Source organism: Oncorhynchus clarkii, chromosome 4 (genome assembly GCF_045791955.1).
Source record: "Oncorhynchus clarkii lewisi isolate Uvic-CL-2024 chromosome 4, UVic_Ocla_1.0, whole genome shotgun sequence".
Taxonomy (NCBI): domain Eukaryota; kingdom Metazoa; phylum Chordata; class Actinopteri; order Salmoniformes; family Salmonidae; genus Oncorhynchus; species Oncorhynchus clarkii.
In genome coordinates, this window is record NC_092150.1 from 10,237,989 (window position 1) to 10,310,077 (window position 72,089).

General features: G+C 41.8%; 3 protein-coding genes and 1 pseudogene across 3 annotated transcripts; 3 read left to right on the forward strand and 1 right to left on the reverse strand.

Annotated features, from left to right (window-relative positions):
• Positions 1-5,349: 5,349 nt before the first annotated feature.
• LOC139407559 (ras-related and estrogen-regulated growth inhibitor-like protein) lies at positions 5,350-14,849 on the forward strand. The gene is made up of 5 exons (XM_071151384.1): positions 5,350-5,771; positions 9,576-9,632; positions 12,423-12,496; positions 13,513-13,661; positions 14,313-14,849. Exons 1-5 carry the CDS (start codon positions 5,720-5,722, stop codon positions 14,596-14,598), a joined length of 618 nt encoding a protein of 205 aa, XP_071007485.1. The 5' UTR covers positions 5,350-5,719; the 3' UTR covers positions 14,599-14,849.
• A 20,077-nt stretch (positions 14,850-34,926) lies between these two features.
• LOC139407560 (rhombotin-1-like) lies at positions 34,927-40,805 on the forward strand. Its single transcript, XM_071151385.1, has 4 exons — positions 34,927-35,393; positions 35,936-36,149; positions 37,994-38,119; positions 39,083-40,805. The coding sequence occupies exons 1-4, from the start codon at positions 35,372-35,374 to the stop codon at positions 39,186-39,188; spliced, it is 468 nt and encodes a 155-aa protein (XP_071007486.1). The 5' UTR covers positions 34,927-35,371; the 3' UTR covers positions 39,189-40,805.
• LOC139407492 (protein RIC-3-like) lies at positions 39,972-51,774 on the forward strand (annotated as a pseudogene).
• Positions 51,775-53,251: 1,477 nt separating this feature from the next.
• On the reverse strand, positions 53,252-57,014 carry LOC139406406 (proteasome subunit alpha type-1). Its single transcript, XM_071148955.1, has 10 exons — positions 56,930-57,014; positions 55,915-55,959; positions 55,654-55,755; positions 55,151-55,254; positions 54,948-55,036; positions 54,705-54,775; positions 54,430-54,559; positions 54,142-54,221; positions 53,819-53,923; positions 53,252-53,534 (listed from the first exon to the last, which is right to left on the reverse strand). The coding sequence occupies exons 1-10, from the start codon at positions 56,930-56,932 to the stop codon at positions 53,475-53,477; spliced, it is 789 nt and encodes a 262-aa protein (XP_071005056.1). The 5' UTR covers positions 56,933-57,014; the 3' UTR covers positions 53,252-53,474.
• Between the last annotated feature and the right edge of the window lie 15,075 nt (positions 57,015-72,089).

Consider the following 72,089-nt stretch of genomic DNA (forward strand, 5'->3'; position numbering starts at 1 on the left):
ATTTAAACTCAGTTATTCACAATTCCTGACATTTAATCCTAGTAAAAATTTCCCGTCTTAGGTCAGTTAGGATCACCACTTTATTTTAAGAATATGAAATGTCAGAATAATAGTAGAGAGAATTACATATTTCAGCTTTTATTTCTTTCATCACATTCCCAGTGGGTCAGAAGTTGACATATACTCAATTAGTATTTGGTAGCATTGCCTTTAAATTGTTTAACTTGGGTCAAACGTTTAGGTAAGCCTTCCACAAGCTTCCCACAATAAGTTGGGTAAATTTTGGTCCATTCCTCCTGACAGAGCTGGTGTAACTGAGTCAGGTTTGTAGGCCTTCTTGCTCATATACGCTTTCCAGTTCTGTCCACAAATTTTCTATGGGATTGAGGTCAGGGCTTTGTGATGTCCACTCCAATTCCTTGACTTTGTTGTCCTTAAGCCATTTTGCCACAACTTTGGAAGTATGCTTGGGGTCATTGTCCATTTGGAAGACCCATTTGCGACCAAGCTTTAACTTCCCGACTGATGTCTTGAGATGTTTCTTCAATATATCCACATAATTGCCCTGCCTCATGATGCCATCTATTTTGTGAAGTGCACCAGTCCCTCCTGCAGCAAAGCACCCCCACAACATGATGGTGCCACCCCCGTGCTTCACGGCTGGGATGGTGTACTTCGGCTTGCAAGCCTCCCCCTTTTTCCTCCAAACATAACGATGGTCATTATGGCCAAACAGTTATATTTTTGTTTCATCAGACTAGATGACATTTCTCCAAAAAGTAGAATCTTTGTCCCCATGTGCAGTTGCAAACCGTAGTCTGTCTTTTTTATGACAGTTTTGGAAGAGTGGCTTCTTCCTTGCTGAGCAGCCTTTCAGGTTATGTCGATATAGGACTCGTTTTACTGTGGATATAGATACTTTTGTACCTGTTTCCTCCAGCATCTTCACACAGTCCTTTTCTGTTGTTCTGGGATCAATTTGCCCTTCTTTTTTTTTTTACATCCACAGGTACACCTCCAATCGACATAATGTTTGTCAATTAGCCTATCAGAAGCTTCTAAAGCCATAATATAATTTTCTGGAATTTTCCAAGCTGTTTAAAGGCACAGTCAACTTAGTGTATGTAAACATCTGATGCACTGGAATTGTGATACAGTGAGTTATAATTGAAATAATCTGTCTGTAAACAATTGTCATGCACCAGGTAGATGTCCTAACCGACTTGCCAAAACTATAGTTTGTCAACAATACATTTGTGGAGTGGTTGAAAAATTAGTTTTAATGCCTCCAAACTAATTGTTTGTAAACTTCCAACTTCAACTGTACAACTTTTGACTTTTAAATGAATAATATACAGTTAAAGTCGGAAGTTTACATACACTTAGGTTAGAGTCATTAAGACTTGTTTATCAACCACTCCACAAATTTCTTGTTAAAAAACTATAGTTTTGGCAAGTCGGTTAGGACATCTACTTTGTGCATGACACAAGTAATTTTTCCAACAATTGTTTACAGACAGATTATTTATCTTGTAATTCACTGTATCACAATTCCAGTGGGTCAGAAGTTTACATACACTAAGTTGACTGTGCCTTTAAACAGCTTGGAAATTCCAGAAAATGATGTCATGGCTTTAGAAGCTTCTGATAGGCTAATTGACATAATTTGAGTCAATGGGAGGTATCTCTGGATGAATTTCAAGGCTTACCTTGAAACTCAGTGCCTCTTTGCTTTACCACATGGGACAATCAAAATAAATCCGCCAAGACCTCAGAAAAAAAATGGTATACCTCCACAAGTCTGGTTCATCCTTGGGAGCAATTTCCAAACGCCTGAAGGTACCACGTTCATCTGTAAAAACAATTGTTCGCAAATATAAACACCATGGGACCACGCAGCCGCCATACCGCTCAGGAGGGAGATGCGTTCTGTCTCCTAGCGATGAATGTACTTTAGTGCGAAAAGTGCAAATCAATCCCAGAACAACAGCTAAAGACCCTGTGAAGATGCTGGAGGAAAAGGTACACAAGTATCTATATCCACAGTATAATGAGTCCTATATCGTCATAACTTGAAAGGTGGCTCAGCAAGGGAGAAGCCACTGCTCCAAAACCTCCATAAAAAAGCCAGACTACGGTTTGCAACTGCAAATTAATTTTTTTAATTTTTTAATTTCACATTTATTTAACCAGGTAGGCTAGTTGAGAACAAGTTCTCATTTACAACTGCGACCTGGCCAAGATAAAGCAAAACAGTGTAACACAAACAACAACACAGAGTTACACATGGAATAAACAAACATGCAGTCATTAATACAATAGAAAAAGTATATATTCAGTGTGTGCAAATCAGGTAGTATAAGGGAGGTAAGACAATAAATAGGCCAGAGTGGCAAAATAATTACAATGTAGCAATTAAACACTGGAGTGATAGATGTGCAAAAGAAGAGTGTGCAAGTAGAAATACTGGGGTGCAAAGGAGCAAAATAAATAACAGTATGGGGGATGAGGTAGTTGTATGGGCTATTTACAGATGGGCTATGTACAGGTGCAGTGATCTGTGAGCTTCTCTGACAGCTGGTGCTGAAAGTTAGTGAGGGAGATATGAGTCTCCAGCTTCAGTGAATTTTGCAGTTCGTTCCAGTCATTGGCAGCAGAGAACTGGAAGGAAAGGCGGCCAAAGGAGGAATTGGCTTTGGGGGTGACCAGTGAGATATACCTTCTGGAGCGCGTGCTACGGGTGGGGGCTGCTATGGTGACCATTGAGCTGAGAAAAGGTGGGGCTTTACCTAGCAAAGACTTATAGATGACCTGGAGTCAGTGGGTTTGGCGAGGAATATGAAGCGAGGGCCAGTCAACGAGAGCATACAGGTCACAGTAGTGGGTAGTATATGGGGCTTTGGTGACAAAACGGATGGCACTGTGATAGACTGCATCCAATTTGCTGAGTAGAGCGCTGGAGGCTATTTTGTAAATGACATCGCTGAAGTTGTTGGATAGTCTTACAAGGGTATGTTTGGCAGCATGAGTGAAGGATGCTTTGTTGCAAAATTGGAAAGCCGATTCTAGATTTAATTTTGGATTGGAGATGCTTAATGTGTGTCTGGAAGGAGCCTTTACAATCTAACCAGACACCTAGTTATTTGTAGTTGTCCATCTATTGTAAGTCAGAACCGTCCAGAGTAGTGATGCTGGACGGGCAGGCAGGTGTGGGCAGAGATTGGTTGAAGAGCATGCATTTAGTTTTACTTGCATTTAAGAGCCGTTGGAGGCCACGGAAGGAGAGTTGTATGGCATGGAAGCTCGTCTGAAGGTTAGTTAACACAGTGTTCGAAGAAGGGCCAGATGGAGACAAAGATTGTACTTTTTAGAGAAATGTCCTCTGGTCTGATGAAACAATTAGAACTGTTTGGCCATAATGACCATCATTATGTTTGGAGGAAGAAGGGGGAGGCTTGCAAGCCGAAGAACACTATCCCAACTGCGAACCACGGGGGTGGCAGCATCATGTTGTGGGGGTGCTTTTCTGCAGGATGGACTGGTGCACTTTATGAAATAGATGGCATCATGGGGCAGGGCAATTATGTGGATATATTGAAGCGACATCTCAAGTCATCAGTCAGGAAGTTAAAGCTTGGTTGCAAATGGGTCTTCCAAATGGACAATGACCCCAAGCATACTTCCAAAGTTGTGGCAAAATAGCTTAAGGACAACGAAGTCAAGGTATTGGAGTGGCCATCACAAAGCCCTGACCTCAATCCAATAGAAAATGTGAGGGCAGAACTGAAAAAGTGTGTGTGAGCAAGGAGGCCTACAATCCTGACTCAGTTACACCAGCTCTGTCAAGAGGAATGGGCCAAAATTCACCCATCTTATTGTGAGAAGCTTGTGGAAGGCCACCCGAAATGTTTGACCCAAGTTAAACAATTTAAAGGCACTGCTACCAAATACTAATTGAGTGTATGTAAACTTCTGACCCACAGGGAATGTGATGAAAGAAATAAAAGCTGTAATAAATCATTCTCTCTATTTTTCTGTGATTTCACATTCTTAAAATAAAGTGGTGATCTTAATTTTTACTAGGATTAAATGTCAGGAATTGTGAATAGCTGAGTTTAAATGTATTTGGCTAAGGTGTATGTAAACTTCCGACTTCAACTGTATATGCCTCATGGTTATCCTGTCTTACCCCAACAGAAACCAAACTATAAGCTTATTTTACTCCATTGTAAACAGATATTGTATAGCTTAAAACAATCATTTTGATCTCATGGATGATCAGCCTTTGCATCCCATAAATCAATCTATGAATTATTGTGTGGTTACATTTATCTACCTCCATCCCTCAGCTTTTTGCCCAAAATAAATTAATGCAGTGACTCCTTTGTTGTCGTTTGAATTCCAGATTGCACCTTTAAAGATAATGAAGCAGATATTAAAGGAAACATGTTCCGTCCTCTTTTCATCCCTAACTCATTGCAATGTGGTAGCACTTATGTCTCCTCATGTGAAGTCAGCCCCTCTGGATACAATTTGAAGTGAGATTGAATTTGAAGAGCAAATCCATATTTTAGTAAACATTTCAAAAGCCCTTTGTGTCTGAATGGAGTACCACAGAATATGGCTGCTGAGGATCAACATGTCGTGGCTATGTTATTATTTTAGATTCTAGAATTTCTCGCATTTAACCTAACTTTAAACCAGTTAAACGGTGCTGTTTCAGTTTTCCCAAACAGTGTTATCCTAGGTGAACACAGCCACAGGGTCAGTGGCTTTATAGTCAACAGATACAATTAGATCAAATTAAATCAGATTGGAATGGGGCACGAAGGCCCTGCACAAGCAAAAGAAGGTCAGGGGAAAAAATGTCTGAAATGTCTATAATATTGCATTTCTTGGCTGGTGTTAGTCTACTGTCTATGGAATTGAGGTTTAAGGATGATGGAATGGCTACACGTGCCACATTCTATGTGGTGGGAAGCTGAGGGGAGACGGATTGTTTGACATCTCATCCAAAACAGCTCAGTTCGATGTCAGAGTATGATCGATGTTTTGATACAGAGTGTTGATGTCATACAGTGTTAATCCTGGACTTTCCCACTAGCATGGCCACTAGCAACTCACCACCGGAACTTCTTCAATGTGTGCACTGTGGATTGTATGTAAATTAATGTATTCATCTGTATGCACCATGAAGTACAACTAAATACATTACAGTATATGAACAGTAATGCTATAGGTGAATAAGGGGGAGGGAGCTGAACTTCAAAACAATGAAACCGTGTAGAGAACATTCACCCAATGGGAAAAGACAAACATCACATGGTGAAAAGAGGCATAGAATACTGTACAGACGGAGATGAAAGCATAAAGAGCGGATAGAAAATATTTACTTCAGTGACTTTGAAGTAACCTCCACCTTAGTGGGAGAAAAGACGCAGAGGAGAGAAAGAAACAGACAGAGGATATAAAAAGGCAGACAAAAGGAGAGAGATAGGAATTAAGAGTGGGAAAGAGATAGTGGAGAGTGAGAGAAAAAGAGGGATGTGCGTCTCGTGAGAGGGAAGCATTTGTGAAACCACTCTTTGAAGGGGCAGTCCACACTCTGTTGCTCTCAAGACCAAAAGGCATGTTAGTGTGCTAAAGCTAACCATCTAACACCATAGCACAGCACAGGACTGGACCAGAGTGAGATCAGAGGAGAGAAATCAAGAGCGACATGAACGACATCAAACTGGCCCTGCTGGGCAGTGAGGGCGCTGGGAAATCAGGTGAGAGATCCACCGGGGAGCAGAGAAATCTCTAGGTCAGATAGAGCCCCTGTGCCTGGAGGGAGGGGAATATATGGTAGTCAATATGCGGGGGGGGGGGGGGGGGGGGTCTGTAATCTAATCGATCTTCTAAAGAGAAACAAGTTCAAGATCAAAGTCATACAAGTACACACCTGTATGTCTGTGGGAGCATGTAAATAATGGTTTCATCATACAGAATTTGGAGGACTACACAGCATTTCATCACGTGGCTCCAAATTGACTTCGATATGATGGTTATTATGGTTATAACTCTATTTCTTGAACTGCATTTGTATTTCTATTTATTATGGATCCCCATTAGCTGCTGCTTTCTGAGGTCCAGCAAAATTAAGGCAGTTTATATCATTTTAAAACATTACAATACTTTCACACATTTCATAACACACTGTGTCAACCAATAATTGTTGGTTAAGGGCTTTAAGTAAGCATTTCATGGTAAGGTCTACTACACCTGTTGTATTCGCTGCATGTGACAAATATATATATATTTTTGATTATATCAATATTTGCACATGAAGCCCTTTTCACCGCCTTTTCCCTCAGAATTTATTTTACTGACACAAAAGATCCCACCATGTCGAATGAACAAATTATCGGTCGACATTTATGCAGATACACCGAAACTTCCTGTTTCCATCACAGCTCTTATTTATTTTATACAATATGACTTTACACACATTAAACCTGTGGAAGGAAACGTGGTTACTGTGGTGGTATCCTAAAAGGCACATTTGTACCATAATCATTATCATATTTATGTTTAAATATCTGTGATTTTGCATTGATTCCTTCATGTTATGCTACATAAACATAAATAACATTCATTTTTCTAAACTAATCAATACAGTTGTTTTTTTTGCACCCGTTACTGAAATGGTTGTTCCAGTTTAAATGGCGTAGTTAGTTTCGTCACATTGTCTCTGAACCTGGAAGTCAGTGAATGAAGGTTGCTGGTAAATAATAATTCCACCTGTTGGATAGTCCAACTCTGGCTGGATTCCAAAATGAATTACTTATCCCTTTGCAAGCTAGCATTGTGTGAATTGCAGGTAGGTTTGCACAATTCTGGAAACTTTATCATGGTTGGAACTGGGATGGAATAAGCAGGTAATGTGAAAAATTACTGCAATCTGATGTGGCATGTAAACCATGAGTTTCAGCCTACTGTATTAGGGTAAGCACAGACCCTCAAAATAATGCCTTATGAGATGTATTTTATTGTTATAATTACTTAAATTTGAATGACAAAATTCACCTAGATCCTCGCTCGGTGAAGGCCACAGGGCTAAAAATGTCTCTGTCATTATCAAATACAGTAATGGGTGGTAACTCTACAATTCACTCTAAAAGGCAAGGCACACTGGGAAATTATTTTGGAGGCATGGCTTAATGGGGGCATGGCTTTCCGTTAGTTGTTTTTGGCCACCCGTGAGTGAAAGTGTTGTGCCAGTTTAAGTAGTCTATGGTAGAGGTAAACATTTTTGTCACTTACAAAGAAAAAATTGCTTTTTATTGTGGTTCTACCCTACAAAGGCTAAATGTACATTTTCTAAATGCATACCTGTGGACTACATGTAAGAAAGGTACTATCTGAGGCATGAACAAGGGTACAATCATGTTCCTATAGCGGAAGGCACAAAAGATGACCTTACAGGGTACCACCCCAGTGACAAGTGTCTGTAGCTCTTTAAGAACAAATTGTATCCTTTATTTCTGAGAGTGTATGTGGGCGCATGTAAATAGTTGTTTAATCTCACTGTTTTTCATAATTTATCCCACAATGTGATAATATATGGGAGTCCCATTCAGATATGGAGGGGAGTGTGGTCTGAGAAAACAAATCCGTTATGAGGGGTCAATCAGTGTAACTCTTCAATATGAGTATTTAGTCACATATAGTACTGGATATGCAGAATGACCCTTGATCAAATATATGGCTGTACACATGAATGGAAAAGCATCACGTAATATCTCCAGATATTAATGTAATAAATATATCTCCAGATATTAATGTAATTAATATATCCCCAGATATGAATGTAATAAATATATCCCCAGATATGAATGTAATTAATATATCCCCAGATATGAATGTAATAAATATATCCCCAGATATGAATGTAATAAATATATCCCCAGATATGAATGTAATAAATATATCCCCAGATATTAATGTAATAAATATATCCCCAGATATGAATGTAATAAATATATCCACAGATATGAATGTAATAAATATATCCCCAGATATGAATGTAATAAATATATCCCCAGATATGAATTTAATAAACATATCCCCAGATATGAATGTAATAAATATATCCACAGATATGAATGTAATAAATATATCCCCAGATATGAATGTAATAAATATATCCCCAGATATGAATGTAATAAATATATCTCCAGATATGAATGTAATAAATATATCCACAGATATGAATGTAATAAATATATCCCCAGATATGAATGTAATAGGGAAATACAATATTTCAGTGAATACTAATGAAAATGATCACAATCTTTATTATTTGCATCAGCTTCTCTGAGGGACTCGTGAGTGAAAGAAACCCCATATATTTTCCAACAATAAATCAATTGAAATGAACTTGGTAGGGACAGTGACTGTGCAGTCGTTTTTCATTGTCTGGACTTGAGGGAGGCAGGGGGACTCATTAAGAGTCTTGTGGCTGCATGGCGCCCTGTCTGGTAAATATCAGTATTCAGTGAGTCACTGCAGCCTTCGGGAGCCCAGAGCCCATCAGTGCACACCGTAGCAAAACATTTTGCAATGGAAAATGTTTTTCAATGAAAACAAGTGTTTCTTATTGGACAAGTGCAGGTTAGCCCCTCCCTGTTGCAGACCATTTTCCGTTTGGTGCCTAGTGAATACGACCCTGGTATATGTGTTTAATAAAACAGCAGGGTGTACCATTGCCCCTGGCACACTGCACTGCAGAGTGGTTTCTGTGGAGATGCACCGACTGTGTTGTGAGGCTAGAAGCCCAGAGACTGCAGGGATCTGTGTGCGAGTGTGACAGTGAGTGTGAGAGAGAGGGAGTGAGAGAGACAGTGAGTGTGTGAGGGAGAGTGCTGCCATTAAGTTACTGTATATTTAACAATAAATATTTTACATTGTAGGCATGTATCGGTCTGTTTCTGTGTTTCTGCCAGTATGTGTGTGTGCTTGCGTGTGTGCATTTGTGTGTGTCTGTGTGTATGCGTGTGCATTACTATATGTGTGTGTATGAGCATGTGTGGGTGCAAGTGGACTGGAGCGCTTCAACCAGAACTCAGTAAAACTCAACCTGGGGCTTCAATTGAGTCTGACGGCTGTGACCTCATCTCTCACAGAGAGGGTAGTGTGTTCAGAATCTGGAAAGGGAGAACGAGCAGAAATAGCCAATTTTGCTTGCCAAATATGCACACATCCCTCGAGGTAAACCCATCGAGGCCAAACCTTTCATGTGTGGGGTTAGATGAAACCCCTGATTCCTCAGGCTTTTGGAACCCTCATCAAGCCTGCACCCTCACCAAGCCTGCATCCCAAATGACACCCACCGTATAAAGTGCACTACTATTGACCAGGGCCCATAGGGATCAGGTAGGGCCCATAGGGATCAGGTCAATAGTAGTTAACATACTGTAAATAGGGAGCCATTTGGGACACAACCTCAGCCTGAGGGATCATATGAAAATGCATTTTCCTCCACTGGACAAACTGTAACCTTGTTTTCTTTTTAATTGGTTGATTTCCTCCAGCTGTCCTGGTGCGGTTTCTGACCAAGCGCTTCATCGGGGAGTACGCCTCCAACACGAGTAGGTGCTCCACACAGGCCCACACATTATATCATGGCCATAGTGTTGTTCACATACTGCAAACACACAGGCCCACAGCCCCACGATATCATGGCCATAGTGTTGTTCACATACTGCAAACACACGGCCCCACAGGCCCACAGGCCCACGATATCATGGCCATAGTGTTGTTCACATACTGCAAACACACGGCCCCACAGGCCCACACATTATATCATGGCCATAGTGTTGTTCACATACTGCAAACACACAGGCCCACAGCCCCACGATATCATGGCCATAGTGTTGTTCACATACTGCAAACACACGGCCCCACAGGCCCACAGCCCCACGATATCATAGCCATAGTGTTGTTCACATACTGCAAACACACGGCCCCACAGGCCCACACATTATATCATGGCCATAGTGTTGTTCACATACTGCAAACACACGGCCCCACAGGCCCACACATTATATCATGGCCATAGTGTTGTTCACATACTGCAAACACACGGCCCCACAGGCCCACACATTATATCATGGCCATAGTGTTGTTCACATACTGCAAACACACAGCCCCACAGCCCCACGATATCATGGCCATAGTGTTGTTCACATACTGCAAACACACGGCCCCCACAGGCCCACAGCCCCACGATATCATAGCCATAGTGTTGTTCACATACTGCAAACACACAGCCCCACAGCCCCACAATATCATGGCCATAGTGTTGTTCACATACTGCAAACACACGGCCCCACAGGCCCACAGGCCCACGATATCATGGCCATAGTGTTGTTCACATACTGCAAACACATGGACCCACAGGCCCACAGCCCCACGATATCATGGCCATAGTGTTGTTCACATACTGCAAACACACGGCCCCACAGGCCCACAGCCCCACAGGCCCACAGTCCCACAGGCCCACAGGCCCACGATATCATGGCCATAGTGTTGTTCACATACTGCATCAGTGGAGCAAAGTATCACAGACACACTACCGTTCAAAAGTTTGGGGTCACTTAGAAATGTCCTTGTTTTCCATTAAAATATACATGAAATTAGTTGCAAAATGAATAGGAAATATAGTCAAGATGTTGACAAGGTTATAAATAATGATTTTTAATTGAAATAATAATTGTGTCCTTCAAACTTTGCTTCGTCAAAGAATCCTCCATTTGCAGCAATTACAGCCTTGCAGACCTTTGGCATTCTAGTTGTCAATTTGTTGAGGTAATCTGAAGAGATTTCACCCCATGCTTCCTGAAGCACCTCCCACAAGTTGGATTGGGTTGATGGGCCCTTCTTATGTACCATACGGTCAAGCTGCTCCCACAACAGCTCAATAGGGTTGAGATCCGGTGACTATGCTGGCCACTCCATTATAGACAGAATACCAGCTGACTGCTTATTCACTAAATAGTTATTGCGTAGTTTGGAGCTGCACTTTGGGTCATTGTCCTGTTGTAGGAGGAAATTGGCTCCAATTAAGCGCCGTCCACAGGGTATGTCACGGCATTGCAAAATGGAGTGATGGTCTTCCTTCTTCAAGATGCATTTTACTCTGTACAAATCTCCCACTTTACCACCACAAAAACACCCTCAGACCAACACATTGCCTCCACCATGCTTGACAGATGGTGTCAAGCACTCCTCCAGCATCTTTTCATTTTTTATGCGTCTCATGAATGTTCTTCTTTGTGATCCGAACACCTCAAACTTAGATTTGTCTGTCCATAACACTTTTCTCCAATCTTCCTGTGTCCAGTGTCTGTGTTCTTTTGCCCATCTTAATCTTTTATTTTTATTGGCCAGTCTGAGATATGTATTTTTCTTTGCAACTCTGCCTAGAAGGCCAGCATCCCGGAGTTGCCTCTTCACTGTTAATGTTGAGACTGGTGTTTTGCGGGTACTATTTAAGGAAGCTGCCAGTTAAGGACTTGCGAGGCGTGTGTTTCTCAATCTAGACACTCTATTGTACTTGTCCTCTTGCTCAGTTGTGCACCGGGGCCTCCCACTCCTCTTTCTATTCTGGTTAGATTTAGTTTGTGCTGTTCTGTGAAGGGGGTAGTACACAGCGTTGCACGAGATCTTCAGTTTATTGGCAATTTCTCGCATGGAATAGCCTTCATTTCTCAGAACAAGAACAGACTGACGAGTTTCAGAAGAAAGTACTTTGTTTCTGGCCATTTTGAGCCTGTAATCGAACCCACAAATGCTGATGCTCCAGATACTCAACTAGTCTAAAGAAGGCCCGTTTTATTTATTCTTTAATCAGAACAACAGTTTTCAGCTGTGCTAACATAATTGCAAAAGGGTTTTCTAATGATCAATTAGCCTTTTAAAATGATACATTTGGATTAGATAACACAACGTGCCATTGGAACACAGGAGTGATGGTTGCTGATAATGGGCCTCTGTACGCCTATGTAGATATTCCATGAAATATGACCATTGTAGCTGGAAATGGCAGATTTACAACATTAACAATGTCTACACTGTATTTCTGATCAATTTGATGTTATTTTAATGGACCAAAAATATGCTTTTCTTTCAAAAACAAGGACATTTCTAAGTGGCCCCAAACTTTTGAACGGTAGTGTATGTGCAGTGGTATCTCAACACCAATAAATGTTTATCAAATGTTATTATCCATCTGCCTAATTATGGTGTAGAAATTACACCTGTGCTTCTTGTTCTTAAAGCAATCACTGCACATCAACTCATACACGTGTATGTACCCTGTACGGGTAAATAGGGCTAGTTTACTCACACGTTTCTAATGGATACTTTCTATGTTCTAGATTCCCTGTATCGTAAAAGACTATCCATTGACGGTAGACAGCTGAACCTGGAGGTGTTTGACCCTTGCTCTCAGGTACAACAGAAAATCTCCAAACAGCAGTATTTTAACAAAACAAAAAAAAAACTGTCATAGCGTTTAGGTAACGTTATTGTAACATTGTTGAAACATTGTGCATCAATGGTAGACAGCTGAACCTGGAGGTGTTGGACCCTTGCTCTGAAGTACAACAGAATACAACATAGGCCAAATCTTCCTAAACAACACCTGTCACAACATTGGGGTAGCATTGTACTGCACTCACGTGACCTGGTTTTCCCCTTGCACAAACCCCAGGAGCAGTCTAATGTTTACTTTCCGCAGGCACATGGACGATCCATACCTTAGAGTTTTAAATCCGATGGGATTTACGAGTGTATCCCAAGGCAGTGAGTGCCAATGAGTCTGCCTTTGAAGAAAGAGAGCCATACAAGCTGTTCTGTGCATAGCCAACCAGGCCAGAGACCCCAGAGGGTTTTTACTACAAAGTTCTGCTTTATTGGAACACCCTGAGGCTGAGGCCCAGAGGGGGAAGGCCAATCTATTGTACTTTTCTGCTAAAGCTAAGACGTAAGAGGAATGCTAGAGTGGCTTTAGATGCATTGTCCCATGGCTCGATCTTTAAGACCACCACCCTCATAAAGAAAAGCCACGTCATTAAAGAGAGAAACAGAGAGAGGTTGGTGTGAGCCTGGATGTTCACTGCTCTGCAGCACCTGTAACCAAGGGGTACGGCGTGTGAAAGAACTACTTGTCTTTTGCCATATACACCACGGTCTCTGTTTTGATACAGGACTGATTTGATCTTATTTAACCTAAAAATGATTAATGCGGAGATTGTATGATGCACAGAATGAATCCTGAGAGAAAATGTCAGTATAATTTTTGAGAATTTAAGAAGAACACATCATAATCATGTTCATAAACAAAAATGTATGTTTCTTATTAGATCAGATAGTCCCTACCTTGTTTCAGTCCGTTCTCTTCTGTTTTGTGTCTAAAGAACACGTCTCAGTGTTGAGCTACCTAACTGTGGCAGTGTTGTTTGACAGGGAACTGAGGCTAGGTGTATAGTGGAGGAGCCGGTGGACTGGGCTGATGGTTTTGTGGTGGTGTACAACATCAGCGACCGAACATCCTTCATCAATGCCGAAAACATTCTGCAGCAGATCAGAGAGACACGTATTGAGAACTGCAAAGGGTGAGAGCTCCTCTGAACAGGGAATTACATTTTTGGGAGGCTTGGTGAGAGGCAAAACCATTTGTAAGTCCATGTAGTACCTCTGTTTCTCTTAAAAAAAGAGTGGAAATCACACTCTTTTCCTATTTTTTTGTTCTTTGTTGGACAGCGCAATGAGATGGGGAGACAGACTGGGTGAATGGCAGAGTTATAAGTCTCAGGGTGCGTTTTGTAACCCATGCCCAGAGGGGCAAGGCATGCATCTTCTCTATAAGCCAAACAGACTGAGCAAGGGCATGAATCTGGGCCACCCATATACATCAAACTGTCATAGACAAAAACATCTCAGTAAGGTAGTGGGAATGGGCTTAATTTAGATAGAGCAGCATATCTCAGGAGCTCAGTGGTTTGTAATGGCAGGATTTCCAGACCTACAGTAAAAGGCTTGCTTGTTTTAGTCCCGCCTACTAATAAAACTAGCCTAAAAACATTAAGAAACCATGTGTGGCATGAATTCAGTTAGTCGTTGTCATACGCTTGAACTTTTCCCTCATATGAGATGCTAATGCCCTATCTTCTGATACCTGCTTTGATACCTAGTCAAACTAGAAGCACACCTCGATTCTCCAAATGAAAATACACTGACTCTCAGTCTCTGCTTCACTCTGCCAGGGAGGTGGAGGTGCCAGTCTGTCTTGTGGGCAACAAGCAGGACCTGTGCCACGCCCGGCAGGTTTGTGAGGAGGAGGGCCGCTCGCTGGCGCAGGAGAACCGCTGCCTTTTCCAGGAGGTGTCGGCGGCCGAGAGCTACCAGGAGATCTCCAACCTCTTCACCCAGCTCATCAGAGAAGTGATGGAGCACCTCAAGTACCGCGCCGACCGACGCTGCTACAGCAGCTCCAAGTCCATGGCCAAGCTCATCAACAACATGTTTGGCAAGAGGAGGAAGTCCGTGTGATATCCCCAGAAAGACGGGCTGGGATTGGCTGAGAGAGACAGAATGGCCTAACTAGGACTACAGTTGGACTCCGATAGTAAGGATAATGGTGAAGAGGATTCCCCCATAAACCCCCCTTTAAAGGCTCAGGGTAGCGGTTTTGATCTTTGATCTCCATAGCTTCTTCATACTGTATCAAATAATTTCCGGGTAACAATAAATTACTTACTTTAATTGTTTTCGGTTACAATTGTCCTCCAAAAATAATAAAATGCTTTTTGCTAACCACAATTTTTCAAGAAATTTCTTCCAGACTGTCTGGGCTTGGTCTTATGCCGCGTTCACGTGCTTGTGGGAACTAGGAAACTCTGAAATTCCTGACTTGCTAACTGATTGTAGTTACACATGTGCCGTGTTCAACCAGTTAGCAAGTCTGACATTTGAGTTTCTTAGTTTCGACTAGCACGTGACGCGGTATTAAACGCCTGGTGGGGAATGGGACAAGTTAGCAGGGGAAGGGGGAGAATAACCACAGCCCAGTTGAAATAGCAGGGATTTGTAAGCTTAACACAAGTTCATAATGGCAGAGAGGTTTGAACATATCTGTTATTGGTCTATTAAAATCAGTTGGGGGCAAAAAGATCATGCATAACCTGCTGACACAAAGGTCCTGTTGATCATATTTTCAACCATCAACTACTGAGAAGTGACGCTGATTAAAACGTTTATACGTTTTACTGTGTTGGCTTCATCGGCTATTTTGTCAGTGTTTTTTTCCCCCAAGGTGGATGTAACCATAGAGATGAGTCCTTTAACTAACTGGGCTCCCGAGTGGCGCAGCGGTCTAGGGCACTGCATCTCCGGCATCACTACAGAACCTGGTTTGATTCCAGGCTGTATCACAACCGGCTGTGATTGGGAGTCCCATAGGGTGGCGCACAATTGGCCCAGCACCGCCCGGGTTAGGGCGTAGGCCTTCATTGTAAATAAGATTTTGTTCTTAATGGACTTGCCAAGTTAAATAAAAGTCTTTATCTGTGCCATTATAGCGTCTGTGACAGCCTCAATGGAGCTGTCCATACTATCTCCATTTTGAAGTAGTCCATTTTCTTCATGATTGGCTGATCCCTCCAGGACATGACTCCCACCCACTGAGGCATAATAGGACTGTGTCCAAGATGTTCGACCGTATTTTTCAAGGTAAACTACTCACGTTCACATACGATGATTCATGGACCGTCTATATCCGGATTGCAGAAGGTTTGTACAGACCAACATCACATGCACACTAGCACTCAGTGCGCACAGGGAGCAGGGCGAGCAATGACAATATCATCAAATCCTCCAAAAACATGGCAGACATTGGATGTTGAGAATGGCGGTGGAATGTACTGCGGACGTTTTACGGGATCCTAACCAATTCTTCTATTCGGTTTGTTTTTTGCGCTGATCTTAACCTGTTTTGCACATAATGTTCCCACCATCATGTCTTAAGACTAAAAAGAGTTCTGGACATCAGAACAGCGATCAGTAACCTCTATTTGGATGAAGATCTCTACTTCAATGAGTGGACGGCACAGGACATACTGTACTGCTCACCCCTGACCAGGCCCTAATCCCTGACACTCGGAAGAGAAAGAGATGGCAATATAGAGGCCGACATGTGGGTACCCTGATGAAACTACAGAGGCATGTAAATAATCCACCTCTACCCTCTGTGCTATTGGTAAATGTACAGTCACTGGAGAACAAACTGGAATAATATCCTATGTTTCCCAGAAACTTGGCTGAACAAGGACATGGATGATATTCTAACGGTTTTTCTATGCGTTGGCAGGACAGAATGGCAGTGTCTGGTAAGCTCAAGAGTGGTGATGTGTGTCTCTTTGTTAACAACAGCTGGTGCGCAATCTCTAATATTAAGGAAGTCTCAATGGTTCGGCTCGCTTGATTTAGAATACCTCATAAGCTGTAGACCATAATATTTATCAAGAGAGTTTATATCCATATTTTTCATAGCTGTTTATTTACTACCACAAACCGATGCTGGCACTAAGACTGCACTCAACGAGCTGTATAGGGCCATAAGGAAACAGAAAATACACACCCAGATGCGGCACTCCTAGTGGCCGGTGATTTTAATGCAGGAAAATTGAAATCTGTCTACTTAATTTCACCAGCATGTCACCTGTGCAACTAGAGGCTAAAAAAACTCTAGATCACCTTTACTCCACACACAGAATACATACAAAGCCGTCCCTCACCCCCCATTTAGCAAATCTGACCATAACTAGCAAAAACTCAAGCAAAAATTACCAGTGACGTGCTCAATATGGAAGTGGTCTGATGAAGCGGATGCTAAGCTACAGGGGAGTTTTGCTAGCACAGACAGGAATATGTTCCGGGACACATCCGATGGCATTGAGGACTTTACCACATCAGTTACCGGCTTCATTAATAAGTGCATCGATGACGTTGTCCCCACAGTGACAGTACAGATCACAAACAGAAGCCATGGATTACAGGTAACATCCGCACTGAGCTAAAGGCTAGAGCTGCCGCTTTCAAGGAGTGGGTCACTAACCCGGACGCTTATAAGAAATGCCTTCCAATGATCCATCAAACAGGCAAAGCACCAATACAGGACTAAGATCAAATCCTACTACACCGGCTCTAACGCTTGTCAGATGTGGCTTGCAAACTATCACGGATTACAAAGAGAAACACAGCCGTGAGCTGCCCAGTCGCGCAAGCCTAGCAGACTAGTTAAATGCCTTCTATGCTCGCTTCGAGGCAAGCTACACTGAACCATGCATGAGATCACCAGCTGTTCTGGACGACTGTGGGATCACGCTCTACGTAGCTGATGTGAGTAAGACCTTAAAGCAGGTCAACATTCACAAGGCTGCAGGGCCAGACGGATTACCAGGATGTGTACTCAGAACATGCGCCGACTAGCTGGCAAGTGTCTTCACTGACATTTTCAACTTCTCCCTGAATCAGTATGTAATATCTATGTTTCAAGCAGACCACCATAGAATGCCAAGGTAACCTGTCTAAATTACTATTTACCTGTAACACTCACATCTGTAGCCATGAAGTGCTTTGAAAAGCTGGTCATGGCTCACATCAACACCATCATCCCAGTCACCCTGGACCCACTCCAATTCGCATACCGCCCCCAACAGATCCACACTGCCCTTTCTCACCTGGACAAGAGAAACACCTATGTGAGAATGCTGTTCACTGACTACAGCTCAGCATTCAACATCATAGTGCCCTCCAAACTCATCACTAAGCTAAGGACCCTGTAACTGAACACCTCCATCTAAAACTTAATTCTGAACTTCCTGACAGGATTCCACCAGGTGGTGAGGATAGACAACACATCCGCCACACGGACCCTCAACACGGGGGCCCCTCAGGGGTGCGTGCTTAGTCCCCTCCTGTACTCCATGTTCATCCATGACCGTGTGGCCGCGCACAACTCCAACACCGTCATTAAGTTTGCGATGACACGACAGTGGTAGGCCTGATCACTGACGAAGAGACAGCCTATATGGAGGAGGTCAGAGACCTCTGTACCAGGCGGTGTCAGAGGAAAAAAGTGCTGTAATTTCTATCATTTGAAACTGCTGGAGTACAGAGCCAAAACAACAAAACGTTTGTCACTATCGCAATACTTTGAGCCCACTGTAGCCAGGTTCTTGTTACTCATTGTGTATCTATTATTAAGTACTTTACTTTTCTCTGCATTGTTGGGAATGGCCAGTAATTAAGCATTTCACTGTTAGTCCACACCTTAGTTGTTTACGAAGCATGTGACAAATACAATTTGATTAATATAAAAATGTTAATGTCTTCGGCTGTGAGTGATGAAAGAAAAAGGGGTCCTCAGGGACAACTATTTGAATAATTAAATGGGTGTTTTGTGCACAAAGGTGATGACGGAAGTGTCTTATTACACATTTGCAAATCTAACTTCTCTATGTGGCCGTGTATGGAAATGGTCTTTTTGGGCCTGGCATCGGCCTTGGTCCCACCCTGTTGACTTCATTAAAATGGTGGAGACCCTCAATGGTGCTGCCCATGCTAATACGGCCTGTTGTCAACTAGCGGCCTCTATCGTTCTCTATGGATACAACTGACCAAAATCTAGCTGTCGGTGTCTAAAGCTGAAGTATACTGCTAGGACTGTATTGTAGATATGAGCGGAGCTTGGATACGTTTTGTACGTTGCTTTTTGTATGTTTTGTATGTTACAATGCACAGTTCTACCACTGAGCTGGTATATTCAAAGGCCCAACCAGTGTTGTACAAATGGCTATATATATATATATAGAAGTAACTTACAGTTCTATGTTAATCAAAATAACTTTTATTACATTTCTGTGAGAATAAGCGGGTAAAATAATCTGTTTACTTCGTTATTTAAGTCCGGCGCCGACAGAGATGGCCGCCTCGTTTCGCGTTCCTAGGAAACTATGCAGTTTTTTGTTTTTTTACGTGTTATTTCTTACATTAGTACCCCAGGTCATCTTAGGTTTCATCACATACAGTCGAGAAGAACTACTGAATATAAGATCAGCGTCAACTCACCATCAGTACGACCAAGAATACGCTTTCGCGACGCGGATCCTGTGTTCTGCCTTACAAACAGGACAACGGAGTGGATCCTATGCAGCGACCCAAAAAAACGACTCCGAAAAAGAGGGAAACGAGGCGGTCTTCTGGTCAGACTCCGGAGACGGGCACACCGTGCACCATTCCCTAGCATTCTTCTTGCCAATGTCCAGTCTCTTGACAACAAGGTTGATGAAATCCGAGCAAGGGTAGCATTCCAGAGGGACATCAGAGACTGTAACGTCCTTTGCTTCACGGAAACGTGGCTTACTGGAGAGACGCTATCCGAAGCGGTGCAGCCAACAGGTTTCTCCACGCATCGCGCAGACAGGAAAAAACATCTTTCTGGTAAAAAGAGGGGCGGGGGCGTATGCCTTATGACTAACGTGACATGGTGTGATGAAAGAAACATACAAGAACTCAAATCCTTCTGTTCACCTGATTTAGAATTCCTCACAATCAAATGTAGACCGCATTATCTACCAAGAGAATTCTCTTCGATTATAATCACAGCCGTATATATCCCCCCCCAAGCAGACACATCGTTGGCTCTGAATGAACTTTATTTGACTCTTTGCAAACTGGAAACCATTTATCCGGAGGCTGCATTCATTGTAGCTGGGGATTTTAACAAGGCTAATCTGAAAACAAGACTCCCCAAATTTTATCAGCATATCGATTGCGCAACCAGGGGTGGAAAGACCTTGGATCATTGTTACTCTAACTTCCGCGACGCATATAAGGCCCTGCCCCGCCCCCCTTTCGGAAAAGCTGACCACGACTCCATTCTGTTGATCCCTGCCTACAGACAGAAACTAAAACAAGAGGCTCCCACGCTGAGGTCTGTCCAACGCTGGTCCGACCAAGCTGACTCCACACTCCAAGACTGCTTCCATCACGTGGACTGGGACATGTTTCGTATTGCGTCAGACAACAACATTGACGAATACGCTGATTCGGTGTGCGAGTTCAGTAGAACGTGCGTTGAAGATGTCGTTCCCATAGCAACGATTAAAACATTCCCTAACCAGAAACCGTGGATTGATGGCAGCATTCGTGTGAAACTGAAAGCGTGAACCACTGCTTTTAATCAGGGCAAGGTGTCTGGTAACATGACCGAATACAAACAGTGCAGCTATTCCCTCCGCAAGGCTATCAAACAAGCTAAGCGTCAGTACAGAGACAAAGTAGAATCTCAATTCAACGGCTCAGACACAAGAGGCATGTGGCAGGGTCTACAGTCAATCACGGACTACAGGAAGAAATCCAGCCCAGTCACGGACCAGGATGTCCTGCTCCCAGGCAGACTAAATAACTTTTTTGCCCGCTTTGAGGACAATACAGTGCCACTGACACGGCCTGCAACGAAAACTTGCGGTCTCTCCTTCACTGCAGCCGAGGTGAGTAAGACATTTAAACGTGTTAACCCTCGCAAGGCTGCAGGCCCAGACGGCATCCCCAGCCGCGCCCTCAGAGCATGCGCAGACCAGCTGGCCGGTGTGTTTACGGACATATTCAATCAATCCCTATACCAGTCTGCTGTTCCCACATGCTTCAAGAGGGCCACCATTGTTCCTGTTCCCAAGAAAGCTAAGGTAACTGAGCTAAACGACTACCGCCCCGTAGCACTCACTTCCGTCATCATGAAGTGCTTTGAGAGACTAGTCAAGGACCATATCACCTCCACCCTACCTGACACCCTAGACCCACTCCAATTTGCTTACCGCCCAAATAGGTCCACAGACGATGCAATCTCAACCACACTGCACACTGCCCTAACCCATCTGGACAAGAGGAATACCTATGTGAGAATGCTGTTCATTGACTACAGCTCGGCATTCAACACCATAGTACCCTCCAAGCTCGTCATCAAGCTCGAGACCCTGGGTCTCGACCCCGCCCTGTGCAACTGGGTACTGGACTTCCTGACGGGCCGCCCCCAGGTGGTGAGGGTAGGCAACAACATCTCCTCCCCGCTGATCCTCAACACTGGGGCCCCACAAGGGTGCGTTCTGAGCCCTCTCCTGTACTCCCTGTTCACCCATGACTGCGTGGCCACGCACGCCTCCAACTCAATCATCAAGTTTGCGGACGACACAACAGTGGTAGGCTTGATTACCAACAACGACGAGACGGCCTACAGGGAGGAGGTGAGGGCCCTCGGAGTGTGGTGTCAGGAAAATAACCTCACACTCAACGTCAACAAAACTAAGGAGATGATTGTGGACTTCAGGAAACAGCAGAGGGAACACCCCCCTATCCACATCGATGGAACAGTAGTGGAGAGGGTAGCAAGTTTTAAGTTCCTCGGCATACACATCACAGACAAACTGAATTGGTCCACTCACACAGACAGCATTGTGAAGAAGGCGCAGCAGCGCCTCTTCAACCTCAGGAGGCTGAAGAAATTCGGCTTGTCACCAAAAGCACTCACAAACTTCTACAGATGCACAATCGAGAGCATCCTGGCGGGCTGTATCACCGCCTGGTACGGCAACTGCTCCGCCCTCAACCGTAAGGCTCTCCAGAGGGTAGTGAGGTCTGCACAACGCATCACCGGGGGCAAACTACCTGCCCTCCAGGACACCTACACCACCCGATGTCACAGGAAGGCCATAAAGATCATCAAGGACATCAACCACCCGAGCCACTGCCTGTTCACCCCGCTATCATCCAGAAGGCGAGGTCAGTACAGGTGCATCAAAGCTGGGACCGAGAGACTGAAAAACAGCTTCTATCTCAAGGCTATCAGACTGTTAAACAGCCACCACTAACATTGAGTGGCTGCTGCCAACACACTGACACTGACTCAACTCCAGCCACTTTAATAATGGGAATTGATGGGAAATTATGTAAATATATCACTAGCCACTTTAAACAATGCTACCTTATATAATGTTACTTACCCTACATTATTCATCTCATATGCATACGTATATACTGTACTCTATATCATCGACTGTATCCTTATGTAATACATGTATCACTAGCCACTTTAACTATGCCACTTTGTTTACATACTCATCTCATATGTATATACTGTACTCGATACCATCTACTGTATCTGCCTATGCTGCTCTGTACCATCACTCATTCATATATCCTTATGTACATATTCTTTATCCCCTCACACTGTGTACAAGACAGTAGTTTTGGAATTGTTAGTTAGATTACTTGTTGGTTATTACTGCATTGTCGGAACTAGAAGCACAAGCATTTCGCTACACTCGCATTAACATCTGCTAACCATGTGTATGTGACAAATAAAATTTGATTTGATTGATTTCAAAAGCAAGTGATCATTTAATCTCATACGTCTTCATTTTAGATTAAACAAAATGAATAAACACAATATGTCAATATGAGAAGAGGATACAGCTCTTTTCTCAGAGGAATGGTTCATTACTTTTATAACGGCATGTTCAAAACATTTCAGGCCTTATTGCCATGTCTCTTGTTTTTATCTTATACAATTCTATAATGAAGAACACAACGGGTTAAAGTGATGTTAGCTGGCTATTCATATGTTGACTTGTACTACATTTCTGTTTTATTACTACAATTTCCCTTTATAAATACTTTACAAACTAAATTATACTGCAGAGACAAGTAAAGTTAAACCTTAATAATGTAATCATTTTAAATTGTGTAGTTTCCCTTTTAATGAGGATCTCTTCATAACCTCTGAACTAAAAGCCTTCATGTGAGCTTTTTAAAACAGATTTTGTTCCCATGGCTAATTCCTAAGAATAGAAAGTTAACAGGGCAGGTGAGAAAAAGGTTACGTTTCATAACACTGTATTTTGAGGATTAAAAAAACGATGAAATGTTCCCTCACTTTAACCCACTAGATGGCATCAGACAGTAATGTAGTAAGTGGGGCCTGCACTGTAGGAATAAAGTGAAGTTGCACCTAGACACTGATCTTGAGTCAGTTATGTACTCAAGAAGATTTGAGGCTGTAATCGCTGCAACAAAGTACTGAGTAAAGGGTCTGAATACTTATGTAAATGTGATACATTTGCTAAAATTGATAAAAACCTGTTTTTGCTTTGTCATTATGGGGTCTTGTGGGTAGATTGATGAGGGAAATAAATATTTAAATACAGTTTAGAATATGGCTGTAGAGTAACAATACTTTCAGGATGCACTGTAAATGAGAAAGACAGAGAACAGTACAGAGCAAGAGAATGCTCTCTCATCGCTGTAAATGAAAAAGAACCTCTCAAGGCCAAATCAAACACATAGACCCGAAGTCAGAGAGACAGTCAGAACAAGTTATGTCCCTAATTATCTCAAGTAATTACAGTGGATGGATTTTTAGAGGTCCAATTAGCCTCGATTTCCAGGCTGCTATGGTCAAATCAATAACCAATCACATGGACAGTGGCCTTCACACCATAGGACTCAGAAAACCTCCAAAAGTACTGTAGTCGGTGGCTCCTGAAAACGGCTCAATTTGGACTCCAATCACACAGTAGCCTTATCAAGCCTCACAGACAAGACATTCGCTGGGTTTAAATGCAAACCGCTTTATAAAACGCAGTGCTTCATACCAAGGGTTCCCAAACCTTCACTCAGCCCCCCCCCCCCCCTATGTTGACATGTCTAATGTGTTTTCATGTGATATTTCAGTGACTCGAACATTACTACAAAAAAACCTGATGATACACTACCCAATTTAAAAATGTCACCTTGTGCATTCTACTATTACAACTTTCAAGAGTAAATTGAAGTTCCTTAAAAAAAATAAAAATAAAAAATTCAGTTACCACGCCGCACAGTTTGGGAATCACTGCTCTATAATATATAACATTGTAGCAATCCTAGTTACAATTCCCAACGAGTGGGTTAACCTTATTGGCCCAATGTGTAGGGTGCTTTTTCATGCCAGAGACCGGGTTCACTTCCCTGCCAACCTACCTTTCCAGTCTGTCTAGAAGAACATCATAGTCAACAGTGTCAAGTGCAGCACAAAGGACAGAGAGCTGTTTGGTATCTGTGTTGGCTCTAAGATCATTTACCAGTTTAACTATGGCTGTCTCTGTGCTGTGGTGGGCCTGAAAACAAGATTGTCATTTTTCAAAAATACAGTTGGCACTTAATTATTTTATTTTTTTAGCTGTTTAAAAATCAATTCCCCATAATTTTGACAAGTCAAATAAAATAAAAATATAGCATTTCTTAATAATGTTTTCAGTTATCACCTGTAACAATGTAGTAAAAAAAATACACAGTGGTGATCAGATAAAGCAACATCAATAGAATGTCCCTTGGTAATAAATCAGGTCCAGAGTATGGCTGCAATTATGGGTGGGCCCAGTAACGTTGGCTAAAGTCCATAGAGCTCAAACGAATCATGAATTCAAATGGCCTTGGAGTCAGTCTCTTTGTCAACATGAATATTCAAATCCCAACACAATGATTTTATCATAGTTCAGAGAAATCAGTAAAGAAAGTGGGGCAGTGCTATACACCTATACAGGCCAGCACTGGTGGCTGACATTTAAACAGTATAGCATGATGCGCAAAAGACCCAAAGTCCCCAAATGAAATGTCCTTACAGCTGAGAGCATTACTAAAAATAGTGGCTGCCCCCCTACCCTTTTCTGATAGAGTATGGAAAGCTGTAGTCTAGGGTGGGGTGGGGGGTGCTTTAATAAGAGTGGCACTACAGTCTGAACACATCCACGTTTCAGTGAGAAACTTCCATGTTTCAGTGAGAAACATGCAATCAACTTTGCCCTCAGTAATGAGGTCATTCACGAGAATGAGCAATCACTAGTAAAACCTAACATTTAAACATGCCGTATTCAATGAGTGTGGGCCACTCTTCCCCTGGGGCATCTGCCTAGAGGTAACCAATGGAATATCAACCAAATTATTAACGTTACAACCACCTTTTCTGACAGTCTCCAATCGATCAGAATGGTAGGACAACAGTTTGTATAAACTCACTAGAAGGTGGAGTTAAAGGAAAATAAATGAGGTTACTCACAATAACCATAGTGCCAGTTCTACAGGAGTTGATATGGTTTCCAAGTCCAGATGCTGTCTGTCAGTCTCTTAAACAGTTTGCGATGTTGCTGGAACTAATCCTGGAACCCCTGCGGTTAGGGTGAATCCCATCTCTTTAAAAAAGTGCTGGTTGCTCCTACAGCAAACCAAAGTGGTCACAAAAAGAGACATTGTTGTCGTTGCAAAGATTCTTCAGGTATTCATTTAGGGTAAAGAGTCGGCTGGAACATTCCGAACTCCTTCGGTAGCGTGGGAGGGGCCAGAGATAATTATATTTCCTGTGCTAGCGAGGGTCTTACCTTCTTTTTGTAGTCCTCCCTCAGATCTCCTAAAAAAAAGGTTGATAAAACCTACGTGAGTGACGATGTTGTCAATATTGGAGTAGTTTGCCAGAATCGTGCGCAGAAGAGAGGTGACGTCATGGAAATGGGCTCCTGGGTGACAGTGGACCTTGGTCGTTCCACAAACCATAGGCAGGCCAAAATCTCTCACCATCGTGCTGCCCACAATGATGATGGTAGTGATGGAATCCGATGGGGAAACGACCTGCTGAACTGTGGTGGCTGTGGAGGAGGGTGCCACTGGGCGGCCGCCAGCTGTTGGTATACACCCAGGATCCGTGTTGACTCCCAGGGCTGGTAGGGCCGTCTCAAGCTTGGCAAACTGGTTCGATAGCTGGACCATGGTAAATGCTGTGCATGTCGGTTGAAACATAAAATGCTTTTTGAAGTGTGGAACAGTGCACTGCTCTATACACGAAACTTGCACTGAATCCTGGCCACCCTCTGCCTTCAGTGCAGACACAGAGCAGGTAGTCAACATGCATGTTAAAAGTATTCCAAATGGCCGGAGGTTAGAAAGAAGGTCTCATGTACACAGCATTTCCTCTTGGCACCGTGCCCTAGTGGGGTTATTAGCCACTTACTGAAAACATCGAAGCATCATTCGGTTGTTGCCCCACTCTGCTTGTCCAAGTCATCTGACATCCTTGAAACGTGATGAAATTAATCTTATAACTGAGTTGCAGCACAGATGGCAATTGAGGCAAACCAGGTGACGCTAGGCTCACACAGATTCGGCCGCCACCACCGTTTCAGAGTGAGGGCCTGCCAGGCAGAACAGAGATAGTAAGCAAATTTCCATTGATATCTGCCGATGTGGCAGCTCAAATTAAACTAATACACTGTAAAGTCCATGGAGAGTTAGAGCCTCTCCTCCCAGCTGCCCACAGCACTGAGACTAGGAAACACTGTCACCACCGATAAATCCATGATATTCAAGAATTTCAATAAGCATTTCTCTACGGCTGGCCATGCTTTCTTCCTGGCTACCCCAACCCCGGCCAACAGCTCCGCACCCCCTGCAACTACTTGCCCAAGCCTCCCCAAGCCTCCTTCACCAAAATCCAGACCCGTACAAATCAACTGGGCTAAACCATCTAGACCCTCTCTTTCTAAAATTATCCGCTGCCATTGTTGCAACCCCTATTACTAGTCTGTTCAACCTCTATTTCTTATTGTCTGAGATCACTAAAGATTGGAACGCTGCCACGGTCATCCACCTCTTCAAAGGGTGACACTCTAGACCCAAACTGTTACAGACCTATATCCATCCTTGCTTTTCTAGTCTTCGAAAGACAAGTTAACAAACCTATCACTGACCATTTCGAATCCCACCATACCTTCTCCGCTGTGCAATCCTGTTTCCAAGCTGGTCACGGGTGCACCGCAGCCACCCTCAAGGTACTGAACGGCATTATAACCGCCATCAATAAAAGACGGTACTGTGCAGCTGTCTTTATCGACCTGGCCAAGGCTTTCGACTCTGTCAATCACCGTATTCTTATCGGCAGACTCAACAAACAGCCTTGGTTTCTCAAATGACTGCCTTGCCTGGTTCACCAACTACTTCTCAGATAGAGTTCAGTGTGTCAAATCGGAGGGACTGTTGTCCGGACCTCTGGCAGTCTATGGGGGTACCACAGGGTTTAGTTCTCGGGCCGACTCTTTCTCTGTATATATCAACAATGTCGCTCTTGCTGCAGGGGATTCCCTGATCCACCTCTACGCAGACGACACCATTCTGTATACATCTGGCCCTTCTTTGGACACTGTGTTAACAAACCTCCAAACGAGCTTCAATAACATACAACTCTCCTTCCGTGGCCTCTAACTGTTCTTAAACGTTAGTAAAACTAAATTCATGCTTTTCTTACCGATCGCTGCCCGCACCCGCCCACCCAACTAGCATCACTACTCTGGACGGTTCTGACTTAGTATATGTGGACAACTACAAATACCTAGGTGTCTGGCTAGACTGTAAACTCTCCTTCCAGACTCATATTAAACATCTCCAATCCAAAATTAAATCTAGAATTGGCTTCCTATTTCACAACAAAGCCTCCTTCACTCACGCTGCCAAACATACCCTTGTAAAACTGACCATCCTACCGATCCGCGACTTCGGCGATGTCATTTACAAAATAGCCTCCAACACCCTACTCAGCAAACTGGATGCAGTCTATCACAGTGCCATCCGTTTTGTCACCACAGGTCATCTATAAGTCTTTGCTAGGTAAAGCGCTGCCTTATCTCAGCTCACTGGTCACCATAACAACACCCACCCGTAGCACGCGCTCCAGCAGGTATTTCTTACTGGTCATCCCCAAAGCCAACACCTCATTGGCCGCCTTTCCTTCCAGCTCTCTGCTGCCAATGACTGGAACGAATTTCAAAAATCGCTGAAGTTGGAGACTTATATCTCCCTCACTAACTTTAAGCAACAGCTATCTGAGCGGCTTACTGATCGCTGCAGCTGTAAATAGTCCATCCAACTACCTACCTCATCTCCATATTGTTTTGATGAACTTTTTTGTTCCTTTGCACACTAGTATTTCTACTTGCACGTCGTCATCTGCACATCTATCACTCCAGTGTTCATTTGATAAATTGTAATTACTTCACCACTATGGCTCATTTATTGACTTACCTCCTCACTCCATTTGCACACACCGTATATAGACGTTCTCTATTGTGTTATTGACTGTACATTTGTTTATTCCATGTGTAACTCTGTGTTGTTGTTTGTGTTGCACTGCTTTGCTTTATCTTGGCCAGGTCGCAGTTGTAAATGAGAACTTGTTCTCAACTGGCCTACCCGGTTAAATAAAAGGTAAAAAAAATAAAAGATACTAAACCGATCACAACCAGTTACTGGGCGTCTGGTAGGAGTGAAATATATAATTTATTTCCCTGCAGTACTAGCAGCAACTTTTTATTATGCTGGGTTTCTTTTTGTTTCACATTGTAAATGTTGTTTTGTATATCTAATTCTAATATGGTTTATGAACTGGCACTTGATTAACCAGGTTTAATTAAACATTGTGCTTGCTAATTTTGACTAGCTCAATAAATTCCTGCCTCATAGCTTCAGCTTCATTATTTTTTATTTTGTCGATCGACTTTCATACTCAGTCTCTCTTTTCCTTCTTTCAATCTCAGTTCATCCCTCACCATCTCCTTTCCCCCCTCCCACCTCTTCCTCTTTAGCTTCTTCCCCTCCCCTTTACCTCTGTCTGTTCTCCCAGCTGAGAAGAGGAGCTGGATGGTGACAGAGGGACTGTGGACCGTCACTGATCTCATTTAGCTCCAGTGTCGAAGGGAATTGACTTGGGGAGAGAGGAAGAGTAGCCAACCCACGGGAACTGCTAGGATGTTGTAAGGGAGCCAATCAGAAAGGCCATCGATTAGCCCACTCTCATGTCACGGTCGCTGACCACATCTCATCCCCAATTTCAAACTCTGTTCAGTTGAATAGGCAGGAGATTGGATCCCTCCAGATCGCTTAACCTCCCTTAGAACTGGAACATTTGTGGATGTAGTTAGTTTTTCCCCACAGAAAACTAATGGAAGGTAGGCTACCTCCTCTGAGATAAAACCACTGCAGTCCCCAAGTGTACAGTCGACAGATGAACTTCAGGACCACCTCCACGTTAGTTAGGGCAAAAATGGCCTAATTAAACAGAGGGATAGTGAGTGTGCAACATAGGATGACACATAAAAAAATGAATTGTTATTTATGTAACAAAAATCATTTCCCCAATGCAGATAGATACCATTTTATACCCTAGGCCTACATATGCAATGCAAGAGCGCTATACGCAAAACGGCGATCCTGCATTCTTGCGTTGAGTTATGAATTGCGTGGCTGCACACGTCTGCGTAGTTTTGCTACGCAACAGTATTTTGTGTAGCTTCATATAGTTCTTCCATGCATACGTATGGTATAAACTAGGGTGTCCTCTTCGACAACCGTCAGTATCCAACAGATATGTTTTATGAAGGGAACCCATCTGACTGTGTGCGGTCCTGCCATTGACAGCACTGAAGGAGCAGATGGCAAAAAGAAAAAAGATCCTTGAGCTGACAGTTGATGGCACTAAACACAGCCACCCACACACCTCTTATGTAAGGGGCGACCCATTAGTACAATTAGCCTAATGGTCCTGCACAGTGGCTCTATGAATAGACAAACCGTAATCAACACTATTCAGAACATTAGTATTGATATATGAGAATAAGGATTTTGTGCTTTCTTCTCATTTGACAACTCATATCAACGTATCAGACCTGTTGGGGGGGGGGGGGGGGTTGCTATGGGATTATTTAAGAAACTCTTTGAATAGGTGGGGGGTCAGTTCCTCTTGCTGCTTCGTAGGCAAGTACCATTGTCTTGTAGTGGATGCCAGTGGAGCGTGAGGAGGAGTGGGGTGACTTGGGAAGGTTGAACACCAGGTAGGATAAGTTGCAGGGGTTTGATGGCACAAGCGGGCAGCCCAGCCAACATTGAGTTGCAACAGTCCAGATGGGCAATGACAAGTGCCTGGATTAGGACCTGCGCCGCTTCCTGTGTGAGGTAGGTTCATACTCTACAGATGTTGTAGAGCATCAACCTGCAGGAGAGAGTCACTGCTGATGTTTGCAGGGAACGACAGGGTGTTGTCCAGGGTCACGACAAGGTTCTTTGATCTCTGGGAAGGGGACATCATGGAGTTGTTAACCATGATGAAGAGGTCTTGGAGCAGTCAGGCCTTCCCCGGGAGGAAGAAAAGCTCAGTTTTGTTGAGGTTGAGCTCAGGTGGTGGTCAGAGCTCAAGTATTATGGAAAGAAAAGAAAGTGACACGTGTCTGTAGTTTGATGTTAGATGGGTCGAGTGATGGTTTCTTGAAGAGGGGAACGACTCTGACCATTTTGAAGTCAGAGGGGATGCAGCCAGTGGTCAGGGATGAGTTGATGAAGGAAGTGAGGAAGGGTAGAAGGCTTCCAGTGATGGTCTGGAGAAGGGAAGAGGGAATGGGGTCGAGTGGGCAGGTTGTCAGGGCGGCCAGACCTCACTAGTCCGAGGATTTCATCTGGAGAGAGAGGGGAGAAAGAGGTCGATGTAGGGTACTTCTGTGTGAGTCGGACCAGTGGACTTAATAAGCTGAGTGAATGGGGAACGGATGTCATCAACCTTCTTTTCAAAGTGGTTGACAAAGTCATCCGCAGAGAGGGACGATGATTAAGGAGAGAGAATGTGGTAAAGAGCTCCCTTGGGTTAGAGGCAGAAGCTTGAAATTTAGAGTGATAGAAAGTGGCTTTAGCAGCAGATACAGAGGAAGAGAAGGTAGAGAGGGAGTGAAAGGATGATAGGTCCTCCGGAAATGTATTTTTCCTCAATTTTCTTCAGCTGCCCGCAGCCCTGTTCTGTAAGCTCGCAATGAGTCACTCACCCACACAGCAGAAGGGGAGAGCCAAACCGGTCAGGAGGAAAGGGGACAGTGAAAGTCATAGGATGCAGAAAGGCAGGTGAGTAGGGTTGAAGAGGCAGAGTCAGGAGAGAGAGAGCGAGAGAGAGAGAGTGAGGAAGGATTACAATGGCACATGACCATCTGGGTAGGGGCTGAGTGGCAAAGGTTGGAGGAAAGGGAGACAGAAAAGGAAACAAAATAGTGAGCAGAGACTGGGAGGGGGGTTGCAGAGAGATTAGTGGGCGAACAGCCTCTAGTAAAGTTGAGGTCATGGGTATTGCCTGCCTTGTGAGTGGGAGGGGACTGGGAAAGGGTCGAAAGAAGGAGGGGAAGAAAGAGGTGGAAAGAAATTAATCGAAGGCAGACGTCGGGAGATTGACAATGGCGGTGAGCCATCAGGAAAATGTCCTTATGGAGGTGGCAAGCTCATGGACAAACTAAAGGCACCTGGTGGGCAATAGATGACAACAATGTTAAGCTTAAGTGGACAAGTGACAGTGACAGCATGGAATTCAGATGAAATGGACACGTGAGTGAGGGAGAAAGAGAAAGTCTCCACTTAGGAGAAATTAGTAGCCCTGTGCCACCACCATGACAACCAGATGCTCTCGGACTATGAGCGAACACGTAGTCAGATGGAGAGAGAGCAGCTGGAGTAGCAGTGTGGGGTGATCCATGTCTCCATCAGGGTAAAAAAAAAGTATAGGGACTGAAGGGCAACATAGGCTGAGATGAACTCTGCATTCTTGACTGCAGACAAGCAAACTCAAACGCTGCCAGACCAGAAATTCCACATGGGTTGCGCACACAGAGTACACTAAATAAGAAGGGTTGCAGCCAAGGGGTGGGAAGCATCTGTAAAGCCTACTGGGAGAGGGGCGAACAGGTATAGAAAACACACACATAGTTGACAAAGAGCAAAATGAGAGTCTGTAAATAACAAGGCACGATTCTCAAGTGAGAGTGGTGTGGTGTGGTCTGGTCTGGTCAGTCCGTCAGTCCGTCCGTCCATCTGTCCGTCCTTCCAACTCCGCAGACCTGTCTTTGTTTCGGCTAAAACTAAAGAACTAACACTAATTGCCACTTGCCTAGCAGAGGTTAAGAGCACTCCTCCCGCTACCAATTGCTGATTGCCTAAAAGAGGAGAAACTACACCCTCTCCAATATAGCGACTAAAATGACAACAGTCATAAATTGCCCAGCCGCTCAATGCTGGTTGATGTGTCAACAATCACCTGTAAAATTATACTTATCACTGGAGATATCAGGAGTCCTCTAGCAATGGGATGACATTAGAGTCGGACGTCCCAAGGATTCAAGATAGCACTGGCCGTTTACACAGGTAGCCCAATTCTGATCTTTTGCCAAATCATTGACCAAAGAGTTGATCTAATTGGTCTGAAGACCAATTACTGAAAAAAATATCAGAATTGGGATACCTGTGTGAACGCAGCTTTAGATCCTAATGAATAAGACTACATAGACAGGTTGGAACTGATCCCAGATCAGCACTCCTTCTCTGAGATGTTTGATACGGCCCCAGATGAAAGGCAGAGCATACCATCAATGGTCTGGGTAATTGGTGTGTGTTAATTTAGAGGAATGTCAGGAGGAGTCAAGACTATTTTTCATGCCTCATTCATTCCTAATGAGTGGTATTTATCTGGGTCAGTGTTCATAAGGCACCAACTATGGAAGAACACTGAACTAGCCCAATAAGAAAGGCACATTTTCATTTTCTGTTGAAAAACGTTTTGCTATGGTGTGTCCTAATGAATACCACCCTGTTTGGTGGTGGATTTGAGTTTTATACATAAATTAAGTCTAATTTGTTTGATAAATTAAGTGTAACTTGTGAAAAGGAGAACTGATGATAATAGGGCTGAAAGGCGATACAGGATAGAGGATAAAGGATAGAGGACAAAGGATAGAGGATAGAGGATAAAGATAGAGGATAGAGGATAGATGATAAAGGATAAAGAATAGAGGATAGAGGATAAAGGATAAATGATAGAGGATAGATGATAAAGGATAAAGGATAGAGGATAGAGGAAAAAGAAAAGAGGATATTGATTGAAGGATAGAGGATAAAGGATAGAGGAAAAATAAGAGGATATTGATTGAAGGGTAAAGGATAGATGATAAAGAATAGATGATAAAGATTAGAGGATAGAGGGTGAAGGATAGAGGCTAAGGATAGAGGGTAGAGGTTGGAGGATAAAGGATAGATGATTAAGGATAGCGGTTGGAGGATAGATGCTAAGGATAAAGGATAGGGGATAAAGGGTAGAGGATAGAGGGGAAAAGGATAGAGGATAAAGGGTAGAGGATAGAGAAAAAAGGATAGAGGATAAAGAATAGAGGTTGAAGGATAAAGAATAGAGGATAAAGGATAAAGAATAGAGGATAAAGAATAGAGGATAAATAGTAGAGGATAAAGGATAGAGGATAAAGGATAGAGGATAAAGGATAGAGGATGAAGGATGGAGGATAAAGGATAGTGGATAGAGGATAAAGGATCAAGGATAGAGGATCAAAGATAAAGTATAGAGGATAGAGGATAAAGAATAGAGGATACAGATTAGAGGATAAAGGATAAAGAATAGAGGATAAAGGATAGGGGATAAAGGATAGAGGATAGAGGATAGAGGATAGAGGATAAAGGATAGCGGATAGAGGATAAAGGATCAAGGATAGAGGATAGAGGATAAAGGATCAAGGATAGAGGATAAAGGATAAAGTATAGAGGATAGAGGATAAAGAATAGAGGATAAAGAATAGAGGATAAAGGATAGAGGATAGAGGATAAAGGATAAAGGATAGCGGATAAAGGATAAAGGATAGCAGATAGAGGATAAAGGATCAAGGATAGAGGATCAAGTATAGAGGATAGAGGATCAAAGATAAAGTATAGAGGATAGAGGATAAAGAATAGAGGTTAAAGAATAGAGGATAAAGGATAGAGGATAAAGGATAAAGAATAGAGGATAAAGGATATAGGATAAAGGATAGAGGATAAAGGATAGAGAATAGAGGATAAAGAATAGAGGATAAAGATTAGAGGATAAAGGATAAAGAATAGAGGATAAAGGATAGAGGATAAAGGATAGAGGATAAAGGATAGAGAATAGAGGATAAAGATTAGAGGATAAAGGATAAAGAATAGAGTATAAAGGATAGAGGATAAAGGATAGAGGATAAAGCATAGAGGATAAAGAATAGAGGATAAAGATTAGAAGATAAAGGATAAAGAATAGAGGATAAAGGATAGAGGATAAAGGATAGAGGATAGAGGATAAAGGATAGCGGATAGAGGATAAGGGATCAAGGATAAATGATCAAGGATAAAGTATAGAGGATAAAGAATAGAGGATAAAGAATAGAGGATAAAGGATAGAGGATAGAGGATAAAGGATCAAGGATAGAGGATCAAGTATAGAGGATAGAGGATAAAGAATAAAGGATAGCGGATAGAGGTTGAAGGCTCTCAATGCTCAATTGTGAATCTGGTGAAGTTTCAAAGCAAAGACATGAAGTGAAAATCTTTGCCTAATGGAGCTTTGCTTAAAAGCTTGTGAGTAGCTCGCTCACACACACACACACACACACACACACACACACACACACACACACACACACACACACACTTCCCAATGGGCAATGCATTTGTGTCCTGTTCAAATTACAGTAATGAGAGAAGTGCCCTTAGGGTAATTGGTGTCCTTGAATAAGCTTATACAAAAAAAATACTTAGGCACAGGCAGAGTGTGTATTGAATAATTGATTCAAAGAGGGGGAGGGGCCACTAATCAGATCGGAGCATAATGACTTTATATAATTAGCACGCGCGGGGACACGTAGGTCTATGAGAGCCGTGCACATTTTACAGAGCATTGGCACAACTAGAGAGGCAGAAAGCCGAGGTCGACCGTAGACTACTTTGAAACGCTTGATCCGATGCTTTTAAGTATAATGGATCTAAGTGCTGTGGCAACACCAGAGCTATTGAAATACAACCTGACACTTTTGGTAGATATCGCGGGAGAAGTAGGATTATTGATCCACTGACATCTATGGACTATTTTGCCTATTTTTCACATGCCATAATATACGTTTTACTTATAGCCCAATTTGCCAACATGAAAGGGTTATAATGGATCTAATCATGCCTGGTCAGATTTGATATCGTTGCAAGCGTTCAATTCCTACTAGCGGAGCTGGAAGACTTTGATACGATCACCTTCAAGAGAATCTAAGTCCATTTGCGTCGACCAGCGAGAATTTGCGTCCGAACGTCGAGGGGGACATTGAGAGGTTGTCGCAGCCGTGTGAAGGTTTCTCGGAGTCGAATCGCCGTCTGAACGATGGTGTTTGACAAGGAGGAAAGTGAGTGCCTGATTTGGATGTCTACATTTAAGCAACTCATGCTCGAACGGTCGGTCTACGATTCACATACTTGTATTTCCTTGTCCGTCTGTGTCTTCGACATGTAGGCCTAATTAGGAATGTAGCCTATGTGATATGAATTTACAATCTGAAGGCTTTTGGGATGTAGCAAGGGCAAATACCATGTCTCTTTGGTCATTGGGACTGGATTAAAGGGATAGCCAGAACTTTTTCCACCACAAACTCACTAAATCAGTTTATTTTTTATTTATTTAAATGTTAATTCACATTGAAATGATTGTGTTATGACCTGATCAGTTTGGCCATATAGCACCAGAAAGGGTCCCATTCATAATAGGCTCTGGAGTCAGAAAATGTTTAAGACCAAAATATGATTTAGAAGTGATCAAGAGATAATGATAGCCCTGAGAGAACCATAGAAAGTTATGGTAGCCAAACAATATTCCTTGGTCATGTAACTGAGAGAGTTAGGGATGGCTGTACTGTAGCCTACTTCCAAATCTGTGTCTGCCTGTCTGTAGGTGTCTCCCTTGTGCCTCTCCAGTCCAAAGGGAAGCCGAGGGTCTGCGCCGGGTGCAACCGGAGGATCATGGACCGCTTTATGCTCGAGGCTCTGGACAGGTACTGGCACGAGGACTGTCTGAAGTGTGCCTGTTGTGACTGTCGCCTGGGTGACGTGGGCTCCACCCTCTACACCAGAGCCAACCTCATCCTCTGTCACAAGGACTACCTGAGGTAAGGGCTCTCAAACCAGGGCTGTGTTCATTAGGCACCACATGGAAGAAAACGGACAGAAACAGGGAGAGACTATATTCACTTTTCCAATATGAAATGCACATTTAAAAAAAAAAATCTCCATTGCAATTTTTTTTTTAAACGTTGCGTACCCTACTGAACACGGTCCAACCCTTCAATCCTCTCCAATCTAGCCTCTACCCCTCTGTGTTTGTAGGGATGGGTGTAAGCAATAATGGTGTCTCAACCTAGACTTCCAATTGATGGAACTATTGCCATGTTGCTCCTTCCTATCTGGTAATTTTCTGATTTAAGGCAAATTACCTCAGTTTGGTGAAGGGGGCAGAACAGGCAAAAATAACAGCATCTCCATGTTTTGGTTAGCAGATAAAATAGAGATCAGAGTTTGAGGAGCATAAATATTAATAAAACTATAGTGACAGACCTGGAAATGAATCATTATGGCTTCAACTCCATATGAAGTTTCATTCCAACAAACTTTATAACCATTTTCAGAAATGTTGGTAAATTGGCTTATTTTGTTTTAAAGAAATTATGAAATGCAATAAAACATTTTATAATGAAGAAATGTACAAATGAGAACACATTGTGATGTTAAAATAAAAAATGTTTTTGTAAATAAACCTATCTGTATGTAAAACGTTTATATTTGACATCAGACATTTAAGCAAATGCTCTTATCCAGAGGGACTTACAGTAATATAAGATCTGTATGATAAACATTTACATTTGGCAGATGCTCTTATCCAGAGCGACTTACAGTAAGTGCATTCATCTTAAGATATCTAGGTGAGACCACCACATATCACAGTCAAATATACAGGATACCAATATTCCATTCCAGCTAAACAATATAGCGTTTTGCAAAAGAAAGTGTAATTTTCATATACATCTAAACTCTATGAATAAAATAAATAAAAAATAAGAATAGTAATATTTTACACACATGAAGGTACCTATAATTAATGATGTGGGGGGGAAACACAAATGTGAAAAATTGGTGGATAACTCATTTTGGAAATAAACTCTTCATATACATCAATACACTCGAGCACAGAAAACCCTCAGAACTATTCTGGGGTTGCTGCTATAGAAACCCTTGCGAATATATTTAGCCCACTACCAGTCATTCAACTCAAGTGCAAGTCTCATGTGTAAGATCCAGCTGGATTTGGTTGAAGCTAAGTCTCTCATTAGCTGCATTGCTTTTAGAGGGGAAAACCAGTTTGACAGTTAAATTGGCTAAATTGCCTCCTGTTTTCCTCGTCATCGCGACGATCAGGCAGAAAGCCTTTGAAGGCCGGGATTAAAACCATGTGATTTATTTTAATTGGTCCATTAGTGGGGAATTAGCATTAAGGCCCATACCCTTGTTAAGGAGAAACACCAGGTGCATACCAAGGCCCCATTAGCATTGCCTTCGTTAGGCTTCATTAAGCCTGCTTGCTTGTAGTCTCTTGTTTGCCGCTGGTCTATGGCACTATGTTTTGTGAGACTTGACATTCTGATGCAGCTCTTTGTAGATCCTATGAGGGACTCAACCCATGGATGTGGTTCTTCTCAAGGCTCTCTTCCACCACTGAAGATTTCACCCTATGCTACTTTTTTAACATATGAATAAAATGATAATACGCCAAGTCCTAGTTAACGCATTATCAAAGCAGTCGGCTACCTGGGTCGTGTTCAGTTGGCATGAAACATAGTGAAAAGAGATGGATAGAATCTGAACTTGTCCAATGAGAAACTAAAGTTTTTATTTCCTAATTGGTGTTTCCTAATGCAGACAACCCACATCATTGCCTCTCTTTCTCCACCACCTCCAGGCTTTTTGGGATGACGGGGAACTGTGCCGCTTGCAGTAAGGTGATCCCGGCCTTTGAGATGGTGATGAGAGCCAGGGAGAACGTCTACCACTTGGACTGCTTTGCCTGCCAGCTGTGCAGCCAAAGGTGAGATGAGGGGAGCCTCAAGGCTATATTCATTAGGGCACACAACGGAACACGTTTTGCAATGGAAAACAAAAATTGAGTCCCAAGTGCTCCCTCCCGGTTTCGTTCTTTTTTCTTCAGTTTAGTGCCTAATGAATGAATCCCAGTTCACCCCACATACTGTGTATGCCTTGAAAGCAGGCATCAAGTGACCCTGAAAGGAAAATAATCATGATAGATCCCGTAAACAGCTTGTTTATGTGAGTAACAACGGGCATTTTGAGTATATGTTTGACTGCCTGGTGCTTTTGGAACACTTTTAGCCTATAAGGGGGACTTAATGGATGGCCTCTTAGTGAGCATTTGAGGTCAGACAAAATGGTGCAAACAACCAGCTAAGAGTTTGGTCTTGAAGCAAGTAGAGCAAATACCAAACAATCAACATGTATGAATGCTTTAAGATACTCTCTGGAACAAGGTCAAATCTTTTTTCGAGCCTGAAATTGAGGTACTGTATATGGTGCAGCAAGTAGCCTAGCGGTAAAGAGCATTGGGCCAGTAACCAAAAAGTTACTGGTTCGAATCCCTGTGCCAGCAAGGTAGAGTAAGGCACTTTTGCCCTTGAGCAAGGCAGTTAACACACAACTGCTCGCCGGTTTGAGGCAGCCTCCCCCACACCTCTGATTCACACATTTCAGTTGAATGCATTCAATTGTGCAACTGACTTTCCCACGATGTGGCAGTAGGCCTTCATACTGTATGGAATGCGGCATACTGTATGGAATGCGGCATACTGTATGGAATGCGGCATACTGTATGGAATGCGGCATACTGTATGGAATGCGGCATACTGTATGAAGGTCTATTCATTTCCTTTACCCAATGACTACTGCTTTTAAGGACTTGGGAAGTTTCATTGGTCTTAAATGAAGGCACTAATGTGTGTGTGTGTGTGTGTGTGTGTGTGTGTGTGTGTGTCTGCAGATTTTGCGTGGGAGACAAGTTTTTCCTGAAGAACAACATGATACTGTGCCAGCTGGACTACGAGGGGGGGCATCAGAATGGAAACTCTGCTGATCAGGCTCTGTAGGCTCTACTGCTCTCTGCTGGTCAGAGACTAGCTAACGCCAGTGGACACTACTCCCTACCGGTATCCCCGGACAGTCCTCTTCTCATCACATCAGGGTTGTATTCACTAGGAACCAAATGGAGAAGGACCTACACTACATAGCCAAACGTATGTGGACACCCCTTCAAATGTGTGGATTCGGCTATTTCAGCCACACCCGTTTGCAGTAGAATGGCCCGTAGAGCTCAGTGACTTTCAACATGGCACGTCATAGGATGCCACCTTTACAACAAGTCAGTTTGTCATATTTCTGCCCTGATATGACGTTTCTAGAAGATTCTGTGCTTCCAAATTTGTGGCAACAGTTTGGGGAAGGCCCTTTGCTGTTTCAGCATGACAATGCCCCCATGCACAAAGCAAGATCCATAGAGAAATGGTTTGTGGAGATCGGTGTGGAAGAACTTGACTGGCCTACACAGAGCCCTGACATCAACCCCTTCGAACACCTTTGGGATGAATTGGAACGCAGACTGCGAACCAGGTCTAATCGCCCAACATGCTCTTATGGCTGAATGGAAGCAAGGCCCTGCAGCAATGTTCCAACATCTAGTGGAAAGCCTTTCCAGAAGAATGGAGGCTGTTATAGCAGCAAAGGGGGGCCCCAACTACATATTAATGCCCATGAAGTTGGTATGAGATGTTTGACGAACAAATGTTCACAAACCTTTGGCCATGTAGTGTACTTGAACTTTTTCAATAAGAAACTCTTGTTTATGTTGCAAAATGTTTTGCTACAGTGTGCTAATGAATACACCCCAACTGACAGTTGTGGACAGTGCAGGATTATACGCCCAGTTCCCGATGCTCAGCGACAACGGTGATGCCACTTTGCCTTGACTTCTGCTATGCTTACTGTCCTTGACGGTAGACTCACCACAGAGTTATTGGCGAATGAAGCGGCCTTGTGCATGATATATTGCTCTCATTGACTGAAACGAGGAAGGAGAACTAATGAGCATTGCCGTGCAAAAAAAAAAAGTAAAAGAAGTTCAAAGCCATATGTTTGGACTCTATTATTAAAGCTGCATTATGTTACGTGTTGGGCGACCTGACCAAATTCACATAGAAATGGGAGTTATAGATCTGTCTTTGCATTGAAAGCAAGTCTAAGAAGTGGTTGAGCTGTTCGATGTGCACTATTTATTTTTTTTGCTTCCCATTAAGTTTTGTTTTTGCATCTTTTACGTTTGGTTTTGTACACCAGCTTCAAACAGTTGAAAATACAATATTTTTGGTCATGGAAAATGTTCCCAGCGGTTTAGATGGTACGATGATTTCTCTACTTGCTTGATTTGTCGTTAACTTTTAGAATTTTATCAACCAGGAAATGGCGGAGCAATTTCTGCATAGTTCACCTTTTAATGGTTCTGCCAAAATCATGGCTAAGGAGAAAGGCACAGCACTCATTTGTTTGTAGGGGGGCAAGCTGCCTCTGTTTACAATAGGCAGGTCCACTGGTATTGCTGCTAATGAGTTCTGATGTACAGACCCTTTTAATAAAGGGTAATAACTAACATGCTCTAATCTCTGAATATATTTGTTTTTAAGTTACCTTTATGAACAGCAGTATGATTTATGTTTGCACAGACTTTCAATAAAAACATTTTATTTGAGCACTCATGTATTCACCACTCACACTAGTTACTTATAGCTGGATGGCATCTGGATACACCTGTGTTCCTTTTTCAAAGCCTCTCATTTGAGGGGCAGTGAGCAGTCTGAGGTGATACCCTTCTCACATTGGTGACCCTCTCCATACTGTACAGGCTCAGATATTTCCTTTTCATACATTCCTTCCACCGAAGATTAAGGATATACTGGCAAGATTCTTGTCTCTCCGACCAATAATTAGAGTCGTTGTCCACAAAGTGGCAGGGCAAGCTGTCACGCTCTCGCCTAGTCCTCTCTTTAGATTGGTGGATACATCTCATTATTTGAATACATTTTTGAATATTTGATGAGGGTTGTTGACGTCAACCGCCTGTATTCAAGGGAGAGAGACGCTATGCCAATAGCCACAAGTTGGGCCTCTTTCTTGCTGGTTCCACCAACCATAACAAGTCGGTTGTGGACTCGAGTCACATGACTTGGACACACATTTTATGATTTGAGACTCGACTTGACAGAAAATAAAACAGCTTGAGACTACTTGGAGCCTCAGGACTTGGGACTTTGACCTGAGACAGAGGACTTGAAATGATCTGGCCAAGTTTTGTAACGTTTTGTCAATCATTTTGGGGCACAGTCTCCCTATACTTCGGCTCCTCTCCACGCAGCCAGAAAAACAGCAGCATCCCCATCGCAAAAACAATGTGCAACAGATTGGCTATAGGAATGCGCACACTGCCCTCTGATTAGACCAGAAAACGTTCAACCAACACAGGTCGGGTGGATCGGGTGCACGCAAACATCTAATTGTAGGGAGAGAGTTTGGCGTAATAAATATGCAGCTCCAACAAATGTAGGTGATCAAGAATATTAGCTGTTTACTTTTCAAGCTCACCAGCGATAGAGTATCAAACTACATTTACTAGCATTGGTATTTATTAGGATCACCATTAGACGCTGCAACAGCAGCAGCTACTCTTTCTGGGGTCCGCATGAAACATGACATCATTCATAGTACAGAACATTATTAGTCAAGGACCATACTATACTGAACAAAAATATAAACACAACATGTAAAGTGTTCGTCCTATGTTTCATGAGCTGAAATAAATGATCCCATGAATTGTCCACAATGCACAAAAAGCTTATTTCACTCAAATTTTGTGCACAAATCTGTTTACATCCCTGTTAGTGAGCATTTCTGGCTCCCAGGTGGGTGGGCCTATGTCCTCTCAGGCCCACCCATGGCTGCGCCCCTGCCCAGTCATGTGAAATCCATAGATTAGGGCCTAATTTTTTTCAATTGACTGATTTCCTTATATAAACTGTAACTCAGTAAAGTTGTTGTATGTTGCATTTTATACTTTTGTTTAGTATACATAATGTACATTTAAAACGTCACATACAGCCTACGCATCAGTACACACAATATCTAGGTGTAATACATCATACAGTGCAAATTACAATACAATATATATATAGAGTTAAATGGCTGCATCTCTTCACAGTCCCCTTTGTGCAGTAAGGTGTTCTTTAATCTGTTGTTTTTTTAAAATATGTTTTTATTACTAGTTTGTGGGTCTGGCCATAAGACTTCCTCCACATCATATGCGATGTTGTCTTGATGAAGGCAGTGTGGAAAGTATGGCCTGGAGTGCCGTATCCAGGCCTGGCATGACCCCTGATCGATGTCTCCACAAGCCTCCTCCATTGCCTGTAGAACGGGTATGTGTTGGTGGGGCTGGCAATCATACACCTTCCAACGCCATGCAGAGAAAAATGATTCAATAGGATTCAAGGACGAAGAGTATGGGGGGGAGATTTGAGTACAATGAAAAGGGAAAAACCTGTGAACTAATTGCGGACCACAGCAGCCTGGTGGAAACTAACATTGTCCCAGATGATAATGTACCTGGGCTGCTCTGGCCCCTGGTCATTAGGGATTAGTCTGTTGTGGAGGGGGTCCAGAAATGTGATAACCTGTGCAGTGTTGTATGGGCCTAGGATTACATGATGGTGAAGGACGTTGTTTTGACTAATAGCCTGACACGTTGTTATGTTGCCACCACGTTGTCCCGGGACTTTGATGATGGCCCGGTGTCCGATGATATTTCTGTCGCGGCCCCTTGTTTTTGCAAGGTTGAAACCTGCCTCGTCCACATATATTAGCTCATGATGCACTGCATCTGCTTCTAGCTCCATAACGCTCTGAAAGAGACAAGACAAGACAATGTAGCACAGTAGGAAAAGACAGGGATCAGTCCATATGATGTAGCACCATACACTTCTAGATCCAGTACCAATGATAGGATAGTATAGCTTAACTGCGCATATTCATATCTCAGTTGTTTTCCACGGTCTGAGTTTCTTTCGAAAGGGACTCTGTACAGCTGCTTCATCCTGATTCTATTGTGTTTCAGTGGACGAGACAGTGCAGAGAGACTCACTCTGTTTCAGTAGACGAGACAGTGCAGAGAGACTCACTCTGTTTCAGTGGACGAGACAGTGCAGAGAGAATCACTCTGTTTCAGTGGACGAGACAGTGCAGAGAGACTCACTCTGTTAACGTTTTGTAATATGGTGTTATCTGACATTATGTGATCCTGCAGTTCTCTGAGTCTGATGCAGTTATTTGCAATTACCATATTTACAATGTGGGTCTCCTGCTCTGGGGTGAACAGTCCACCTCTTCCACCAGTTACTGGTTTTCTTGCAGTTCTGTAAAAACATTTGAATTGTTTTAGTGATAGATCCTTCTCATTGTGAAAGTACAGTACATATTACTGTACCAGTAAGACTACAGCACTAACAGTAACTTACCGGTTCTCATTTCAAAATATCCGGATGATACCTGCAACAGTATAACGGCTCAGATTTGGTTGAACCCATTGCCCAGCCTCCCTCATGCTCATCCCATGGTTGACAACATGGTCAACCACAGTCACTCTGATTTCATCAGTTATTACCTTTTATTTATTTATTGTCAGTTATAGTGATGCAATCAATCTCTCCTCAACTTTGAGCTGGAGAGAACATGTTGCTTTGTTCTGGACCAACTGCAATTGACCTATTTTACTTGTCCCTACCGGTACCTACTTTACCTGTCCCTATTTGCTGCACATGACCACACACCTGGGTAATATTCCTTGTGAAGACAGCTTGGCTGTCGAAACGTTGGTAATTACATTTTTTCATCTGAGCTCCTAGAGTGTGCGGCTCTCTTTTATTTTCTAATATTCCTTGTGAAACATTATCTAGGACCTGTCTGGTTGACTGAGATGTCAAGAAGGTAGAGGTCTGTCCTGTCATGGACATTTTAGCAACCATTGAGGCTATGTTTTGACCACGATAGAGCCGTACTATGTTTACACCAATTAGTTTAGTGTCCTCAACTTGCTCAATCGCGGCATTATTCAATAATATATCTGAGGTTAGGTTAGGCCAATGAGGTTAGGCCTAATGGTGTTTTGGTATGTCAAAATTGCTTGAAATGTACTTATGAAGCTTGCATTTGGAATTGAATGTTAAAATGAATTATTACTTGCGCAAGTCGCGCTCTCCAAACTCCCGCCAGTGGAGAGTGCTTGTTCCGATGTTGAAATGTTTGCTGTTGCTTTCACACGTTTAAATGCATATGTGGTAAATCTATATTCCAACTAATCCTACAATAATTGCAAGCTTTTCATCCCTGTACCGTTTATTACAACCCTTAGACATTTCTGTTTCTGTTTCATGTTTGATATAAGATTTTCATTTAGCCCCATATAATGCCTTTTCAGTGGGGGCTATGTTTCTTGTGCACATGGACGTTTTCAAGACTCATGAAAAGTTCTGTTTACTTAATTAAATGTATTGTTTCCTGTTTATATTTCTGAGGTTATGTCGGAGTTTATTGTGTCTGTTTCCAATGTCTCTGTCATACTGGTTGTGCGTAATAGGAGCGTGCGTAATAGGAGCCTTTCAACAACTCCATTTATAAAGGGTGATGACATTTCATTAAAACTCATTCAAAATTACTAAGAAGGATGTACCAATGTAAAAATGTATGTAGAAATTGCCTTTTACATTGTAGAAGCAGTTTATTAGTTGTAATTGCCAATTAGGTAATTGTATGGACCAAGGGAGGGGCCAAGTGCTTATACTAGACAGATTCGATTTGGTTTCTCAAGGGGATGATGTACAGTTTTGCCCTCTACCTGTGTCCATTCAGATAGGACAGGTTAAAGGGATTCTTCGGTACTTTTTCGCTAGTAGTTCTGAAAGTAGCGACCACCAGCCAAAAGTGGTCCCAGAAGATGATGTATTACATCAAATGCCAAGGAGCTGAAGCACATTGGCTAAAACTCGAATTGGTAGAGGGTTGGCCCACATGAGGGGAAATGTAGGGAAAATGGTAATACACAGCTTTCAGAAAACAGTCACTTTCAAACTAGGGATTTTGTGGATAATTGAGGTAAAACAGTCATTTGCTCATAGATTATGCATGTATGAACTACACATTGACACATACAGCACAAAGAGGGAGGTTTAAAAAATACTTACTAGTTGCCAAAGTACCGGAGCATGTCTTTAAGCCTGATATAGAAGCTATTTATTTTAGGCTATTGCCAGTGTATATTTCGTAAATCAACTTGTATATTTTATATGATATAGTGCTTTCACCATTGGATCACCAAGACCTGTAAATAAATCTACACTCTGAGCACGTCAACCTGCTGATGTCATGTCCTTACGACTGCTACATGGTCCCCATTTCACAATTACATCAAAATGTGTTGTAGACAAAATCATGAAAAGGGCTGTCTGGTAGTCTCAATGAACAGACAAAGATTTGTAGTTGAACAAGTTGTTGCATGGATAGATTTTTTTTTACTTGACTTGAAAAAACCTGTGACTGGACTTGCTCAGAATACAGGACTTGGACTTGTGACATAAGACTCAGCCAGTTCAACTTGGAACTCAACTTGAAACTTGCTTGTGACTCAAATAATAGTAACTTGGTCCCACCTCTTTAACCAATATAGCTGGTCTGGTCTTCGCGCAAATTGACTTGTCTCAGTAGTGTGAATAGGGTGGCTTAGTTTCTCTAAAAATTCACAAACAGTGGTTTATTCGTATCTACATGGCAAATGTATATAATTGATATCATAATGAATGTTATGGGGCAATGTATGCTGGGCGAATCTACAGACTAAGTAGTGACGGAGTGGGTGGTCGGATGGTGCATTCTTGACACCAAGGGAGATTCTCATTTGTAAAACATTCTCCTGCACCCTCTCCTCCGTGACCCGGAACCAATAAGTGATCGAGAAGTGGGTCAATTCTTTAGTAGGCAAACGGAAGAGTGCCCTCCCCTCCTCGATAACTACCTTTAATCAAGGATACTCGTGTGTATCCTATTGCAGAATAGTTTTAAATCTGCCACCCCCTTTGAATCAGCTTTGTTTTGTCATGCACACGTTTAAAAACAATATTATACGTATTGTTTTATCTATAGAATGTCTTGCACAACTACCTTAACTTGTTTACACATTTATTTTGGGATCTCCTGCTGTAAACATAATTTGACTAATGACGTGCGAGTGGGGAAGGACCGTCTCATTTCAAGCAAGCACAATTCCATCCATGTTCACTCTCTTTCGCCGACTGTCCTCGATTAACTTTGACCTTTTTCATAAGGAGGCGAGAGGGCGCAGGGGGTGAGCAAATCAAATTGATAAAAGTCCCAACCAAGTCTTCAACTCACCGGGTTGACAGTTCCTATGAACCTGTATAGGTCTTTCCCCAGGTTTTACCTAATCTAGTGGCGGCCCGTCTTTCAGGGCAGGTGGGGCTTTGCCTGTTTTGATTGTTATTTTGGCATTAATACGTGTCACATATCAGTTTGCAAACAATGCAACAAAAATATATATCATTGAGTTAATAAATCCGCATACAAAGAGGCAGCTCCGAAATGCAGGTGTTTCAGTCTAGCTCAGTGCTTTCTGTGGTAATGGGGCAGGCCAGCAGAAAATAGGAGCATTGCACCGTGATTGGCTCAGTCTTCTGTCACTTATGGGGACACTGCGTCACCCTCCTTTAGTAAGGGTAGACATCAAGAATGTGAGCCCTTTGGGTGCTGCCATAGACTTAGATTGGAAGTGCCCTTCCATGAAGGCTCAAGGTCATTGGCCACAGATAAAATGATGTCAAATCATGTTACATCTACAGTAGCTTTGATTGAACTGAACATCTTACTTTCAAAATCTTAGCTAGCAGTCAGCATCATAAATAAAGTAGACAATCTACTGGCAAATCCTTTTTAATCATTGTCATATGAAGAGAAAAAATTAAGAGAAGTTATAGATAAAATGTATCGTGCTCATCGGCCATTGGACATAAACATTACACAACAATCTGGAAATCGCAAATTGAACAATGAGTTGTTTGGAAGGAATCGGTGACAGTGGCTAACCACAAGCACTGCAACTGGGAAGTCGGGAATAAACAGACTGGGAAAATACATTTTGAACGGTCATCCAACTCGGAATTGTAAATATTTCTTTGATGACAAAATTTGCCAACAAAAGACCACCGCGCACAAAAAGGTGAGTCCAAAAATGTCTGCATAAATGATGTAATATGCCAGGGAGAGATGGACAACCATATCAGCTATGTTTTGTAAAAAGGCATTAAACGAGGCTGTATGAACTGTTTCGCTGCCAGACAAGGCTCTGCTGATAGCCAGGTGTAGCAGTGGTAAGGATTCACTCCATGGTGCTGACAAGAAAGCTCTGCTGTTGGGACAGCTTTATATAGGCCCTAATAGTTTGTGGGCACCGCTTGACGCCGTTATTGTGCAATTAATGCAGTCTTTATTGTGCAATTAATGCATTGTTTAGTGGCTTTGCTGGCATGCATCTAAAAACGTTTTTGCCCCACCAAGAATTGCATGCTAAAATCTCCACTGATCTAATCTATCACAAAGAGTCAGTAATTATAGCAGGTATAAAGAGTTTTAAAAACGACTTTACCATATTTGGCTATTTCTTACAAAGGGGATGCAGTGCCATCAAAGCCTTTCTATTTAGTCGAAATAAATGAAGGTTCTCTGGCGCCATCTTCTGGAGAGGTACATGCACTACAACAAATGTTACACTTCCGTTTTTTAGCGAACAAGAAAGCGTACACAAATTAATGATGCTGAGGAGACACGCATCATCTATATGACTCTTTTGTGTTTTCACTTGTTTGTGTAATCTTCTATTTTTTTTATTTTTTTATATATCTCTGCAAAAGCAACCTTGCGGATGTAACAATGTCGATGTCAACATTTCAAAAAGTTACGCTTGTATCTTGCCGGGTGTTCTGCGTTGTTCTTCTGGTGTTAGAGTTTTACGCTCTAAAAATGATACATATCTTTATTATTCTAGCTAACTATTATAGGTTCGAGCGTAGGCTTACCTTTTACTTGCATTTACTTTTTTGATGCATGCATCGTCGTTTATCTTTGAAATGACCAGCTACATCATCCATATAGGGTGGTATCACAACCGATTTATCTTGTTTAGTTCAAAAAACATTGACTACGCTTCAACCGTGAATGTAAGTCTATGGGTCTGAGTCAAAGGTATTGCACTAAATAGGGCAGTAGCGGTGCAGTGGCAGAATACATTCAACCATACCTTTATTTCAATACAAAACCGGAGAGCAACATCTGTCTGCTTGAGTCCACAAAGCATATTGCATATAACAAACAGTTAGTTAGATGACCTGCAGCATGGTCAATCAAGTTAATGTTTCGGACATTTTCAGACTACTAAACAACTATTGATTTAGAACACTGCAGAGTTAGCAGTCCAGTATCTCTACTCCTACTACCATTTTAATTACACTTCAGTCCTTTCTCTTCTCACCACCTCCGGATAGGAGACTTGCTGGACAGCCCTTATGCTTGCCACCTCTGTCTCCTTCCCCTTAACAGGGTACTTCAGGAATGTGGGGCATAAAGTGGCTGCTCCAGTGTAGCCCGTGTATTAGATCCCAGTGTCGGGTTTATCTACCTCCTTTGCGTTGCAGGTTCAGGAGGCTTTCCTCCCGTGGTGCACAGGCAGATGGTTCCGGAAAGTCAGGGCCAGAGGGCTGCTGGGTCCACCAGGGCACACAACACCGAGGCCAGGGCTAAGGGTGGTGGTGGCACAGGGGTAGGGACTGGGAGCAAGTCCAACCTGGCAGGGCAGATCATCCTCATGTATGGTTTTGGGATCCTCCTCTAACTCCTCTACCTCCTGTTTAAGGTGCGATGTTGTGGGGTTGGTATAGGGTACACACACAACATGCAATAGTCATGGGCATTTGAAAGAAAGTCTGTGTTTGAGTACTCTCGCATGTTAGCATTTGAAATGTGAAATGGGGCTGAAGGCAAAAGTTTGCATTTGAAAATTAATCGAAGACTAATCTTGAATCGAGTACCTGCAGTTTTGGACTCTCTCTACTGCACCTAACTCTGAATGATCGGCTATGAAAAGCCAACTGACATTTACTTCTGAGGTGCTGATCCGTTGCACCCTCTACAACCACTGTGATTATTATTATTTGACCATGCTGGTCATCTATGAACGTTTGAACATCTTGGTCATGTTCTGTTATAATCTCCACCCGGCACAGCCAGAAGAGGACTGGCCACCCCTCATAGCCTGGTTCCTCTTGGTTTCTTCCTAGGTTCCTGCCTTTCTAGGGAGCTTCTACACCTGCATTGCTTGCTGTTTGGGGTTTTAGGTTGGGTTTCTGTACAGCACTTTGTGACATCGGCTGATGTAAAAAAGGGCTTTATAAATCAATTTGATTGATTGATTGATACTTGTGCCCATCCAAACATATATGCACATACTAGGAAGAGGACACGCATGCACACAAACTCCATTGTGTCCTTTTCTCACAGAAACGATTTGTTTATGATCGGCGTGTTGTATGTTCAAAAGACACATTATAGCAAAGTTCATATTCCTATTGTGTTTTCAAAAGATAACATCAAAGGTGAAGAGCGCTGTACCTGCCGAGCCCAGATTTCCCTCGGTGAGAGGAGAGAACCGGAAGAAAAAGATCAGTGAGTTACTGTGTTTGTATTCCGTAATCTAATCTCACGATTCTTAGATCATTCCCCTTCAAGAAGATTGATAATGATATATAAAGAAACAGCAACAGTTTATAGTACTACTTTTTAAATAGTTAATTTCAAAACATGAAATCTAAATAGTTTTGCTTCAATTCAGACAATGCCAGCCTGGAAAGTACAGTATTTACCCACCCTTGCACTCTCCTTATTCTCTCTCTCTTCTTCTCTGTAGCTGATTTTGAGCTGACTCAGCTGCAGGATAAGCTGAGGGAGACAGAGATGTTAATGGAGAGGATTGTCTAAAGCCAGCTGCAGGATGAGCTGAGGGAGACAGAGATGGTAATGGAGAGGATTGACTAAAGCCAGCTGCAGGATAAACTGAGGGAGACAGAGATGGTAATGGAGAGGATTGACTAAAGCCAGCTGCAGGATAAACTGAGGGAGACAGAGATGGTAATGGAGAGGATTGACTAAAGCCAGCTGCAGGATAAACTGAGGGAGACAGAGATGGTAATGGAGAGGATTGACTAAAGCCAGCTGCAGGATGAGCTGAGGGAGACAGAGATGGTAATGGAGAGGATTGACTAAAGCCAGCTGCAGGATAAACTGAGGGAGACAGAGATGGTAATGGAGAGGATTGACTAAAGCCAGCTGCAGGATAAGCTGAGGGAGACAGAGATGGTAATGGAGAGGATTGACTAAAGCCAGCTGCAGGATAAGCTGAGGGAGACAGAGATGGTAATGGAGAGGATTGACTAAAGCCAGCTGCAGGATAAACTGAGGGAGACAGAGATGGTAATGGAGAGGATTGACTAAAGCCAGCTGCAGGATAAACTGAGGGAGACAGAGATGGTAATGGAGAGGGTTGACTAAAGCCAGCTGCAGGATAAGCTGAGGGAGACAGAGATGGTAATGGAGAGGATGACTAAAGCCATTTGCAGCTCTAAAAGGTTTGTTGTTTACCTGCCGTTCTCCTCCAAACTCTCTCATTTATTCTCCCTTCAGTCTTTCTCTCATTCATACTCTTTGCATACGAAAGAACAAACAGTATATTCAAATTGTAACTTTAAAAAAAAAACGGTTATCTGGGTCATTCCTTTCCCAGCTCGCATGGTTTTTCATGGCAAAAATATTTGATTGAAAAATTGGTGAATTTAATTTGATTGAATACGATCTGGATTGAACAATGTATTTACTTTACTATAGTTGTACTTTCAACTGTAATTGCAACTCCCATTGATTGACTGGTGAATCCTAATGGTAAGATCCTGACCTGTGGCTGTGATGTGCTGCTCTCTCTGCAGGGTGACAGGGGAGACTGCTTCTCCAGCTGAGAGAGATCACACGGGTGATGCAGGAGGGCCGCCAGGCGGAAGGGGTCAACCCACCAGAGATATTGGCACTTTGACCCAGTGGTAGATCGGTCAATATGCCCTTGAGCTGGGCATTGACCCTGGATGCTTCTGTGTGTCGCTCTGAATGGGAATCTGTTGGATGACTGGTATGATGTAGTTATTGAGCAGCTTCACTGCAAGTATATTGTATGTTTCAAATATTCAATAAATAATAAAAAATAATTAAACAATATGGAGGTATACCAGATTTGGTGTAACATACAGTAGGGTTTAGTGCTTCTGATGAGGACTGTACAGTATGTGCTCGAATTACAAAGTGACTGACGATGAATGGAAATGGAAACTTGATTAGGTAGTATATATATCCATGGTTGAATTAGGTTTCCCAGAAGATCCCCATCCATGCTGGGAAGAGCCCTTCTGTGGATGCGACCATTCCCAGGCGACCAGCACTGAGGAGCAGCCAGACGACCAACGAGAGTGGGGCTGACCAGGAGGAGGGTGGGGCTGAGGATGATGAAGGTGGAGCTGAGGCAGGGTCTGATTTGAATACTGATGAGGGAGCTGCTTATTTATCCACTGGGAATGAGGAAGGTGGGGCTAAGTGTGATGTGTGTGGGACTGAGGTAGAGAAAGAAGGAATGGACCGGGAGGAGGGTGGGGCCAATGACAAGCTGGGTGTGGCTGATAATGAGATGGTCGTTGCAGAGGAGCAAGGGGAGGAGCTTGAGTACACACTAAAGATGTCCATGGTTTTGGAGTGAGGAAAAGGATAGTGTCAACGGAAACATCATCTGGCCATTCTTAGATAGAACAAGAAGCAGAAGAAATAACCACAAGGAAACACTATTGATCGACTTCCCTAAATTCCTTTCAATATTTGGGAGAGATGAGTACGACCTACAAACAAGTCTGATTACGTCTGTCAATAAACATTTATTTCTAGCCTCGAAAAGCTTCAATACTGGATGGACCCTTGCATGAAGGCTGGCAGTTATCCAGTCTGTAACAGAGTAGAGGAGCAAAAAGCTCCACCTAAGAAAGATGGTATCCCTTCTTCTCTTGCTAAGTGACAGTCTGTATCAGAAGTCATACAGTACCCACAGTATTGTACCAGTGCCTGGTTAAGGATTCCCCCATTGAATAATAGCTTACAGTAAACTGACTGATTGGGATTGTATTGTGCTCCTACACATCCGCTTAAGAACATTAGAATCAATGTGAAATTTATCTAGAACTTCCGAGACCTTGGAAGTCACATAATTGATCTTTAGCTTGTTCTACATGTCTGTGTGAAGAAAATTAAAAACTACAACGTTCTTTCTGCATAAACCCATCTGGACTTGGCGCTATAAGGTTATCTGCAGTCCAATCACAAGCCTGAACAAAGAGACGTGTTCTGATTGGTCTGCCATCGCCCTCTAAATATGGTCTATGCTAGCCAGAAATAATGGCACGCAAGCAAAAAAAGTATAATCTTACAAGTAAATCGTGATAACAATCAGAACTTATGATCAGACTAACAACTATAGTTACATTTATGTATTCAAATAGCTAGTTGTGACTGAACATATCTGCAATTGCAACTTTACATTTTTTTTTTACTAATGTCTCAGGATTTTGATGCTCTGCACTCTAGTTTCCTTTTAAGGTGAGGACAAATGTGTAATGAAAGGAAAACTTTGATTATCACTATGTCAGAACTATGCTTTGCGTAGACAGAACCTTCGTAGAAATGATAATTGGTGACCTTGGGATTAAGACTTTTTTTCCTGCTTACTTAATGGCTATAATGCAACACTGGACCACTATTTATGAAAAACTCACTTTTATACACAATTGATTAACCTGTATGCCAATGTTATATAGTCACTGCTGTGGAAGATCTCCTGGTTTGACAACCAACAACCTTAAAATAAAAAATAAGTCTCAAGTATGTGTCAAACAAAAAACACATTGGCACCAAATGAGAAAAAAGGTTTTATTTATAGAATTGAACATTCTACCAATAGAAAAGCAACAACCAATGTTATTAGCAGAAAGCGTACAATTCACTTGTTTTCAGTAAGTGGCATATTGCCACAGTACAGATTTCCCCATTGCAGTTCAGTGAGTGGTGCCCTGTTGGATTTGGTTTCTGGCCACCGCAGTGTGACAAGAAGTGTGTAATCATTCTGCGTCCTCCAAGTCTCAGATATCCATTGGCTCATCGGGTTTGTCAGCTGCAGGCTCATCTGCAGCCTGGACGACCTAAAGGACAGACACAAGGAGAGGTTAGCAGTGGCCCACATCTTGATTGGCTACAGTTCAACGATAATGTGACAATTCCAACACTTGATGTGTTCAAACAATTTTGTGACGTCATGTTTGTTAACCACTCTCTAATATATTTAAATATACAAATATCTTAGAGGGCGCATTATACTACCCTGGATTCCAAATGAATTGTTCTGTTTCAGTGTGGTTCCAGGCTAGCATTAATCCAACCACTTTCCTCAAATGACATCCATTGTTAGCTCCAAGCCGACTCCTACCTTTCTCTGTGGCCTCTCCTCTAGACCCACGAGGAAAGGAGCCACGTCATCATCGTCGTAGATGGTGAACTCCATGTCTTTCCCCACAATACCGATGGAGACATTCTGAAAGGCAGGGAGAGCTACTCAGTAAAGGCCTGGGTTGTGTTCATTAGGCACCAAACAGAAGAAAACCGACAAACAGGGAGGAACTAACTTGACTAAGAAAAACTAATTTTATCATAAATGTAGCAAAACATGTTCTGTTACATTACCTAATGAACACAGCCCTGTTCAGCAGGGAAGGAGTGGTAAGACCAGTTGGTTGAGCCATAGCAGCTTACCTTAGTCGTGAGGTCCTGTTCAGCAGGGAGTGTTTCTCTGAGCCCAAGCAGACCATGCCTGACCAGCTCATTCAGATTACCTAAATACAGACAATGCAATGGACAAAGTGATAAATGCAAAGAGCATGTGCTGAAATGTGTGAGACAGGTGCTACAGTTAACAAGCATCAAACGGTATTTACTTTATAGTAAGTGTCTGAGAAGACATGCATTCGTGCCCTCAGGTATGTATTTGTGTTAGTACTTGCGAGAACTACAAATACAGTGTGTGTGTGTGCATGCTCTCACAGTCCAGGAAGGTGTTCATGTGTCTCTCTAGGTATGTGCGGGCAGACTGGGAGCGGGCTCCGATGGACATGGCTTTGCAGTCAAAGTAGTTTGCAGAGGGGCAGGTCTGGAAGATATGAGGTCCCATGTCCTACAAGAAGAAACCATAAGGAGAGAATGACAGATGCTCCACATTACTAATGAATGTTGCTTTAAGAATCACATACTACTTCTAGAGTATTACACCCCTTCATCAGCAGACCTAGTTTCCATTAAAAATATGACAGAGAACTCACGTCGTAGCCAGCGATAAGCAGTCCCACACCATAGGGTCTTCTTCCATATCTCTGTGTGGGGATTTGGGTTTCTGAGGGACAGGTCAAGGGTTATATTAACAGTCTAGAGGACAGCACGCCAATTCCCAAACCTGACCTCACCGCTTAACTCATGAAAAGCCCAAAGTGTGCATTTTGACATTGAAACATTGGAGTGCCAGTGCAGGCTTCTAGAGGTGAATGTGAAAACATGACAAAGGATACTGCTTCCAATGAGAGTGACGAGGCGCGACACTGGGAGAGGCCTGTCAAACACAAACCTGGAGTCCAGGCATTCCTGCCTCATGAAGTTACTGTCGAGGAAGACGGAAGGGGAAATCTTGACACAGATTACAGTGGATACACTTTGCATACGAAGTCATGGTATTCCTACAACTAGACACGAGATGTGCGCGTGTGTGTTGTACCAGAGGAGCCTGGCATCTGCAGTCAGCCCGGCAATAGAGATGCCAATGTGTTCATCAACATGGAGGATCTTCTTCTGGTGAGCAGCCAGCTCAGACTGGGCTCTCTGTGGATAAACCCGAACACAGTCTCAGTCAACAGCCCATTGATAGTCACTGCAAGTGTCAAAAGTACTTAGTCAAGAGTAAGGTACTACATGTAGTACAACTGTGGGACAGCCACATTTTTATTTCATTCCTGGCATACCGGAAACATAACTTTTACTGAGGGCGAGACGCTCTTATTCATTTAATACATTAAACCTGGGCATAGGAGCACCGTCTACTCAGCACAAAATTGCCCTCTGGTTCTATTTTCTAGATTGCAAAGTGTGGCTCATGTCCGCGTCCAGTGTAGCAGGTAAAAAATAAAATAAACATACTGTTTTCCTGAAGTCTCAGTGTAGCTCCTATGTAACTCTTGACAAAATAAAGCTGTCACAGTGTAGAATATAACTGGGAAATACCTTGAGAGCAACCAGGACTGCATGGGTTCCGGACTTGAGCCCCACTGTTGCCGAACCTTGTTTCACCGCCTCCATGGCGTATTCGATCTGGTGAATGCGCCCCTGTAACAAGTGCATTGATAATGTTACCTTATTTGGGAGACACTGCAGGTATTCTCATTCCCCAAACATTTAGAATCGTTTTGATGTCCGTTGAGTTATGTTAATGCTGTAGTGAGTACCTTGTAAGGTCGCTTTCTCATAAGGCAACTTGGCCCTTACCTGAGGACTCCATACAGTGACGTCATTGTCGTACTGGTTACGGAACTACAGAGAGAAAAAAGGCAGCTGTATCAATGTTTTCACGGTATATTGGTCAAGAAATACACATTACATGTTTTACTTACGTAGTTATCTTGCATTGCGATGAGTTATCTACCAAAAAACAACTCGACACAGATCGTGTTTTCCACCCTAGACTAAGGTATTGTATTGCTATAAATAAATTATAGCGCAAGCTAGGGAGCAACCGACCTTGTGGCTTTGTTTACAGTCACCTGGCAGGGGGTGCACCCACAGAATTAGTTAGTAGAATATGAGCTCTATGGGTGCACCTCTGACGTCAAACACGTTTGAAACTTTTAGAGGTAGGTATGACAACTAGCTAAATTTGTTCCAAGCAGCTGGTTGCAAGCATTTGGAAGACAGCACCGCGAACAACCATGCAATTTCAATCAGCCTTTGACTGCATAGGTAAGGACGGTTGACTGCAAAGACCAATGGCATTCGGCAAAGTTGGGTAACTTTTATGTCGTTTATGTCAAAAAACGAAAGTGAAACAATCAACATTACACTGGCTAACGATTGCTAGCTAACGTAGCATGCTAGTTAGCTACCTAGCTGTGTTAGGTAGCTAACTAGCCACCTAAAGTTAGCTAACTAACTTAGTTACGTTACTATGTAACTAACTGCTAGCTAGGCTAGTACTTTTTATTTATTTAATCTTATTGAGATAGTTTGCTAACAATCTAGCTCGTGCATAATCATAAACTTCCAGATGCTTGCTGTTTTGTGCTTACTCACAGTGCACTCGTTTCCTCTGTTGTGCTCATAGACCTGTGCTAAGCTAGTCTGGCTAACGTACATTTAATATCCTTTCAACGAGTGATAGCTCTAGCTGGGATCCTTAATTATCGAACACTTTTGCCATTCAATGTATGCGATTAATTGTATTACTTATTAAGTAACATTCGCGCTTAGAAACGTAAAACAAAATGCATGCTTTATTCATTCTTACCATCTCTGCTGTTGCTTGGTGAACTGTGACTCTGGATTGATTTATTTCCCTAGATCTGTGACGTAAGGCAAAGCGGTAGATCTCAGAAATCCATTCAGTAGATTAAAATTCGAAATGCAATCCAGTGGTGTAAAGCGCTTAAATAGTACTTTAAAGTATTTTTACTTAATTTTTTTAGGGGTATCTCTACTTTACTATTTATATTTTTGGCAATTTTTACTTTTACTCCACTACATTCCTAAAGAAAATAATGTCATTTTTACTCGATACATTTTCCCTGACACCCAAAAGTACTCGTTACATTTTGAATGGTTAGCAGGACAGGAAATTGTCAAATTCACGCACATAAAAAGATAATCCCTGGTCATCCCTACTTCATCTGATCTGGCGGACTCACTAAATACAAATGTCTGAGTGTTGGAGTGTGCCTATGGGATCAATGTGCCAAATGTATTGTGAACACACAGCCTGCATTTTGTATTTGTGTATAATGATCTGTACAAATAAGTAACAATCCACAAATGTAAATCACTTGTTTTTATTTGGCATGATATTGATCCCATATGTGCCCCCTGCTATCCGTAAATAAAAAAAGAAAGAAAATTGTGCCCTCTGTTAAAAAATATATAATATATTTATAGTTTTACTTTTAATACTTAATTATATTTTAGCAATTACATTTACTTTTGAAACTTAAGTATATTTCAAACCAAATACTTTTTTTTACTTTTACTCAAGTAGGTTTTTACTGGGTGACTTTCACTTTTACTTGAGTCATTTTCTATTAAGACATCTTTACTTTTACTACAGTATGGCAATTGGGTATTTTACCACTGATGTAATCAAAGATTGAAAACGTTAATAATTTTTACTTGACCAAAGACTTGCAATTTTATTGTTTAATTTAAATGATTCCTGTCAATTGTGAAATTAATTTAGATTTTGATTGTTAAAATCCATTCCAGAATGTATGTGTATGGTTCTCAGAACGTTGCAATAACTGGAATGACATATACTTGCAGTAATAAAAGCAAACAACATTTTGTTTTAACATTTATTTTTCTGCAATGAAGTACATAATTGCAGTGTGCCTAGATGAGCACTGGATGGCAGCAGTAAATTGGAAGTTTACATCACAGGCTACAGTAAACTGATACTGTGTGTGTATGTGTGTGTGTGTGTGTGTGTGTGTGTGTGTGTGTGTGTGTGTGTGTATGTGTGTGTGTGTGTGTGTGTATGTGTATGTGTGTGTGTGTGTGTGTGTGTGTGTGTGTGTGTGTTTCCACTTTTTTTTTTCTTTGACTTGTTGGCTTTGACAGTTATTTTGTTCAATAGGATTCATTACGCTATACATTGTCTTTCTTATTTTATGAAGTATACAGTACTACAATCTCTGTATAGGGGACCATGGCATAGGTCAGGTAGGCATGTTCTTCTTCTATCTGCAGGGTTGCTATTTCAAGTCAGGACAGGTCTGCAAGAAATGCTTTGTATTTCGTTTTCAATGTACAGAATTCCTTTGAATGGGGTTTTATCACTAAGTCCTGCTGAATCAGTCAGAGCTACAAAAAAAAGGTCTTGTCAATTCAGTATTGTTGAGCTGCCGTCAAATGAAACCTGGATATTTTGCATTCTGAATAAACTAAATTACTCTTGAAGGAAGAATAACTAGACCAAAATCAACTTGCATCACTCCAATCAAAGCAGGGATAGGCCTAACAACAGTATATGCTACTTTTGATTCACAATGTGCAACAAGAGCATCATGGTCACAACACATTCTCTGTAAGCCTGTCACAACAGCAGTGAACACAGCTGAGTGTAGTATACAACATGAACAGGCTCATGGATGCAGGGTTTATTTATGCTGCAGTAGTTTATGTGTCGGGGGGCTAGGGACAGTCTGTTATATCTGGAGTACTTCTCCTGTCTTATCCAGTGTCCTGTGTGAATTTAAGTATGCTCTCTCTAATTCTCTCTTTCTCTCTCGGAGGACCTGAGCCCTAGGACTATGCCTCAGGACTACCTGGCATGATGACTCCTTGCTGTCCCTAGTCCACCTGGCCATGCTGCTGCTCCAGTTTCAACTGTTCTGCCTGCGGCTATGGAACCCTGACCTGTTCACCGGACCTGCTACATGTCCCAGACCTGCTATTTTCAACTCTCTAGAGACAGCAGGAGCGGTAGAGATACTCTTAATGATCGGCTATGAAAAGCCAACTGACATTTACTCCTGAGGTGCTGACTTGCTGCACCCTCGACAACTACTGTGATTATTATTATTTGACCATGCTGGTCATTTATGAACATTTGAACATCTTGGCCATGTTCTGTTATAATCTCCACCCGGCACAGCCAGAAGAGGACTGGCCACCCCTCATAGCCTGGTTCCTCTCTAGGTTTCTTCCTAGGTTTTGGCCTTTCTAGGGAGTTTTTCCTAGCCACCGTGCTTCTACACCTGCATTGCTTGCTGTTTGGGGTTTTAGGCTGGGTTTCTGTACAGCACTTTGAGATATCAGTTGATGTAAGAAGGGCTTTATAAATACATTTGATTTGATTTATTTTATCCCTCTTTGAATCCTTCTTTCCCCACTCTCCACCTCTCTCTCTCCGCCCACCCTGTCTTTTTTTATTTGGGTTGAAACGGCTGGACACTGAGAGCCTAGACTCTGTTAATGATATCTGATGTACCCTTGATCCGGAGGGAGATTAATTAAAGGAGCTGTGCTGACGAGCCCTCCTCCCCTGCCAAGGCAGATGCAGTGGTGGCCATTACATCAGCGTGCCTCCTTTGTGATTGAGCTTCTAGGAGCTGTGCTGAGCTCAGCATATTTTGCTAGGGCTTCATTTAACTCTGCCAAATGGCCCCCTTTTCATTTTTCAAATGGAAGAGTGGCCTGAGTCACTCTGTGACGGGTCCAAGCCACGCCGCCAGTCCTCGCACGCAGGGAAGGAAGAGGAGGAGGGCGGAGGTGTAGCGTTATGGATTGGGAAGACGAAAGCAAGGTTGCTCACCCAGACCAAGTCTCGGAGAAGAAATACGTCAGTGTATTGTCAACTGTGCTTAGCTATCTCAATCAATGACACAACAGTGTGTGTTATCACAAATCCAGAAAAATTGTCCCTAAAAATGTGCTTGAATATGTTTTTGAAGCCCTTGTGGGGTTCCGGCCCTTTGACCCTCATCAATAAGGTCATTGTCATCACAGACAAAGTCAAGCATTTTCATGATTTGGAGTTGTAGTTGGACCTCAGAGGTGCATCATAGTCCTCCCAGCAGCGACTCACTGGAGCGAGAGATGATGACATCAGCGTCAGCAGTGAACCTGTACGTGCCTCCAGATATGAATTGCTTGAGTATCCAGAGTGACTAAATGTGTCTACATATGCCCCCATCTCACACCACAGTTGCTTAAAATAGGCCAGCGATGTGTTTAGCCTGAGAATCAGCTGGACTAATGGGCCGGTCTGCCAAGTATGCATTAAGCTGGCAGGTACCACGGAGCGGGTCAAGGGTCATCAACAGCACACGCAATGAACAGAAAGCCCCCCTCAATTGGTTTTATGAGCACGTTAACATATTCATTGACTATTACATTTTCCACAAAATGCCTGGACACGCAGCAGCAGGTGGTAGAGGAGTTGAGACTTATACAGAATCTTGCCATCCATTTCCTTGCGTTTTCTCAAAGAGTTTACACAGCATTTTGGCAGTTAATGGCTGAAAAGGCTTCTTCTGTCTCAAACCAGGAAGAGCACATTGTGGAGCACTTACTAATATCAGAGCCAGGTAGATTGCCTCTTCACTCAGCCTTTGGATCTAACACTAGCTAGCCAATAAGTGGCAAACCTTTATACAGCTCAATCCCCTAGACTAGGGAAATGCATGGAGGTCATGCAGCAATGATGGAAGTTGACTGTTTGAATGAAGACACCAGGGTTCAAATGCCCAGCCTTCTAGATATATAGTCCCTCTCCTCTTTCAGCGCTCCTCATTCGTTCTCTTGTCTCGTTTTCCATGAGACAAATGCTTCCTCGTTAGAAAAAAATGCCACCTTATCTGATGTTTTCTGGGTTCCCCTAAAACATCACTGCTGTAGATCATTTCTAAACATTTTCAATTTCACAATTTCACAAGCCCCATTATACATTTTGTGCTGGGAATCATGGAATCAAGAAAATGTCCATGCACTATGTGGATTTCAGTACAGATTGTCTTAGTACGGGGGTCAGGAACCTGATGGTCCAGAGCCACATGGAGGCTCTTTAACTGCCCCTTTGTGTCTCAGTGGTGATCTATAATTAGCCATTTGATCTAATCAATACATTGTACAATGCCTGCTTTAGATTCATGTATGTAGATAAACAGCCATGTTGGCTCCTGAATCACCTGGCCTTTGAGGTTCTGACTGACAGCTGTGATGGCTCTTATGTGTGTGGTGTCGGGTTTTGTGGGGCATCATGTGTTTTTTGATGTGCTATCGTTCCATGCTGCTCTGATTCTGCTCTGACAGGTGTGACTAGCAGGCTCTAGCCTCTGGGCCTTCAGTGTCCATCCAGCCATTAGAGAGAGGAGGAGAGGGTAGTCCCCGCCTCCTCCCCATTTTGCCTGTCAACCATGTTGTGAGCGTGCGGTCTAATCAGAAATCAACAGGTGGTTTCGTAAGGGGTCCATTGAGGGAGATTCCACGACAGGACTCCATTACATCAAGGGCAGGATGATCTAGGGAGGTCTTTTGATGTGTCAGAGTGAATTACTCCAAACAAGTATTTCAAACCCTCAGGTGCTTTTCATGTGTGACAGCGAGGATGTTTATCACAACTGTAATTTCCTGGCAAGGTTACTCATATCACTGGTGAGAGGGGAAGGGGGAGTGTTATCCTTAGATAAAAAGAAAGCTTTTGTCATTGAACTGTCATCATTCTCATATCAAATCGTCTTCAGATGTCCCTGCCTATTGTAGCACCTACTTCTTGGTGCTTTCTTCACATAAAGGTTCTTGGCTTTTCAAACAAAATAATCAGACAACAAGCACTGACAGACAAAACACAACTCCCTCAAGTTAATGTAGACACCATCTATTTCTTCATCCTCCTCCATTGTCAGAAGTAGATGGAGAAATCGGTCGATACCAAGTCTGGGAAGCAAGAAGACGTCAAATCATTACTGAACTCAAAGTATTTCCCTTGCTCCCCGGCAAATGCTCAAACATTAATTGCATTTTCTCATCCGATACTGTAATTTTGGAATAGCTAATGTGAGAGGTCACTTTTGGAGACGGGAGAGATTCTTGGCTCCACTTCATCTGCTTTATGAGCAGCCTCTTCAATTTTCTCACAAATTTTTCTCTGGAGTTTGACAACAAATCTATGAGCTGGGTTTTCAGCCTGTATGGGTTGGGTATGACATGAGAATCCTCAGGAATGTGTTCTTAGTCAATCTGCTGTGAAGCACAGTATCTTATATTTTCCTCAGACTCACTATAGTGTAACTCATCAACAATAGTACTGTGTTATAAATAGGGTTGCAAATCCCAATTGGAAAACTTTTGAAATCCGCTTGAAATAAGCCGAAAATCCAGGGAATCACTGTTAGTCTGCACCTGTTGTCTACGAAGCATGTGTCAAATACAACCATTTTTATTTGATGCTCAACATGTAGTCTGTCCACGAGAGATTAGCACACCTCTAATATCATCATCTATCCCGATGAGCATGGTATTTCTCTCTTTAGCCAGTACATGTTGAATGGCTTCACAGCATAGTGCACTCATTGAAATGACACCCAATAACTGATTCCAATCACTATCAATGTCCGTTTAACAGGTTTCACATTAATGTTCTATGTACACATTTATAGACCACAGATTATTAAAAAACATGAGCGATTTAGACAACACATTCAAGGAACATTCAAGGTATATGAGGACTTAGGGACTGTTTCATACCCTTCATTGAGCATATAATGTCATCCAGGACAGACTGAAGGATTCATTCTGACACAGTGGGACCATGTCCCATTGCAGAGGACTGAGCAGGAGAGCAAACCAGGACAGGGATCGTTGTCAATCAATATTGTGGGAACAGACCTGGGAAAATACCATCCATGACATTAAAAGCTTAACCATGATCACAAGTATGTTCTTTGCACTTGGGACACTTTTGAATGAACTCAAAACATTTAACAGCCATTTAACAGCCAGAACACTTAGGAAATGAACACTGACATTGCATCTGATTGAAGCATGTCCTTTTTCACAATATTACATTGTCATCTACAGGTATTTTTGATACCTGTGGTAGATAGTAAAACTTCAGGCCAGAATTCATAGAGCACATTCCCACTCTGTGCTTTCAAAGTTGTGTTTGAGTTGCACAGCAGTGTGTCTGTTATGGAGGGAGATGACACTTGATTTCCATAGCGCCGTGCAGAAATCCACTTTCTGCAGTTGATTGAATCTCAGCCTTAATCTGAAAGTGTTCACACCCCTTGACAATTTTCATATTTTATTGTGTTACAGCTTACATTTTAAATGAATTAAATTGTGATTTTGTGTCACTGGCCTACACACAATATCCCATAATCTCAAAAGTGGATTTATGTTTTTAGAAATGTAAATTCATTAAAATTGAAAAGCTGAAACGTCTTGAGTCAATAAGTATTCAACCCCTTTATTAATCCAAGCCTAAATAAGTTCAGGAGTAAAAATGTGCTTTAACAAGTCACATAGTAAGTTACATGGATTCACTCTGTGTGCATTAATAGTGTTTAACATGTTTTTTTGAATGACTACCTAATCTCTGCACCCAACATATACAATTAAGATCCCCTAGTCAAGCAGCGAATTTCAAACACAGATTCAACCACAAAGACCAGGGAGGTTTTCCAATGCCTCGCAAAGAAGGGCACCTATTGGTAAATGGGGAAAATGTTTAAAAGCAGACATTGAATATCCCTTTATGTATGGTGAACTTATTAATTACACTTTGAATGGTGTATCAATACACCCAGTCACTACAAAGATAAAGGCATCCTTCCTAACTCCGTTGCCGGAGAGGAAGTAAACCGCTCAGGGATTTCACAATGAGGCCAATGGTGACTTTAAAACAGTTACAGTATTTAATGGCTGTGATAGGAGGACTGAGGACGGATCAACAACATTGTAGTTACTCCACAATACTAACCTAATTGACAGAGTGAAAAGAAGGAAGCCTGTACAAAATACAAATATTCCAAAACATGCATCCTGTTTGCAACAAGGCACTAAAGTAATAGTGCAAAAAAATGTGGCAAAGCAATTCACTTCTTGTCCTGAATACAAAGTGTTATGTTTGGGGCAAATCCAATACGACACATTACTTGTCACGCCCTGACCTTAGAGCTTTTTATGTCTCTATTTTGGTTTGGTCAGGGTGTGATTTGGGTGGGCAATCTATGTTCCTTTTTCTATGTTTTTGTATTTCTTTGTTTTGGCCGGGTATGGTTCTGTCACAAACGTGTGTATAGGTGGCAGGGAAGTAATGCGCAGGAGAATAAACTTGGTAAATGGAGTAATTTAATAAAACATGACTCCAAAACCATAAATACAAATGAAACAAATTGGGTACGAGGACCCGTCGCTCACCAAATACAAACAACACGAAACAAGAAACAATCTCTGACAAGACATGATGGGAAACAGAGGGTTAAATACACAACAGGTAATGAATGGGATTGAAACCAGGTGTGTAGGAAGACAAGACAAAACCAATGGAAAATGAAAAATGGATCAATGATGGCTAGAATACCGGTGACGTCGACCGCCGAGCACATCCCGAGCAAGGAGAGGCATCGACTTCGGTAGATAGCGTGACAGGTTCTCAATCAGGGACAGCTGTCCATCGTTGTCTCGGATTGGGAACCATACTTAGGTAGATTTTCCCCTGTGGGTAGTTCTTTTTTTGTTTTGTGTTTCTGCACCTGACAGGACTGTTCCGGTTTTCGTTCGTTCTCTTTGTTATTTTTGTTATTGAGTGTTCAGTTGAAATAAAAGTATGAACACTCCCCACGCTGCGCTTTGGTCCACACCTTCTTCAACAGACGATCGTTACATTACTGAGTACCACTCTCCATATTGTCAAGCATAAATGTGGCTGCATCATGTTAAGGGTATGCTTGTAATCATTAAGGACTGGGCAGGTTTTCACTTTGTCATTATGGGGTAAAAACAATCAATTGAATCAATTTTGAATTCAGGCTGTAACACAACAAAATGTGGAATAAGTCATGGGGTATGAATACTTTCTGAAGGCACTGTATATCGGTGCCTGATCCTAGATAAGCTATTCTACTCTGAGAGACTTTATGAATAACATCCCAGGGATTCACAAACCAAGTTAACAGTCGATGTCCTCATAATAACTGTCTCGGTTATCATACAAGCCTGCTAAGATCTAATGCGATGAGTTGGTGTCGCAAGAGTTAGGTGGGTGGCGAGTGGTCAAATGTTGTTCCTTAGCCACCTGGCTGCTTCTTCGGCTAATCTATTCATTAAAGTTGTTAATGGGCTCTTGTGCTTCAGAATCCATCAAGTTACAATAATTACTTTTTACGATTGACAGCGCTTTCACTGCGTTTGACTGATTGGCCAAACTGCCCATTTCCCAGTACGGAGGGAATATGCAATCGCTAGATCTGATCATGGCGTATAAATTGCATTGTCACCACACCGACTGAGCCATTAGCTTCAAGACTCAATTACGTCAATGAGGGTGACATAACCAGAGATGCGAGAGAGTTGGGTCAGAGGTGAAGTGTGGGATGGCCTCAAGCCGCCTCCTGCTTTGGCTGCCTTCCTCTGAAGAGATGCAAAATCCCCGACAGAAAGGAGTGAATGGCGACCGTGGATGTCAAGGAACTCAGAAGGTGAAGAGATTGTTCCAGCTCCTCTCTTCGAAGAACAGGTTGCACCTAAAGTAGTTTAAAATGTCATGTTTTTATTGTCACGTGCACAATGCAGTGAAATGTTGTTCTTGCAAGCTCTTTCCCTACGATGCAGTAATCAATATCAGTTGTACTGTAACATGAAGTGGAACAAAAACACACGAGAAATAGAAATGAGATGAACATGCTCACACCAGGACTACACAAAACAGTACAAATATGATACATTTTCTACCCTTGATCAAAACTATAGTTAGCCTACGTAGAGTAAATTTGTTGGAAACTCTTTACGTTGAGCTGCTCTTATACCTGTGTAGTAACACTTATTACTACTGTAACGACACTGTTATTACACATTATTTCAGTAATGCTTTGTAATTGCACAATGATGGAGTTAAATCGTTTTTTTCCTGTTCTACAAGGTTCAATATCCATTACTATGTGATTAATATACAGTTACTAAAGTACCATGTAACAACATATTAATACAATGTTATTACTGTAGTAATACAGGGTTATTACTGTAGTAATACAGGGTTATTACTGTAGTAATACAGGGTTCATACACCGGTATGAGAACAACTTAATGTAAAGTCTTCCTGCGTTTTTCAATTAATCAGAGACCTGGTTCTGCAGACCAGATCTTTCGGAAAGTGAAATACACAGTACAGAAAAATTGGATACTCCTTCAGTTTTAACTCTCAGCTTTGCTGCGGAGGCAGAAATGACTGCAAACGTTGGCCCTCTGCCATGTTTCATAACCGCATACCGTTTAACTTTCTATAAATACCGAAGGACTCGGTCCAAGTTGATCAAGTGTGATTGAATCTGAAATGGCTCCAAACGTGGGAGCCAAGTTTCCTTGAGGAGAATTGCTGCCTCCATCCTGGCTTCTGACTCACTAAGATTTCTTCTCCGGCGGCATCGGGATGATTGAGCCAAACGCACAGTGGTGTCACTGCAATATCAGCCCCCCAAAGCAAGATGGTTATCTTTTAAAAGTGTAGAACTTACAGTGTTGGGGAGTAGTGAACTACATGTAGCTCAACGAGTAATTGAATTACATTTTGCTGTAGCTTGGTGGTAGTTGAACTTGAATCTTAGCGTCATAATACGTTATGACACGGTCATAACCATGTCATAATATGTAATAAGAGCAGACATAACCATGTCATAATATGTAATAAGAGCAGACATAACCATGTCATAATATGTAATAAGAGCAGACATAACCATGTCATAATATGTAATAAGAGCAGACATAACCATGTCATAATATGTAATAAGAGCAGACATAACTTGTCATAATATGTATTAAGAGCAGACATAACCATGTCATAATATGTATTAAGAGCAGACATAACCATGTCATAATATGTAATAAGAGCAGACATAACCATGTCATAATATGCAATAAGAGCAGACATAACTTGTCATAATATGTAATAAGAGCAGACATAACCATGTCATAATATGTAATAAGAGCAGACATAACCATGTCATAATATGTAATAAGAGCAGACATAACCATGTCATAATATGTAATAAGAGCAGACATAACTTGTCATAATATGTAATAAGAGCAGACATAACCATGTCATAATATGTAATAAGAGCAGACATAACCATGTCATAATATGTAATAAGAGCAGACATAACTTGTCATAATATGTATTAAGAGCAGACATAACCATGTCATAATATGTAATAAGAGCAGACATAACCATGTCATAATATGTAATAAGAGCAGACATAACCATGTCATAATATGTAAAAAGCAGACATAACCATGTCATAATATGTAATAAGAGCAGACATAACCATGTCATAATATGCAATAAGAGCAGACATAACTTGTCATAATATGTAATAAGAGCAGACATAACTTGTCATAATATGTAATAAGAGAAGACATAACTTGTCATAATATGTAATAAGAGCAGACATAACTTGTCATAATATGTAATAAGAGCAGACATAACCATGTCATAATATGTAATAAGAGCAGACATAACCATGTCATAATATGTAATAAGAGCAGACATAACTTGTCATAATATGTATTAAGAGCAGACATAACCATGTCATAATATGTAATAAGAGCAGACATAACCATGTCATAATATGTAATAAGAGCAGACATAACTTGTCATAATATGTATTAAGAGCAGACATAACCATGTCATAATATGTAATAAGAGCAGACATAATCATGTCATAATATGTAATAAGAGCAGACATAACCATGTCATAATATGTAATAAGAGCAGACATAACCATGTCATAATATGCAATAAGAGCAGACATAACTTGTCATAATATGTAATAAGAGCAGACATAACTTGTCATAATATGTAATAAGAGCAGACATAACTTGTCATAATATGTAATAAGAGCAGACATAACCATGTCATAATATGTAAAAAGCAGACATAACCATGTCATAATATGTAATAAGAGCAGACATAACCATGTCATAATATGCAATAAGAGCAGACATAACTTGTCATAATATGTAATAAGAGCAGACATAACTTGTCATAATATGTAATAAGAGCAGACATAACTTGTCATAATATGTAATAAGAGCAGACATAACTTGTCATAATATGTAATAAGAGCAGACATAACTTGTCATAATATGTAATAAGAGCAGACATAACCATGTCATAATATGTAATAAGAGCAGACATAACCATGTCATAATATGCAATAAGAGCAGACATAACTTGTCATAATATGTAATAAGAGCAGACATAACTTGTCATAATATGTAATAAGAGCAGACATAACTTGTCATAATATGTAATAAGAGCAGACATAACCATGTCATAATATGTAATAAGAGCAGACATAACCATGTCATAATATGTAATAAGAGCAGACATAACTTGTCATAATATGTAATAAGAGCAGACATAACTTGTCATAATATGTAATAAGAGCAGGCATAACCATGTCATAATATGTAATAAGAGCAGACATAACTTGTCATAATATGGTCATAACTTTATTGTTTTTTTACGTCTTATTTTACAGGTGTCAAATAGTACAAAACCTACCACACAAGGCAAACCATTCCATTACACCTTAGCCTACTTGTAAACATTATGTTTATGTTATATAACATTTTCTGAAATTGACCATATTAAATTATCATTGTAATTGCACACACATTGATGTCAGACATGCACATACCTCAATGCTCTGTTGCTGATGACTGGGATGAATGCAGTAGCAGATTTCAGGAGCAGGACAAGACACTCTCTTTGTGACTGATGACTGATGTAAGGGCATGTACGTGATAGGCCTATCTGGCTTATATGATTATGACGGTCATAATGCTTCTTGACAGTGTCACAGCGGTTTTGTCACATAAACTGAATTTAGACGAGCTATTTAAATTTTAGCAACCAGGAAATGGCAGAGCGAATTCTGAATATTTCCTTTTATTTGAAAGTTGGTTTTGCAGCCTCCCTCGAGGTCTTCACCTCCACCCGTGGATGCAGCAGATGCATTACGTTTTCTGAAAATATATAAATAATGAACAGAAATCTGAGAATAGAGTACGCTACAACGCAGTGGCACTGCTAATGAAAGCTGAAAATTAAAACTTCATACCAAATATATTATGGCAAAAACAGACACGATTTTACACATTCTCAAATACTAAAGCTAGCTCTCAACTATTCATGTAGCTAGCTAGCATTGACTTACATATAAAAGTTAACTAATTTAGCTTTGCTGCAGTCACGTGAAGGGAAAATGAGACAAGATGGCGTCTCGGATTATATTTATTTTCATTATAAACGTTTTGGCTTTTTTAATGATTTCATGTCTTTTTACAAACGATGTCTCGTCTTATGTGTATTTACATGAGTACATAAATTAAACACTTAAATTATACATCAAAATTACAAGAAAACTAATCATAGTTTAGATAAACATTTTATCTCTAGATTTCAAAAACGGAGCCATGCTTATAAATGTTACAAGCCTGAAAACAGGATGAATAAGTAGACACGGATAATTGCCATTTTTCCGCATCTTTCTTTTTCCCAACGCAGTTAAGCCAAAACCACGCCCTGTTATTCAGAGGAGCGTTCTACAATGCTTTGAGCGCTCTCCAAGTCCGGAAGTGAATATCACGTAGCGAGAAATTTCAGTCACTGATTAAAAACATTTTCCCTTGTATCTCAAGATTGAAAAATATAAGAACATAATGTTGTGGACCGAGCTAGCCATTAACGCTCAAAGACAGATTCAATGGCTGTAGCATAGCGTATTCGACTGAATGATTAGCTAATAAATATTTGAGAAATTATTAATAATCAATATGTGGGCTTTGACACTCATATTTAGGTGTCATAACCAGCCATAAAATATTTAAGCAATAAGGCACGAGGGGGTGTGGTATATGGCCAATGTACCATGGCTAAGGGCTGTTCTTAAGTACGACACAACGCAGAGTGCCTGGATACAGTCCTTAGCCGTGTTATATTGGCCATATATCACAAACCCCAGAGGAGCCTTAATGCTATTATAAACTCCTTAACAACGTAATTAGAGCAGAAAGAATAAATGTTTTGTCATACCCATGGTATACAGTCTGATATACCATGGCTGTCAGCCAATCAGCATTCAGGGCTCGAACCACCCAGTTTATAAGGAATTTATAAACTGGGTGAACTGAATTTTGATTGGCTGAAAGCCATGGTACAAGAGACCGTATATCATGGGTATGACAAAACATTTAGTTTTACTGTTCTAATTACGTTGGTAACCAGTTTATAATAGCATTAAGGCTCCTCTGGGGTTTGTGATATATGGCCAATATACCACAGCAATGGCTTTGTCCAGGCACTCTGCGTTGTGATTAAGAACAGTCCTTAGACGTGGTATATTGGCCATATACCACACCTCCTCGGGCCTTACTGCTTAAATATGTCACAACACATCTAAAAGTGTTACCCTAAATTCAAATATTGGTAGTGTTTTCAGTAGTTAATTACTTTTTAGCCATGTAGCTACTAATGGAACTACTAAGTAGGCTGGAATTTATTTTCATTTTCGCCATCAGACCTGCTTAATTCTTACTTGAAACATATTTTTGTGTTTAATAGGTTAAATTACATATTCTATAAACATCTGACTCCAGAGTAATATAGTCTTGCAATTTGTAGTCTGTGACGTTTCATATTTAGATATGATACATTTTCACAAAGTAGCTTGGATGTAGAGATCTACTTTTTCAAAGTAACTTTAGTTAAGAAAACTACATTTTTCACAGTGTGAAGTAATTGGTAGCATGGTCAACTATATTATCAGAGTAGTTTCCCCAACCAAGAACTGTGCCATTATGTTGCTGTGTAATCTCCTTGATGTTGATTCCTTCTGTGTATCCTGGTATCTTGGCGTCTTTGTCAGATGACTGTGTTAAAGAACACCAGGAACTTCATTCCCTCAAACCCCAACAACAAACCCCAATAACAAACCCCAACAACAAACCCCAATAACAAACCCCAACAACAAACCCTGATAACAAACCCCAATTACAAATCCCAATTACAAATCCCAACAACAAACCCCAATTCAAATCAAATTTTGAGTCCACATATTATGTTGGCAAGTGGACACTTTTTCTTATATGATATATTTGGATAACGATATGAAGTGACATAAAAGGATCCCAAGGCCTCAAATAAACTCTTAGAAAAAAGTTTTCCAAAAGGGTTCTTCAGCTGTCCCCATAGGAGAACCCTTTTTGGTTTCAGGTAAACCTTTTGAGTTCCAAACAGAACCCTATGTGGAAATGGTTATTCAAAAGGTTCTCCTATGGGGACAGCCGAAGAACCCTTTTAGGTTCTAGATAGCATCTTTGTTCTAACAGTGTTCAATAGGCAGTAGGGAATCCTTGCAAGTAAAAATAACAAAGAGATAATGATTAGCTATAATGTGGTGCACCTTTGCTGTCTCTGTGGTTTATGTCTTCAAGTGTTTTGGACTGTGTAACTAATGTCACATGCAACAACTTCATTCAATATAATAGGACATTTTTGGAAACTGTTCTCTCAAACCACACTATTGGCAACTGTCTAGAGATCAACGCTTGACGTGGAATGAAAAGGGAGCCGGTACTCCAGTACTCAGATCTGGTAACCCAGCACCGGTCCACATCAACCATTGGTCTAGACATTGATTGCTGAGGGGGCTCTTTTTCTCTCGGGCATCTGTTAC

Bases quoted from the DNA above. Each gene is read 5' to 3' on its own strand.
- LOC139407559 (XM_071151384.1), top strand. From the start codon at position 5,720: ATGAACGACATCAAACTGGCCCTGCTGGGCAGTGAGGGCGCTGGGAAA. The intron at 9,633-12,422 runs GTAGGTGCTCCA...TCTATGTTCTAG, and splicing joins GGAGTACGCCTCCAACACGA to ATTCCCTGTATCGTAAAAGA. The intron at 12,497-13,512 runs GTACAACAGAAA...GTTGTTTGACAG, and splicing joins TGTTTGACCCTTGCTCTCAG to GGAACTGAGGCTAGGTGTAT.
- LOC139407560 (XM_071151385.1), top strand. From the start codon at position 35,372: ATGGTGTTTGACAAGGAGGAAA. The intron at 36,150-37,993 runs GTAAGGGCTCTC...CACCACCTCCAG, and splicing joins TGTCACAAGGACTACCTGAG to GCTTTTTGGGATGACGGGGA. The intron at 38,120-39,082 runs GTGAGATGAGGG...GTGTGTCTGCAG, and splicing joins TGCCAGCTGTGCAGCCAAAG to ATTTTGCGTGGGAGACAAGT.
- LOC139406406 (XM_071148955.1), bottom strand. The intron at 54,222-54,429 runs GTGAGAGCATGC...GTCTGTATTTAG, and splicing joins CATGAACACCTTCCTGGACT to GTAATCTGAATGAGCTGGTC. The intron at 53,924-54,141 runs GTAAGCTGCTAT...CCTGCCTTTCAG, and splicing joins AACAGGACCTCACGACTAAG to AATGTCTCCATCGGTATTGT.